This window comes from Tachyglossus aculeatus, chromosome 17 (genome assembly GCF_015852505.1).
Source record: "Tachyglossus aculeatus isolate mTacAcu1 chromosome 17, mTacAcu1.pri, whole genome shotgun sequence".
In the NCBI taxonomy this organism is placed as follows: Eukaryota; Metazoa; Chordata; class Mammalia; order Monotremata; family Tachyglossidae; genus Tachyglossus; species Tachyglossus aculeatus.
The window spans coordinates 10,277,552-10,338,499 of record NC_052082.1 but is presented as its reverse complement, the minus strand read 5'-3'; the positions used below and the strand labels follow the sequence as shown (position 1 = coordinate 10,338,499).

The window sequence follows — 60,948 nt, the reverse complement described above, 5'->3', positions numbered from 1 at the left end:
GAGACGGAGGTCTCTTTTGGAGTCATCCCGGATGGATTCAGGGCCAGAGACGGAGGTCTCTTTTGGAGTCATCCCGGATGGGTTCAGGGCCAGAGACGGAGGTCTCTTTTGGAGTCATCCCGGACGGATTCAGGGCCGGAGACGGACGTCTCTTTTGGAGTCATCCCAGACGGGTTCAGGGCCGGAGACGGAGGTATCTTTTGGAGTCATCCCGGATGGGTTCAGGGCCAGAGACGGAGGTCTCTTTTGGAGTCATCCCGGACGGGTTCAGGGCCGGAGACGGAGGTCTCTTTTGGAGTCATCCCGGACGGATTCAGGGCCGGAGATGGAGGTCTCTTTTGGAATCATCCCGGACGGGTTCAGGGCCAGAGACGGAGGTCTCTTTTGGAGTCATCCCGGACGGGTTCAGGCCCGGAGACGGAGGTCTCTTTTGGAGTCATCCCGGACGGGTTCAGGCCCGGAGACGGAGGTCTCTTTTGGAGTCATCCCGGACGGGTTCAGGGCCGGAGACGGAGGTCTCTTTTGGAGTCATCCCGGACGGGTTCAGGCCCGGAGACGGAGGTCTCTTTTGGAGTCATCCCGGACGGGTTCAGGCCCGGAGACGGAGGTCTCTTTTGGAGTCATCCCGGACGGGTTCAGGCCCGGAGACGGAGGTCTCTTTTGGAGTCATCCCGGACGGGTTCAGGCCCGGAGACGGAGGTCTCTTTTGGAGTCATCCCGGACGGGTTCAGGGCCGGAGACGGAGGTCTCTTTTGGAGTCATCCCGGACGGGTTCAGGGCCGGAGACGGAGGTCTCTTTTGGAGTCATCCCGGACGGGTTCAGGGCCGGAGACGGAGGTCTCTTTTGGAGTCATCCTGGACAGATTCAGGCCGGGAGACGGAGGTCTCTTTTGGAGTCATTCCGGACGGATTCAGGGCCGGAGACCGAGGTCTCTTTTGGAGTCATCCCGGATGGGTTCAGGGCCAGAGACAGAGGTCTCTTTTGGAGTCATCCCGGACAGACTCAGGGCCGGAGACGGAGGTCTCTTTTGGAGTCATCCCGGACAGATTCAGGGCCAGAGACGGAAGTCTCTTTTGGAGTCATCACAGACGGGTTCGGAGGTCTCCACCGGGAGAACCCTCTCCAAAAACAACGCTCGCCTCGCCTCGCTCCGGCCCAGCCGGTCATCGGCCCGGGAGGATCCGAGAACCACCGACCTTGGGAAAGTCCTCCGGAGAGGACCGCAGCATCGTCCGCTCCCGAGGAGGGACGTCCGCGGCCTCCACCGGGGACCGGCCTCGACCACCCCGGGGGGCCGGGGGTCTCCCCGGGAGGCGATTCAGGAGACGCGGTCCTGGGCCGGGCTTTCCCGGCAGAAGGCTCCCAGCCTCTGGGCCGTCTGCGGACTGATGAGGCGGCCGGCCTCGAGTTCCTGGACGGTGGTCCTCAGCGAGGCGCGGAAGCGGCGTTCTCGGGCCAGGGCCTCCTCCAGCTCGCTGACCATGTGGTCCAGCTGCCGCTTGAGTTTCTTCGGGCTGGCCATCACGCTGTAGCTGTGCTCCTGAAAGGAGACTCTGTTTATTTATTTATTTATTTATTTTACTTGTACTTATCTATTCTATTTATTTTATTTTGTTAGTATGTTTGGTTTGGTTCTCTGTCTCCCCCTTTTAGACTATCAGCCCACTGTTGGGTAGGGACTGTCTCTATATGTTGCCAATTTGTACTTCCCAAGCGCTTAGTACAGTGCTCTGCACATAGTAAGCGCTCAATAAATACGATTGATGATGATGAGAGTGGTGTGCTCCTGAAAGGAGTCCTTTTAGACTGTGAGCCCACTGTTGGGTAGGGACTGTCTTTATATGTTGCCAACTTGTACTTCCCAAGCACTTAGCACAGTGCTCTGCACACAGTAAGCGCTCAATAAATACGATTGATTGATTGATTGATTGAGAGTGGCATGGACGGCTGTCGGGACTGGGACGGACGGCACGTTGGGCGACTCGCTCCCCGCCCGGGGTGGACGGGGCCAGGCGGGGACGTCGATCGCCCCCCCACCCAGGAACCCTAATTCTAGCAGTAGGCCTTGAGAAGCGGCTATTTATTTATTTATTTTACTTGTACATATTTATTGCATTTATTTTATTTCGTTAATATGTTTTGTTTTGTCGTCTGTTTCCCCCTTCTAGACTGTGAGCCCACTGTTGGGTAGGGACCATCTCTATATGTTGCCGACTTGGACTTCCCAAGCGCTTAGTACAGTGCTCTGCGCACAGTAAGCGCTCAATAAATACGATTGAATAGAGCCCTACTGAGAGCTCACCTCCTCCAGGAGGCCTTCCCAGACTGAGCCCCCTTTTTCCTCTCCCCCTCCCCACAGCACCTGTATATATGTTTGTACAGATTTATTACTCTACTTATTTTACTTGTACATATTTACTATTCTATTTATTTTATTTCGTTAATATGTTTTGTTTTGTCGTCTGTCTCCCCCTTCTAGACTGTGAGCCCGCTGTTGGGTAAGGACCATCCCTAGATGTTGCCGACTTGTACTTCCCAAGCGCTTAGTCCAGTGCTCTGCACACAGTAAGCGCTCAATAAATACGATTGAATGAATAGAGCCCTCCTGAGAGCTCACCTCCTCCAGGAGGCCTTCCCATACTGAGCCCCCTTTCTCCTCTCCCCCATGTCTGCTGTGTGACCTTGGGCAAGTCACTTAACTTCTCTGAGCCTCAGTTCCCTCATCTGTAAAATGGGGATTGAGACTGTGAGCCCCATGTGGGACAACTTGATCACCTTGTATCCAGCGCTTAGAACAGTGCTCTGCACATAGTAAGCGCTTAACAAATGCCATCATTATTATTATCATTATTATTATATGTTTGGACAGATTTATTACTCTATTTTACTTGTACATACTTACTATTCTATTTATTTTGTTTTGTTAATATGTTTTGTTTTGTTGTCTGTCTCCCCCTTCTAGACTGTGAGCCCGCTGATGGGTAGGGACCGTCTCTATTTGTTGCCGACTTGGATTTCCCAAGCACTTAGTACAGTGCTCTGCACACAGTAAGCGCTCAATAAATATGATTGAATGAACAGAGCCCCACTGAGAGCTCCCCTCCTCCAGGAGGCTTTCCCAGACTGAGCCCCCTTTTTCCTCTCCTCCTCCCCATCCCCCCTGCCCTACCTCTTTCCCCTCCCCACAGCACCTGGATAGATGTTTGGACAGATTTATTACTCGATTTATTTTACTTGTACATATTTACTATGCTATTTATTTTATTTTGTTAATATGTTTTGTTTCGTGGTCTGTCTCCCCCTTCTAGACTCTGAGCCCACTGTTGGGTAGGGACCGTCTCTAGAAGTTGCCAACTTGGACTTCCCAAGTGCTTAGTCCAGTGCTCTGCACACAGTAAGCGCTCAATAAATACGACTGAATGAATAGAGCCCTACTTGGCTCAGTGGAAAGAGCCCGGGCTTGGGAGTCAGAGGTCATGGGTTCAAATCCCCGCTCCGCCACTTGTCAGCTGTGTGACCTTGGGCAAGTCACTTCACTTCTCTGGGCCTCAGTTCCCTCATCTGGAAAATGGGGATGAAGACTGTGAGCCCCACGTGAGACAACCTGATTACTGTGTATCTCCCAAGCGCTTAGAACAGTGCTTTGCACATAACAAGTGTGTAACAAATACCAACATTATTATCACTGTACATTACTGTATTATTACTGTACAATTATTAGTACAGTGCTCTGCACATAGTAAGCGCTCAGTAAATACAATTGATGATTACTGAGAGCTCACCTCCTCCAGGAGGCCTTCCCAGACTGAGCCCCCTTTTTCCTCTCCTCCTCCCCATCTCCCCCGCCCTACCTCTTTCCCCTCCCCAGAGCACCTGTATATATGTTTGTACAGATTTATTACTTTATTTATTTTACTTGTACATATTTACTATTCTATTGATTTTATTTTGTTAATATGTTTTGTTCTGTTGTCTGTCTCCCCCTTCTAGGCTGTGAGCCCGCTGTTGGGTAGGGACCGTCTCTAGATGTTGCCAACTTGGACTTCCCAAGCGCTTAGTACAGTGCTCTGCACACAGTAGGTGCTCAATAAATACGATTGAATGAATGAATGAATAGACCCCAGGCCTGGGAGTCAGAATAATAATAATAATGGCATTTGTTAAGCGCTTACTATGCTTTGATAATAATAATAATAATAATAGCATTTGGTAAGCGCTTACTATGTGCCAAGCACTGTACTAAGCGCTGGAGTGGATGCAAGTCAACCGGGTTGAACACAGGCCCTGTCCCACATAGCGCTCACAGTCTTTATTCCCATCTTACGGATGAGGACATTGAGGCACAGAGAAGTGAAATGACATGCCCAAGCTCACACAGCATTTTTACTATTATTTTTAAGTCAACAACAGAACCTACTACATATTTGGATTTTAACTCTTCAGCAGTGCAGGTTAAAAAAAAAAAATATATATATATATATATATTCTCTGACCCTATCAAGCGGAGAGGCCAGAGAAGCTTAGTATACTGTTCTACACACAGTATTTCCAAGCGCTTAGTACAGTGCTCTGCACACAGTAAGCGCTCAATAAATGAGATTGAATGAATGAATGAAGTGGCAGAGCCGGGATTAGAACCCAGGTCCTTCTGACGTCTAGGCCCGGGCTCTAATAATAATAATAATAATGATGGCATTTGTTAAGTGCTTACTATGTGCCAGGCACTGTTCTAAGCGCTGAGGGGGGATACAAAGTGATCAGGTTGTCCCACTTGGGGCTCACAGTCTTTATCCCCATTTTCCAGATGAGGTCACTGAGGCACAGAGAAGTCGACTTGCCCAAAGTCACACAGCTGACAAGATTAGATTAGATTAGATTAATTAGATTAGAACCCAGGTCCTTCTGACGTCTAGGCCTGGGCTCTAATAATAATAATAATAATAATAATGATGATGATGGCATTTGTTAAGCACTTACTATGTACCAAGCACTGTTTTAAGCGCTGGGGAAGATACAAGGTAATCAGGTTGTCCCACGTGGGGCTCACAGTCCTTATCCCCATTTTCCAGATGAGGTCACTGAGGCACAGAGAAGTTGACTTGCCCAAAGTCACGCAGTTGACAAGATTAGATTAGACTAAATTAGATTAGAACCCAGGTCCTTCTGACGTCTAGGCCTGGGCTCTAATAATAATAATAATAATGATGATGATGATGGCATTTGTTAAGCGCTTACTATGTACCAAGCACTGTTCTAAGCGCTGGGGGGGGATACAAGGTAATCAGGTTGTCCCACGGGGGGCTCACAGTTTTTATCCCCATTTTACAGATGAGGTCACTGAGGCACAGAGAAGTCAAGTGACTTGCCCAAAGTCACACAGCTGACAAGATTAGATTAGATTAGATTAATAAAATTAGATTAGAACCCAGGTCCTTCTGACATGTAGGCCCAGGCTCTAATAATGATGGCATTTGTTAAGCGCTTACTATGTGCCAAGCACTGTTCTAAGCGCTGGGGGGGATACAAGGTGATCAGGTTGTCCCACGTGGGGCTCCCAGTCTTCACCCCCATTTTCCAGATGAGGTCACTGAGGCACAATCAAGTGACTTTTCATTCACTGATTCATTCAATTGTATTTATTGAGCGCTTACTGTGTGCAGAGCACTGGACTAAGCGCTTGGGAAGTCCAAGTTGGCAAGTCTGCCCAGAGTCACACAGCTGACAAGATTAGATTGATTAGATTTGATGCGAACCCGTGGCCTCTGACCCCCAAGCCCGTGCTCTAGCCACTAGGCAGCGTGGCTCAAATGGAAAAGAGCCCGGGCTTTGGAGTCAGAGGTCATGGGTTCGAATCCCGGCTCCGCCACTTGTCAGCTGGGTGACTTTGGGCGAGTCACTTCACTTCTCCGGGCCTCAGTTCCCTCATCTGGAAAATGGGGATGAAGACTGTGAGCCCCCCGTGGGACAAACTGATTACCTTGTAACCTCCCCAGCGCTTAGAACAGTGCTTTGCACATAGTAAGCGCTTAATAAATGCCATCATCATCACTAGGCCAGGCTGACTTCCCCAAAACGTGGGGCCCGAACTCACGGCGCAAGTGTACTTACGAAGACGAACTGTGACTGGAATTCCCGGAGGCGGGAGGAAGCGGCGGCCGGCTGGCGCGGAGGCTCCGGCAGCGGAGGGGCTCCGAGGGGGAATTGCTGCTTGCGAAGCTTTTCTTGCCTCCCCTGTCGCACAATCATCATCATCATCATCAATTGTATTTATTGAGCGCTTACTGTGTGCAGAGCACTGGACTAAGCGCTTGGGAAGTACAAACTGGCAACATCTAGAGACGGTCCCTACCCAACAGTGGGCTCACAGTCTAAAAGGGGGAGACAGAGAACAAAACCAAACATACCAACAAAATAAAATAAATAGAATAGATATGTACAAGTAAAATAAATAAATAAATAGAGTAATAAATCTGTACAAACATATATACATATATACAGGTGCTGTGGGGAAGGGAAGGAGGCAAGATGAGGAGATGGAGAGGGGGACGAGGGGGAGAGGAAGGAAGGGGCTCAGTGTGGGAAGGCCTCCTGGAGGAGGTGAGCTCTCAGAGGGCTTTGAAGGGAGAAAGAGAGCTTGATGGATGTTGGGAGGGAGGGCATTCCGGGCCCGGGGGAGGACGTGGGCCGGGGGTCGACGGCGGGACGGGCGAGAACGAGGCCTAACGGTGAGAAGATTAGCGGCAGAGGAGCGGAGGGTGCGGGCTGGGCTGGAGAAGGAGAGAAGGGAGGGGAGGTAGGAGGGGGCCAGGGGATGGATGGACAGCCTGGAAGCCCAGGGGGAGGAGTTTCTGCCTGATGCATAGGTTGATTGGAAGCCACTGGAGATTTTTGAGGAGGGGAGTAATATGCCCAGAGCGTTTCTGGACAAAAATAATCTGGGCAGCAGCATGAAGTATGGATTGAAGTGGGGAGAGACACGAGGATGGGAGATCAGAGAGGAGGCTGGTGCAGTAGTCCAGACGGGATAGGATGAGAGCTTGAATGAGCAGGGTAGCGGTTTGGATGGAGAGGAAAGGGCGGATCTTGGCAATGTAATGGCACAACCAACGTCCCGAGCGGTTACGTCCACCCCCGGCTGACCGACGGCTCACTTCTCCCGCTGTTGGGTAGGGACCGTCTCTATATGTTGCCAACCTGTACTTCCCAAGCGCTTAGTCCAGTGCTCTGCACACAGTAAGCGCTCAATAAATACAACTGATTGATTGATGATTGACTGATTCTCACCCCTCGTCCTGCCCCCCCGAGCTGGTCGGTAATCCAGGCTGACGGGCCTTTCTCGCCTACGCTTTCTCGAGTCTCCCGGGTCACCACAGTGCTCTGCACACAGTAAGTGCTCAATAAATACGACTGAATGAACGAACGAGGACAACTCGCTGACAGAAAATGATCACCTGTCTACCTGTGTTTTGTTGTCTGTCTCCCCCTCCTAGACTGTGAGCCCGTTATTGGGTAGGGACCGTCTCTATATGTTGCTGACTTGGACTTCCCAAGCGCTTAGTCCAGTGCTCTGCACACAGGAAGTGCTCAATAAATACGATCGTGAGCCCACTGTTGGGTAGGGACTGTCTCTATATGCTGCCAACTTGTACTTCCCAAGCGCTTAGTACAGTGCTCTGCACACAGTAAGCGCTTAATAAATACGATCGATTGATTGATTGATCGAATGAATGAATGAATGAATGTTGTGTGTCTCCCCCTTCTAGACTGTGAGCCCGTTATTGGGTAGGGACTGTCTCTATATGTTGCCGACTTGGACTTCCCAAGTGCTTAGTCCAGTGCTCTGCACACAGTAAGCGCTCAATAAATACGACAAAGAACGAACGAGGACAACTCGCTAACAGAAAATGATCACCTGTCTACACGTGTTTTGTTGTTTGTCTCCCCCTTCTAGACTGTGAGCCCACTGTTGGGTAGGGACCGTCTCTATATGTTGCCAACTTGGACTTCCCAAGCGCTTAGTTCAGTGCTCTGCACACAGTCCGCGCTCAATATATACGATTGAATGAATGAATGTTGTCTGTCTCCCCCTTCTAGACTGTGAGCCCACTGTTGGGTAGGAACCGTCTCTATATGTTGCCGACTTGAACTTCCCAAGTGCTTAGTCCAGTGCTCTGCACCCAGTAAGCGCTCAATAAACAAGATTGAATGAATGAATAAATATGTTGCCGACTTGTACTTCCCAAGCGCTTAGTCCAGTGCTCTGCACACAGTAAGCACTCAATAAATACGACTGAATGAACGAACGAGGACAACTTGCTAACAGAAAATGATCACCTGTCTACCTGTGTTTTGGTGTCTGTCTCCCCCTTCTAGAACTGTGAGCCCGTTATTGGGTAGGGACCGTCTCTATATGTTGCCGACTTGGACTTCCCAAGCGCTTAGTCCAGTGCTCTGCACACAGTAAGCGCTCAATAAATACGATTGAATGAATGAATGTGTTTTGTTGTCTGTCTCCCCCTTCTAGACTGTGAGCCCGTTATTGGGTAGGGCCCGTCTCTATATGTCGCCGACTTGTACTTCCCAAGCGCTTAGTCCAGTGCTCTGCACACAGTAAGCGCTCAATAAATACGACTGAATGAATGAATGACGACGGGGGAGTCCGTGTTTCGGCTGCCTGATGGTTTCTTTCCTTTCTTCGCCCACCTGCCCCTTTCCCTGTCGGGGAGTCGGATGACTCCGCGCCGGGCCGGAGTGGGAACGGGGACCAACCTGTAAGTGAGGCGGGAAATCAAAGATGGACGGGACCACCCCGGGTTTGAGTTTGATGTTGGGAGCGCTCCGGTCAAAATCGCTCTTCTTGAAGTGCCTCGAACACAACACGTCTCCCTTCTTGGGCTCCCAGATGCCGGCCGCGTTCACGTCCAGACGCTTCATGGCTAACAGCCACTTTCTCTTGGCTTTCTCGTTGGTGGGGAATCTGGAAGAGTCAAGGGGAAGGATAAATTCATTTATTCATTCATTCATTCATTCAACCGTATTTATTGAGCGCTTACTGTGTGCAGAGCACTGGACTCAGCGCTTGAGAAGCTTGAGAAGCAACAGATAGAGACGGTCCCAACCCAACAGTGGGCTCACAGTCTAGAAGGGGGAGAAAGACTACAAAACAAAACATATTAATAAAATAAAGTCCAAGTTGGCAACATCTAGAGACAGTCCCTACCCAACAACGGGCTCACAGTCTAGAAGGGGGAGACAGACCACAAAACAAAACATATTAACAAAATAAAATTAAGTACAAGTTGGCAACATGTAGAGACGGTCCCTACCCAACAACGGGCTCACAGACTAGAAGGGGGAGACAGACAACAAAACAAAACAGATTAACAAAATAAAATAAAGTACAAGTACAAATTGGCAACATATAGAGACAGTCCCTACCCAACAATGGGCTCACAGTCTAGACAGGGGAGACAGACAACAAAACAAAACATATTAACAAAATAAAGTACAAGTACAAATTGGCAACATATAGAGACGGTCCCTACCCAACAATGGGCTCACAATCTAGAAGGGGGAGACAGACAACAAAACAAAATAATAATGGTATTTGGTAAGTGCTTACTATGTGCCAAGCACTGTTCTAAGCCCTGGGGGGATACAAGGTGATCAAGTTGTCCCACGGGGGGCTTACAGTCTTTAATCCCTATTTTCCAGATGAGGGAACTGAGGCCTAGAGACGTGAAGTGACTTGCCCAAAGTCACCCAGCTGACAGGTGGCAGAGCCAGGATTTGAACCCACGACCTCTGACTCCCAAGCCTGGGCTCTTTCCACTGAGCCACGCTGCTTCTCTACGGTACTCATAGTACCATTGGTTAATTGATCTTATATTCATTCATTCATTCAATCGTATTTATCGAGCACTTACTGTGTGCAGAGCACTGTACTAAGCGCTTGGGAAGTCCAAGTTGGCAACATCTAGAGACGGTCCCTACCCAACAGCGGGCTCACAGTCTAGAAGGGGGAGACAGACCACAAAACCAAACATATTAACAAAATAAAATAAATAGAAGAAATATGTACAAGTAAAATAAATAGAGTAATAAATACGTACAAACATATATACAGGTGCTGTGGAGAGGGGAAGGAGGTTAGGCGGGGGGAACCCTAGCGCTTAGAACAATGCTTGGCACAAGTGCTTTGCACACAGTAATCAATCAATCAATCAATCAATCAATCGTATTTATTGAGCGCTTACTATGTGCAGAGCACTGTACTAAGCGCTTGGGAAGTACAAATTGGCATCACATAGAGACAGTCCCTACCCAACAGTGGGCTCACAGTCTAAAAGGGGGAGAATAGTAATAATAATGATAATAATAATAATGATGGCATTTATTAAGCGCTTACTATGTGCAAAGCACTGTTCTAAGCGCTGGGGTAGATACAAGGTAATCAGGTTGTCCCACGTGGGGTCCACAGTCTTCATCCCCATTTGACAGATGAGGTCACTGAGGCCCAGAGAAGTGAAGTGACTCGCCCAAAGTCACACAGCCGGCAATTGGCAGAGCTGGGATTTGAACCCATGACCTCCGACCCCCAAGCCCGGGCTCTTTCCACTGAGCCACGCTGCTTCTCTAGAAGGGCTCAATAAATAGTCGATTGAATGAACGGATGAATAGTAAGCGCTTAAATACCATTTTCATCCTGTCCCCTTTCTCTGTCCTGTTTTTTTATTTTTACTTAAAGCTCACTGCCCCGGGGGGCAGAAGGAGGGTGGCATCCGCCCTGCAGCCCCAAGCGGGCATCTCTCCAAAAGCCAGAGGGCAAACAGCAGCGTGGCTCAGTGGAAAGAGCCTGGGCTTTGGAGTCAGAGGTCATGGGTTCAAATCCCGGCTCCGCCACTTGTCAGCTGGGTGACTTTGGGCAAGTCACTTCACTTCTCTATCCCTCAGTTCCCTCATCTGTAAAATGGGGATGAAGACTGTGAGGCCCCCGTGGGACAACCTGATCACCTTGTAACCTCCCCAGCGCTTAGAACAGTGCTTTGCACATAGTAAGCGCTTAATAAATGCCATTATTATTATTGTTATTTATCAAGTGTGTACTAAGCGCGTGGGACAGCACATGACAACAGAGTTCGATTTATCAAGTACGTACTAAGCGTGTGGGAGAGTACGCGACAACAGAGTTGGTGGACACGCTCCCAAGAATGTGAACGATGCGCATAGACTGTGAGCCCGTTGTTGGGTAGGGACTGTCTCTATATGTTGCCAACTTGTACTTCCCAAGCGCTTAGTACAGTGCTCTGCACACAGTACGCGCTCAATAAATACGATTGACTGATTGATTGAATGAATGAATGAACAGAGTTGCGGACACGCTCCCAAGAACGTTAACGATGCGCATAGACTGTGAGCCCACAGTAGGGACCGTCTCTCCAACTTGGACTTCCCAAGCGCTTAGTCCAGTGCTCTGCACACAGTAAGCGCTCAATAAATACGACTGAATGAATGAATAGAGCTATAATTCTATTTGTTCTGACGATTTTGACCCCCGTCTACGTGTTTTGTTTTGCTGTCCGTCTCCCCCTTCCAGACTGTGAGCCCGTCGTTGGGTAGGGACCGTCTCTAGATGTTGCCGACTTGGACTTTCATTCATTCAATCGTATTTATTGAGCGCTTACTGTGTGCAGAGCACTGTACTAAGCGCTTGGGAGAGTACAATACATCAGGGCTGGAAAACCCGTTCCCTGCCCACAAAGACCTTCATTTTAGGAGGAGCTTCCAGTCATTCATTCATTCATTCAATCGTACTTATTGAGCGCTTACTGTGTGCAGAGCACTGTACTAAGCGCTTGGGAGAGTACAATATATCAGGGCTGGAAAACCCGTTCCCTGCCCACAAAGACCTTCATTTTAGGAGGAGCTTCCAGTCATTCATTCATTCATTCAATCGTACTCATTGAGCGCTTACTGTGTGCAGAGCACTGTACTAAGCGCTTGGGAGAGTACAATATATCAGGGCTGGAAAACCCGTTCCCTGCCCACAGAGACCTTCATTTTAGGAGGAGCTTCCAGTCATTCATTCATTCATTCAATCGTACTTATTGAGTGCTTACTGTGTGCAGAGCACTGTACTAAGCGCTTGGGAAAGTACAATATATCAGGGTTGGAAAACCCGTTCCCTGCCCACAGAGACCTTCAGCTTAGGAAGAGCTTATGGTCATTCATTCTTTCATTCAATCGTATTTATTGAGCGCTTACTGGGTGCAGAGCACTGTACTAAGCGCTTGGGAAGTTCAAGTTGGCAACATCTAGAGGTGGTCCCTATTCATTCAATTGCATTTATTGAGCGCTTACTGTGTGCAGAGCACTGTACTAAGTGCTTGGGAAGCACAAGTTGGCAACATATAGAGACGGTCACTACCCAACAATCAATCAATCAATCAATCACATTTATTGAGCGCTTACTGTGTGCAGAGCACTGTAATAAGCACTTAGGAAGTACAGCGGGCTCACAGTCTAGAAGGGGGAGACAGACAGCAAAACAAAACATATTAGCAAAATAAAATAAATAGAATAGTAAATATGTACAAGTAAAATAGAGTAATAATTTAATTTTTATTAATTTATTCAGCACTTACTGTGTGTAGAGCACTGTACTAAGCGCTTGGGAGGTACAAGTCCCAAGTGCTTAGTACAGTGCTCTGCGCACAGTAAGCGCTCAATAAATACGGTTGATTGAATGAATGAGTGAATGTGGGTTTGTCCCCTTCCCGCTTCAAGGACTGTGAGCCCACTGTTGGGTAGGGATTGTCTCTATATGTTGCCAGCTTGTACTTCCCAAGCGCTTAGTACAGTGCTCTGCACACAGTAAGCGCTCTATAAATACGATTGATTGATTGATCGATTCAAGGGCAAAGATGATTCACAATCTCCCGGAGCAAAACGTGAAAATCCTGGCCAAGATCCACGCTCCGAAATGGAGTTTGGATGGAAAAGTTAGGGGCGGGGCGCTGGCAAGTATGTTGCCAACTTGGACTTCCCAAGCGCTTAGTCCAGTGCTCTGCACACAGTAAGCACTCAATAAATACGATTGAATGAATGACCGTCTCTATATGTTGCCAACTTGGACTTCCCAAGCGCTTAGTCCAGTGCTCTGCACACAGTAAGCGCTCAATAAATATGATTGATTGATTGATTGATTGACTGTGAGCCCCAACTGCCAACTTGGACTTCCCAAGCGCTTAGTCCAGTGCTCTGCACACAGTAAGTGCTCAATAAATACGATTGATTGATTGATTGATTGATTCAAGGGCAAAAGGTGATTCACAAGCTCCCGGAGCAAAGCGCGAAAATCCTGGCCAAGATCCGCGCTCCAAAATGGAGTTTGGATGGAAAAGTTAAGGACGGGGCACTGGCAAGTATGTTGCCAACTTGGACTTCCCAAGCGCTTAGTCCAGTGCTCTGCACACAGTAAGCACTCAATAAATAACGACTGAATGAATGACCGTCTCTAGATGTTGCCAACTTGGACTTCCCAAGCGCTTAGTCCAGTGCTCTGCACACAGTAAATGCTCAATAAATAACGATTGAATGAATGACCGTCTCTATATGTTGCCAACTTGGCCTTCCCAAGCGCTTAGTACAGTGCTCTGTACACAGTAAGCGCTCAATAAACACGATTGAATGAATGACCGTCTCTAGATGTTGCCAACTTGGACTTCCCAAGCGCTTAGTCCAGTGCTCTGCACACAGTAAGCGCTCAATAAATAACGATTGAATGAATGACCGTCTCTAGATGTTGCCAACTTGGCCTTCCCAAGCGCTTAGTACAGTGCTCTGTACACAGTAAGTGCTCAATAAATAACGACTGAATGAATGACCGTCTCTAGATGTTGCCAACTTGGCCTTCCCAAGCGCTTAGTACAGTGCTCTGCACACAGTAAGTGCTCAATAAATACGATTGATTGATTGATTGATTGATTCAAGGGCAAAGGTGATTCACAAGCTCCCGGAGCAAAGCGCGAAAATCCTGGCCAAGATCCGCGCTCCAAAATGGAGTTTGGATGGAAAAGTTAGGGACGGGGCGCTGGCAAGTATGTTGCCAACTTGGACTTCCCAAGCGCTTAGTCCAGTGCTCTGCACACAGTAAGCGCTCAATAAATAACGATTGAATGAATGACCATCTCTAGATGTTGCCAACTTGGACTTCCCAAGCGCTTAGTCCAGTGCTCTGCACACAGTAAGCGCTCAATAAATACGATTGAATGAATGACCGTCTCTAGATGTTGCCAACTTGGCCTTCCCAAGCGCTTAGTCCAGTGCTCTGCACACAGTAAGCGCTCAATAAATACGATTGAATGAATGACCGTTTCTAGATGTTGCCAACTTGGCCTTCCCAAGCGCTTAGTACAGTGCTCTGTACACAGTAAGCGCTCAATAAACATGATTGAATGAATGACCGTCTCTATATGTTGCCAACTTGTACTTCCCAAGCGCTTAGTCCAGTGCTCTGCACACAGTAAGCGCTCAATAAATACAATTGAATGAATGACCGTCTCTAGATGTTGCCAACTTGGACTTCCCAAGCACTTAGTACAGTGCTCTGCACACAGTAAGTGCTCAATAAATACGATTGATTGATTGATTGATTGATTCAAGGGCAAAGGTGATTCACAAGCTCCCGGAGCAAAACGCGAAAATCCTGGCCAAGATCCGCGCTCCGAAATGGAGTTTGGATGGAAAAGTTAGGGGCGGGGCGCTGGCAAGTATGTTGCCAACTTGGACTTCCCAAGCGCTTAGTCCAGTGCTCTGAACACAGTAAGCGCTCAATAAATACGATTGAATGAATGACCGTCTCTAGATGTTGCCAACTTGGCCTTCCCAAGCGCTTAGTCCAGTGCTCTGCACACAGTAAGCGCTCAATAAATACGATTGAATGAATGACCGTTTCTAGATGTTGCCAACTTGGCCTTCCCAAGCGCTTAGTACAGTGCTCTGTACACAGTAAGCGCTCAATAAACACGATTGAATGAATGACCGTCTCTATATGTTGCCAACTTGGACTTCCCAAGCGCTTAGTCCAGTGCTCTGCACACAGTAAGCGCTCAATAAATACAATTGAATGAATGACCGTCTCTAGATGTTGCCAACTTGGACTTCCCAAGCACTTAGTACAGTGCTCTGCACACAGTAAGTGCTCAATAAATACGATTGATTGATTGATTGATTGATTCAAGGGCAAAGGTGATTCACAAGCTCCCGGAGCAAAGCGCGAAAATCCTGGCCAAGATCCGCGCTCCAAAATGGAGTTTGGATGGAAAAGTTAGGGGCGGGGCGCTGGCAAGTCTGTTGCCAACTTGGACTTTCCAAGCGCTTAGTCTAGTGCTCTGAACACAGTAAGCGCTCAATAAATACGATTGAATGAATGACCGCCTCTAGATGTTGCCAACTTGGACTTTCCAAGCGCTTAGTCCAGTGCTCTGCACACAGTAAGCGCTCTATAAATACGATTGATGATTGATTGATTGATTGATTCAAGGGCAAAGGTGATTCACAAGCTCCCGGAGCAAAACGCGAAAATCCTGGCCAAGATCCGCGCTCCGAAATGGAGTTTGGATGGAAAAGTTAGGGGCGGGGCGCTGGCAAGTCTGTTGCCAACTTGGACTTCCCAAGCGCTTAGTCTAGTGCTCTTAACACAGTAAGCGCTCAATAAATAAGATTGAATGAATGACCGTCTCTATATGTTGCCAACTTGGACTTCCCAAGCGCTTAGTCCAGTGCTCTGCACACAGTAAGCGCTCAATAAATACGATTGATGATTGATTGATTGATTGATTCAAGGGCAAAGGTGATTCACAAGCTCCCGGAGCAAAACGCGAAAATCCTGGCCAAGATCCGCGCTCCGAAATGGAGTTTGGATGGAAAAGTTAGGGGCGGGGCGCTGGCAAGTCTGTTGCCAACTTGGACTTCCCAAGCGCTTAGTCTAGTGCTCTTAACACAGTAAGCGCTCAATAAATACGATTGAATGAATGACCGTCTCTATATGTTGCCAACTTGGACTTCCCAAGCGCTTAGTCCAGTGCTCTGCACACAGTAAGCGCTCAATAAATACGATTGAATGAATGACCATCTCTAGATGTTGCCAACTTGGACTTCCCAAGCGCTTAGTCGAGTGCTCTGCACACAGTAAGCGCTCAATAAATACGATTGAATGAATGACCGTTTCTAGATGTTGCCAACTTGGCCTTCCCAAGCGCTTAGTACAGTGCTCTGTACACAGTAAGCGCTCAATAAACACGATTGAATGAATGACCGTCTCTATATGTTGCCAACTTGGACTTCCCAAGCGCTTAGTCCAGTGCTCTGCACACAGTAAGCGCTCAATAAATACAATTGAATGAATGACCGTCTCTAGATGTTGCCAACTTGGACTTCCCAAGCTCTTAGTCCAGTGCTCTGCACACAGTAAGCGCTCAATAAATAACGACTGAATGAATGACCGTCTCTATATGTTGCCAACTTGGACTTCCCAAGCGCTTAGTCCAGTGCTCTGCACACAGTAAGCGCTCAATAAACACGATTGAATGAATGACCGTCTCTATATGTTGCCAACTTGGACTTCCCAAGCGCTTAGTCCAGTGCTCTGCACACAGTAAGCGCTCAATAAATACAATTGAATGAATGACCGTCTCTAGATGTTGCCAACTTGGACTTCCCAAGCTCTTAGTCCAGTGCTCTGCACACAGTAAGCTCTCAATAAATACAATTGAATGAATGACCGTCTCTAGATGTTGCCAACTTGGCCTTCCCAAGCACTTAGTACAGTGCTCTGCACACAGTAAGTGCTCAATAAATACGATTGATTGATTGATTGATTGATTCAAGGGCAAAGGTGATTCACAAGCTCCTGGAGCAAAGCGCGAAAATCCTGGCCAAGATCCGCGCTCCAAAATGGAGTTTGGATGGAAAAGTTAGGGACGGGGCGCTGGCAAGTATGTTGCCAACTTGGACTTCCCAAGCGCTTAGTCCAGTGCTCTGCACACAGTAAGCGCTCAATAAATAACGATTGAATGAATGACCATCTCTAGATGTTGCCAACTTGGCCTTCCCAAGCGCTTAGTACAGTGCTCTGTACACAGTAAGTGCTCAATAAATAATGATTGAATGAATGACCGTCTCTAGATGTTGCCAACTTGTACTTCCCAAGCGCTTAGTCCAGTGCTCTGCACACAGTAAGCGCTCAATAAATACGATTGAATGAATGACCGTCTCTAGATGTTGCCAACTTGGACTTCCCAAGCTCTTAGTCCAGTGCTCTGCACACAGTAAGTGCTCAATAAATAACGACTGAATGAATGACCGTCTCTATATGTTGCCAACTTGGACTTCCCAAGCGCTTAGTCCAGTGCTCTGCACACAGTAAACGCTCAATAAATACGACTGAATGAGTGAGAGAGGGCCACCGGGGTCGGCTCCATCTACAACTTACACGTGGAACGTCAATCCTTTTATCTTGGAGTTGGGCAGGCAGCGGGAAGCGCATCCGATGGCGGAACAACATTTCACCATGGTTCTAGCGATGCATCACAGAGCTGACAGAAAATTCAGAGGGGAGAAAACTGATTAATAATAATAATAATAATAATAATAATACTCATGATGGCATCTATTAAGCGCTTACTATGTGCAAAGCACCATTCTAAGCACTGGGGAGGATACAAGGTTGTCCCACGGGAGGCTCACAATCATAATCCCCATTTTATGAGGCAACTGAGGCACAGAGAAGAATAATAATAATAATGGCATTTATTAAGCGCTTACTATGTGCAAAGCACCGTTTTAAGCGCCGGGGAGGTTACAAGGTGATGAGGTTGTCCCACGGGGGTGCTCACAATCATAATCCCCATTTAACAGATGAGGGAACTGAGGCCCAGAGAATAATCATAATAATAATGGCATTTATTAAGCGCTTACTCTGTGCAAAGCACCATTCTAAGCGCTGGGGAGGTTACAAGGCGATCAGGTTGTCCCACGGGGGGCTCACAGTCTTCATCCTCATTTTACAGATGAGGGAACTGAGGCTCAGAGAATAATAATAATAATGATGGCATTTATTAAGCGCTTACTCTGTGCAAAGCACCGTTTTAAGCACTGGGGAGGATACAAGGCGATCAGGTTGTCCCACGGGGGGCTCACAGTCTTCATCCCCATTTTAGAGATGAGGGAACTGAGGCCCAGAGAATAATAATAATAATAATGATGGCATTTATTAAGCGCTTACTCTGTGCAAAGCACCGTTTTAAGCACCAGGGAGGTTACAAGGCGATCAAGTTGTCCCACGGGGGGCTCACAGTCTTCATCCCCATTTTACAGATGAGGCAACTGAGGCACAGAGAATAATAATAATAATAATGGCATTTATTAAGCACTTACTCTGTGCAAAGCACTGTTCTAAGCGCTGGGGAGGTTACAAGGTGATCAGGTTGTCCCACGAGGTGCTCACATCATAATCCCCATTTTACAGATGAGGGAACTGAGGCCCAGAGCATAATAATAATAATAATGATGATGGCATTTATTAAGCGCTTACTATGTGCAAATCACCATTCTACGCGCTGGGGAAGTTACAAGGTGATCAGGTTGTCCCACGGAGGGGCTCACAATCATAATTCCCATTTTACAGATGAGGGAACTGAAGCCCAGAGAATAATAATAATAATAATAATAATGATGGCATTTATTAAGCACTTACTCTGTGCAAAGCACCATTCTAAGCGCTGGGGAGGTTACAAGGTGATCAGGTTGTCCCACGGGGGGCTCACAGTCTTCATCCCCATTTTACAGATGAGGGAACTGAGGCCCAGAGAATAATAATAATAATAATGATGGCATTTATTAAGTGCTTACTCTGTGAAAAGCACTGTTCTAAGCGTTGGGGAGGTTACAAGGTGATCAGGTTGTCCCACGGGTGGCTCACAGTCTTCATCCCCATTTTCCAGATGAAGGAACTGAGGCCCAGAGAATAATCATAATAATAATGATGGCATTTATTAAGCGCTTACTCTGTGCAAAGCACCGTTCTAAGCGCTGGGGTGGTTACAAGGTGATCAGGTTGTCCAACGGGGGGGGGCTCACAGTCTACATCCCCATTTTACAGTTGAGGTAACTGAGGACCAGAGAAGTGAAGTGGCTTGCCCAAAGTCACCCAGCTGACAATTGGCGGAGTCGGGATTTGAACCCATGACCTCTGACTCCAAAGCCCGGGCTCTTTCCACTGAGCCCCGCTGCTTCTCTATTTTACAGGCCTCTGAAGCAGAAAGGGGTGTTTCTTTCCGGATCAATCAATCGATCGATGGGGTCCATTCATTCATTCAGTCAATCGTATTTATTGAGCGCTTACTGTGTGCAGAGCACTGTACTAAGCGCTTGGGAAGTCCAAGTCGGCAACACATAGAGACGGTCCCTACCCAACGACGGGCTCACTGTCTAGTCACCGCTTACTGGGCGCCGAGCACTGTCCTTACAATATAAATAATAACGATAATGATGGCATTTGTTAAGCGCTTACTCTGTGCGAAGCATTCATTCATTCATTCAATCATATTTATTGAGCGCTTACTGTGTGCAGAGCACTGGACTAAGCGCTTGGGAAGTCCAAGTTGGCAACATATAGAGATGGTCCCTACCCAACAGCGGGCTCACAGTCTAGAAGGTTATAATAATGATGGCATTTGTTAAGTGCTTACTACGTGCAAAGCACTGTTCTAAGCGCTGGGGAGGACACAAGGTGATCAGGTGGTCCCACGGGGGGCTCACAGTCTTCATCCCCATTTTCCAGATGAGGGAACTGAGGCCCAGAGAAGTGAGGTGACTTGCCCAAAGTCACACAGTTACCTCCTCTATAAAATGGGGATGAAGACTGGGAGCCCCCCGTGGGACAACCTGATCACCTTGTGACCTCCACAGCGCTTAGAACAGTGCCTGGCACATAGTAAGCGCTTAATAAATGCCATCATTATTATTATTATCATTCTCTGAGCCTCAGTTCCCTCGTCTGTAAAATGGGGATGAAGCCTGTGAGCCCCCCGTGGGACAACCTGATCACCTTGTAACCTCCACAGGGCTTAGAACAGTGCTTTGCCCATAGTAAGTGCTTAATAAATGCCATCATTATTATTATTATTCTCTGAGCCTCAATTCCCTCATCTGTAAAATGGGGATTATGATTGTGAGCCCCCTGTGGGACAACCTGATCACCTTGTATCCTCCACAGCGCTTAGAACAGTGCTTGGCACATAGTATGCGCTTAATAAATGCCATTATTATTATTATTATTAACAGTACTTGGCACGTAGTAAGCGCTTAACAAATACCATTATTATTATTATTATCATTATTATTATTATTATTATTATAGGGACTGTGTCCAATCAGATGGTAGAGGTTTTTTTTAGTAAATGCTTAAATGCCATTATTATTATTATTATTATTATTATTATTATTATTGGTGCTGTGTCCAATCTGATGGTAGCTGTTTTTTAGTAAGCGCTTAACAAATGCTATTATTATTATCATTATAGAGACTGTGTCTGATCTGATGGTAGAGTTCTTTTTAGTAAGCGCTTAACAAATATTTATTATTATTATTATTATTATTATTATTATTATTATCATTATAGGGACTGCGTTCAATCTGATGGTAGAGTTTTATTTTAGTAATATTATTATTATTATAGGGACTGTGTCTGATCTGATGGTAGACTTTTTTTAGTAAGCGCTTAACAAATGCCATTATTATTATTATTATTATTATTATTATCATTATTATTATTATTATTATTGGGACTATGTCCGATCTGATGGTAGAGTTTTTTTTAGTAAGCGCTTAACAAATGCTATTTTTATTATTATTATTATAATAGGGACTGTGTCCGATCTGATGGTAGAGCTTTTTTTAGTAAGCGCTTAACAAATGCTATTATTATTATTATTATTATTATTATTATTATTATTATTATTATTATCATAGGGACTGTGTCCGATCTGATGGTAGAGATTTTAGTAATATTATTATTATTATAGGGACTATGTCCTATTTGAGGGTAGTTTTATTTTTTTAGTAAGCGCTTAACAAATGCCATGATTATTATTATTGGGACTATGTCCGATCTGATGGTAGAGTTTTTTTTCAGTAATATTATTATTATTATTATTATTACAATAGGGACTGTGTCCTATCTGATGGTAGTTTTTTTTAGTAAGCGCTTAACAAATGCCATTATTATCATTATTATTATTATTATAGGGACTGTGTCCGATCTGATGGTAGAGTTTTTTAAGTGCTTAACAAATGCTATTATTATTATTATTATTATTAATTATGATTATTATAGGGACTGTGTCCGATCTGATGGTATTTTTTTAGGAAGCGCTTAACAAATGCCATTATTATTATTATTAATTATGATTATTATTATAGGGACTGTGTCGGATCGGATGGTAGTTTTTTTTAGGAAGTGCTTAACAAATGCCATTATCATTATTATTATTATTAATTATGATTATTATTAAGAGGGACTGTGTCCGATCTGATGGTAGTTTTTTTTAGGAAGCGCTTAACAAATGCCATTATCATTATTATTATTAATTATGATTATTATTAAGAGGGACTGTGTCCGATCTGATGGTAGTTTTTTTAGAAAGCGCTTAACAAATGCCATTATTATTATTATTAATTATGATTATTATTATAGGGACTGTGTCCGATCTGATGGTAGTTTTTTGGAAGCGCTTAACAAATGCCATCATTATTATTATTATTATTAATTATGATTATTATTATAGGGACTGTGTCCGATCTGATGGTAGACTTTTTAGGAAGCGCTTAACAAACACCATTATTATTACTATTATTAATTATTATTAAGAGGGACTGTGTCCGATCTGATGGTAGTTTTTTTAGGAAGCGCTTAACAAACGCCATTATCATTATTATTATTAATTATTATTAAGAGGGACCGTGTCCGACCTGATGGTAGTTTTTTTAGGAAGCGCTTAACAAATGCCATTATTATTATTATTATTAATTATTATTAAGAGGGACTGTGTCCGATCTGACGGTAGTTATTTTTAGGAAGCGCTTAACAAATGCCATTATTATTATTATTAATTATGATTATTATTATAGGGACTGTGTCCGATCTGACGGTAGTTTTTTTTAGGAAGCGCTTAACAAATGCCATTATTATTATTATTAATTATTATTAAGAGGGACTGTGTCCGATCTGATGGTAGTTTTTTTTAGGAAGCGCTTAACAAATGCCATTATTATTAATTATGATTATTATTATAGGGACTGTGTCCGATCTGATGGTAGTTTATTTTAGGAAGCGCTTAACAAATGCCATCATTATTATTAGTATTATTATTAATTATGATTATTATTATAGGGACTGTGTCCGATCTGATGGTAGTTTTTTTTAAGGAAGCGCTTAACAAATGCCATTATTATTATTAATTATGATTATTATTATAGGGACTGTGTCCGATCTGATGGTAGTTTTTTGGAAGCGCTTAACAAATGCCATTATCATTATCATTATTATTATTATCATTATTATTATTGTTAAGAGGGACTGTGTCCGATCTGATGGTAGTTTTTTTAGGAAGCGCTTAACAAACGCCATTATTATTATTATTATTAATTATTATTAAGAGGGACTGTGTCCGATCTGATGGTAGTTTTTTAGTAAGCGCTTAACAAATGCCATTATTATTATTATTATTAATTATTATTAAGAGGGACTGTGTCCGATCTGATAGTAGTTTTTTAGTAAGCGCTTAACAAATGCCATTATTATTATTAATAATAATTATGATTATTATTATAGGGACTGTGTCCGATCCGATGGTAGTTTTTTTAGGAAGCGCTTAACAAATGCCATTATTATCATTATTATTATTAATTATGATTATTATTAAGAGGGACTGTGTCCGATCTGATGGTAGTTTTTTTTTAGGAAGCGCTTAACAAATGCCATTATTATTAATATTATTAATTATGATTATTATTATAGGGACTGTGTCCGATCTGATGGTAGTTTTTTTTTTAGGAGGCGCTTAACAAATGCCATTATTATTATTATTAATAATTATGATTATTATTATAGGGACTGTGTCCGATCTGATGGTAGTTTTTTTAGGAAGCGCGTAACAAATGCTATTATTATTATTATTATTATTATTATTATTATTATTATTATTATTATTATTATTATTATTAATTATTATTAAGAGGGACTGTGTCCGATCTGATGGTAGTTTTTTTGGGAAGCTTTTAACAAATGCCATTATTATTATTATTATTACTATTAATTATGATTATTATTATAGGGACTGTGTCCGATCTGATGGTAGTTTTTTTTAAGAAGCGCTTAACAAATGCCATTATCATTATTATTTATTATAGGGACTGTGTCCGATCTGATGGTAGTTATTTTAGGAAGCGCTTAACAAATGCCATCATTATTATTATTCATAATAATTATGATTATTATTATAGGGACTGTGTCCGATCCGATGGTAGTTTTTTTAGGAAGCGCTTAACAAATGCCATTATTATCATTATTATTATTAATTATGATTATTATTAAGAGGGACTGTGTCCGATCTGATGGTAGTTTTTTTTTAGGAAGCGCTTAACAAATGCCATTATTATTAATATTATTAATTATGATTATTATTATAGGGACTGTGTCCGATCTGATGGTAGTTTTTTTTTAGGAGGCGCTTAACAAATGCCATTATTATTATTATTAATAATTATGATTATTATTATAGGGACTGTGTCCGATCTGATGGTAGTTTTTTTAGGAAGCGCGTAACAAATGCTATTATTATTATTATTATTATTATTATTATTATTAATTATTATTAAGAGGGACTGTGTCCGATCTGATGGTAGTTTTTTTGGGAAGCTTTTAACAAATGCCATTATTATTATTATTATTATTATTAATTATGATTATTATTATAGGGACTGTGTCCGATCTGATGGTAGTTTTTTTAAGAAGCGCTTAACAAATGCCATTATTATTATTATTATTTATTATAGGGACTGTGTCCGATCTGATGGTAGTTATTTTAGGAAGCGCTTAACAAATGCCATGAGTATTATTATTATTATTAATAATAATTAATAATAACACTATTATTATTAATTATGATTATTGTTAAGAGGGACTGTGTCCGATCTGATGGTAGTTTTTTTTAGGAAGCGCTTAACAAATGCCATTATTATTATTATTATTATTAATTATGATTATTATTATAGGGACTGTGTCCGATCTGATGGTAGTTTTTTTTTTAGGAAGCGCTTAACAAATGCCATTATTATTATTATTAATAATTATGATTATTATTATTATAGGGACGGTGTCCGATCTGATGGTATTTATTTTAGGAAGCGCTTAACAAATGCCATTATTATTATTATTATTAATAATAATTATGATTATTATTATAGGGACTGTGTCCGATCTGATGGTAGTTTTTTTTAGGAAGCGCTTAACAAATGCCATTATTATCATTATTAATTATGATTATTATTATAGGGACTGTGTCCGATCTGATGGTAGAGTTTTTTTTAAGTAAGTGCTTAACAAACGCCATTATTATTATTATTATTTATTATAGGGACTGTGTCCGATCTGATAGCAGTTTTTTCGTAAGCGCTTAACAAATGCCATTATTATTATTATTAATTAATATTATTATTATTATAGGGACTGTGTCCGATCTGATGGTAGTTTTTTTTTTTAAGTAAGCGCTTAGCAAGTACCGTAATCACTGTAGTAGCCGCCCCCACCCCGACCCCAAGGCAAACAGGTTGTGGTCCACGGCTGGGGGCGAAGCGGCCCCGCGCAGGCGCAGTCGCGCCCGCTCCCACCCCCGCCCCCCCGCCCGTCCCGCGCAGGCGCAGTCGCCTCGGCCCCCCGCCGCCCCTGGGGGCCGCGCGGCGTGGGGGGGGGCGCCACACATTACCGAGGCGAAGGAGGGCGGACGCAGCCGGAGCAGGGGCGCCTTCTCTCCCCACTTCCGCCCCGAGCGCCCCCGCGGGACCGGACGTCCGGTCGCCCCGAGTCACGTGGGCGGCGGCAGCCAATGGGCGCCGAGGGCGGGCGCTGAGGGAGGATGGCGGCGGCGGCCCAAGATGGCGGCGGGGGCGGCCTAGGCCCGGGGCCGAGCCGGGGGCTGGAGTCGGGGCCGGGCGCGGCCTCGGGCGGCCTTTTGGGGCCCAAACGGGGACCAGCGCGGCGGGGCTGCCGCCACTACGACCGGGGCTGTCTCCTCAAGGTGATGGCGGCCATGGGGGCCCGGAAGGGCAGGAGGGGGACAGGGGACCAACGTTGGCCCCAAGCGCTCCCAGGCTTCATCCCCATTTTACAGACGAGGGAACTGAGGCCCAGAGACTAATAATAATAATAATAATAATAATAGTAATTTCATTTATTAGGCAGCGCTGGGGAGGTTACAAGGTGATCAGGTTGCCCCACGGGGGGCTCACAGTCTTCGTCCCCATTTTACAGACGAGGGAACTGAGGCCCGGAGACTAATAATAATAATAATAATAATAATAATGATAATTTCATTTATTAGGCAGTTAGCACTGGGGAGGTTACAAGGTGATCAGGTTGTCCCCACGGGGGGCTCACAGTCTTCGTCCCCATTTTACAGACGAGGGAACTGAGGCCCGGAGACTAATAATAATAATAATAATGATAATTTCATTTATTAGGCAGTTAGGCTGGGGAGGTTACAAGGTGATCAGGCTGCCCCACGGGGGGCTCACAGTCTTCGTCCCCATTTTACAGACGAGGGAACTGAGGCCCGGAGACTAATAATAATAATAATAATAATAATAATGATAATTTCATTTATTAGGCAGTTAGCACTGGGGAGGTTACAAGGTGATCAGGTTGTCCCCACGGGGGGCTCACAGTCTTCGTCCCCATTTTACAGACGAGGGAACTGAGGCCCGGAGACTAATAATAATAATAATAATGATAATTTCATTTATTAGGCAGTTAGGCTGGGGAGGTTACAAGGTGATCAGGCTGCCCCACGGGGGGCTCACAGTCTTCGTCCCCATTTTACAGACGAGGGAACTGAGGCCCGGAGACTAATAATAATAATAATAATAATAATAATGATAATTTCATTTATTAGGCAGTTAGCGCTGGGGAGGTTTCAAGGTGATCAGGTTACCCCACGGGGGGCTCACAGTCTTCGTCCCCATTTTACAGACGAGGGAACTGAGGCCCGGAGACTAATAATAATAATAATAATGATAATTTCATTTATTAGGCAGTTGGCGCTGGGGAGGTTTCAAGGTGATCAGGCTGCCCCACGGGGGGCTCACAGTCTTCGTCCCCATTTTACAGACGAGGGAACTGAGGCCCAGAGACTAATAATAATAATAATAATGATAATTTCATTTATTAGGCAGTTACTAAGCGCTGGGGAGGTTTCAAGGTGATCAGGCTGCCCCACGGGGGGCTCACAGTCTTCGTCCCCATTTTACAGACGAGGGAACTGAGGCCCAGAGACTAATAATAATAATAATAATAATGATAATTTCATTTATTAGGCAGTTAGCGCTGGGGAGGTTACAAGGTGATCAGGTTGTCCCCACGGGGGGCTCACAGTCTTCGTCCCCATTTTACAGACGAGGGAACTGAGGCCCGGAGACTAATAATAATAATAATAATGATAATTTCATTTATTAGGCAGTTAGGCTGGGGAGGTTACAAGGTGATCAGGCTGCCCCACGGGGGGCTCACAGTCTTCGTCCCCATTTTACAGACGAGGGAACTGAGGCCCAGAGACTAATAATAATAATGATAATTTCATTTATTAGGCAGTTAGCGCTGGGGAGGTTACAAGGTGATCAGGCTGCCCCGCGGGGGGCTCACAGTCTTCGTCCCCATTTTACAGACGAGGGAACTGAGGCCCAGAGACTAATAATAATAATAATAATTATGATAATTTCGTTTATTAGGCAGTTAGCGCTGGGGAGGTTACAAGGTGATCAGGCTGCCCCACGGGGGGCTCACAGTCTTCGTCCCCATTTTACAGACGAGGGAACTGAGGCCCAGAGACTAATAATAATAATAATAATAATAATGATAATCTCATTTATTAGGCAGTTAGCGCTGGGGAGGTTTCAAGGTGATCAGGCTGCCCCACGGGGGGCTCACAGTCTTCGTCCCCATTTTACAGATGAGGGAACTGAGGCCCAGAGACTAATAATAATAATAATGATAATTTCATTTATTAGGCAGTTACTAAGCGCTGGGGAGGTTTCAAGGTGATCGGGTTGTCCCACAGGGGGCTCACAGGCTTAATCCCCATAATAATAATAATAGTAATAATGATAATAATGATAATGGTATTTGTTAAAAGCTTACTATGTACAAAGCACTGTTCTAAGCGCTGGGGAGGTCACAAGGTGATCGGGTTGTCCCACGGGGAGCTCACAGGCTTCATCCCCATTTTACAGACGAGGGAACTGAGGCCCAGAGACTAATAATAATGGAAATGGCATTTATTAAGCAGTTACTATGCGCTGGGGAGGTTACGAGGTGATCAGGTTGCCCCACAGGGGGCTCACAGGCTTCATCCCCATTTAACAGACGAGGGAACTGAGGCCCAGAGACTCATAATAATGGTAATGGCATTTATTAAGCGGTTACTATGCGCTGGGGTGGTTACGAGGTGATCAGGTTGTCCCACGGGGGGCTCCCAGACTTCATCCCCATCATCATCATAATAATGGTATTTGTTAAGCGCTTACTATGTGCAAAGCACTGTTCTAAGCGCTGGGGAGGTTACAAGGTGATCAGGTGGTCCCACGGGGGGCTCACAGGCTTCATCCCCATTTTACAGATGAGGGAACTGAAGCAGAGACTAATAATAATAATAATGATAATGGCATTTATTAAGCAGTTACTATGCGCTGGGGAGGTTACAAGGTGATCCTCCCTTCAAGGCCCTTCCTCCCTTCAAGGCCCTACTGAGAGCTCACCTCCTCCAGGAGGCCTTCCCACACTGAGCCCCTTCCTTCCTCTCCCCCTCGTCCCCCTCTCCATCCCCCCCATCTTACCTCCTTCCCTTCCCCACAGCACCTGGATATACGTATATATGTTTGTGCATATTTATTACTCTATTTATTTATTTTACTTGTACCTATCTATTCTATTTATCTATTCTATTCTATTTATTTTATTTTGTTAGTATGTTTGGTTTTGTTCTGTCTCCCCCTTCTAGACTGTGAGCCCACTGTTGGGTAGGGACTGTATATGTTGCCAGCTTGTACTTCCCAAGCGCTTAGTACAGTGCTCTGCACACAGTAAGCGCTCAATAAATACGATTGATTGATTGATCAGGTTGTCCCACGGGGGGCTCCCAGGCTTCATCCCCATCATCATCATCATCAATCATATTTATTGAGCGCTTACTATGTGCAGAGCACTGTGCTAAGCGCTTGGGAAGTACAAATTGGCAACATATAGAGACAGTCCCTACCCAACATTGGGCTCACAGTCTAAAAGGGAGAGACAGAGAACAAAACCAAACGTACTAACAAAATAAAATAAATAGAATAGATATGTACAAATAAAATAAATAAATAGAGTAATAAATATGTACAAACATATACACATATATACAGGTGCTGTGGGGAAGGGAAGGAGGTAAGATGGGGGATCATCATCATAATAATAATGGTATTTGTTAAGCGCTTACTATGTGCAAAGCACTGTTCTAAGCGCTGGGGAGGTTACAAGGTGATCAGGTTGTCCCACGGGGGGCTCCCAAGCTTCATCCCCATTTTACAGACGAGGGAACTGAAGCAGAGACTAATAATAATAATAATGATAATGGCATTTATTAAGCAGTTACTATGTGCTGGGGGAGATACAAGGGGATCAGGTTGTCCCACGGGGGGCTCACAGGCTTAATCCCCATAATAATAATAATAATAATGGTATTTGACTTGCTCAAAGTCACACAGCTGCCAGTTGGCGGAGCCGGGATTTGAACCCATGACCTCCGACTCCAAAGCCCGGGCTCTTTCCACTGAGCCACGCTGCTTCTCTACTCGTAGCCTTTCCCCCTCCGCGAATGGCCCATTTGTTCTTATTTTCCTAAAAATCCTGTTTTTGACAGGCTCCTTGCTGCGAGAAACTTTACATCTGCCGCCTGTGCCATGACAGCGAAGAAGACCACCAGCTGGATCGTTTTCAAGTGAAAGAGGTGCAGTGTGCCAGCTGTGAAAAACTCCAACAGGTCAGTGGCCCAGACGAGTTTCTGGCCTCGGAATCAATCAATCAATCAATCAATCGTATTGATTGAGCGCTTACTGTGTGCAGAGCACTGTACTAAGCGCTTGGGAAGTCCAAGTTGGCAACATATAGAGATGGTCCCTACCCAACAGTGGGCTCCCAGTCGGAAGGTTTTTTGAAAACTCCTAACCTCAAAAGGCCCGGGATCTGAGTTTAATTCCGGGGTGCCGGGGATGGGTGGTTTTAGGAGATCTCTGTAATAATAATGATAATAATAATAATAATAATCATGGCATTTATTAAGTGCTTACTACGTGCAAAGCACTGTTCTTAGCGCTGGGGAGGTTACAAGGTGATCAGGTTGTCCCACGCAGGGCTCACAGTCTTCATCCCCATTGTACAGACGAGGGAACTGAGGCCCAGAGAAGTGAAGTGACCCAGCTGACAATTGGCCGAACCGGGATTTGAACCCATGACCTCTGACTCCGCTGAGCCACGCTGCTTCTCCAGATGAGGTGACTGAGGCCCAGAGAAGTGAAGCGACTTGTCCAAGTTAAACGGCGGAACAGCTTGGCCCTCCCAAGCGCTTAGTCCAGTGCTCTGCACACAGTCAGCGCTCAATAAATACGATTGAATGGATGAATGAAGTGGCGGAGCCAGGATTAGAAGCAGCGTGGCTCAGTGGAAAAGAGCCCGGGCTTTGGTGTCAGAGGTCATGGGTTCAAATCCCAGCTCCGCCAATTGTCAGCTGTGTAACTTTGGGCAAGTCACTTCATTCATTCAATTGTATAAGCGCTTAGTACAGTGCTCTGCACATAGTAAGCGCTCAATAAATACGATTGATTGATTTATTGAGTGCTTACTGTGTGCAGAGCACTGTCCTAAGCACTACACTTCTCTGGGCCTCAGTTCCCTCATCTGTAAAATGGGGATGAAGACTGTGAGCCCCACGTGGCACAACCTGATCACCTTGTAACCTCCCCAGCGCTTGGAACAGTGCTTTGCACATAGTAAGCGCTTAATAAAATGCCCTTAAAAAACAAAAAAGGAAGTACAAGTTGGGAACATAACCCCACTTAGAATCCAGGTCCTTTTGATTCCCAGCGTGGCTCAGTGGAAGGAGCCCGGGCTTTGGAGTCAGAGGTCGTGGGTTCGAATCCCGGCTCCGCCACACGTCTGCTGTGTGACCTTGGGCAAGTCACTTCACTTCTCGGAGCCTCAGTTCCCTCATCTGTAAAATGGGGATGATGACTGGGAGCCCCACGCGGGACAACCTGATCACCTTGTATCCCTCCCAGCGCTTAGAACAGTGCTTTGCACATAGTAAGCGCTTAACAAATGCCACCATTATTATTATTATTATTATTATTATTATTATTATTGCCCTGCTGTATCCGTTAAGCCCCGCTATTTCTGATTCAGTACTTCCAGGCCTGGGGAAGCTTCGTACGAGTGAATGATCTTTTAGACTGTGAGCCCACTGTCGGGTAGGGACCGTATCTATATGTTGCCAGCTTGGACTTCCCAAGCGCTTAGTCCAGTGCTCTGCACACAGTAAGCGCTCAATAAATATGATTAATTGATTGATTGATTGATCTGAAAGGACACAGTTGCCGATCCGTGATCGACATTGCCCCTGGGATGTCAGGGAAGGCCCTTCTTCAAAACAGAGAGATTTTTTTCCCCCCTCCTAGTTATTTCCGTCACACCTGGCTTCCCCACAGGCCCGTCAGAGCTGCGAAGACTGTGGCACCGTGTTTGGAGAATATTACTGCCCCATCTGCCACCTGTTTGACAAAGACAAGAAGCAGTACCACTGTGAGGAGTGTGGAATTTGTAGGTACTGTGCGTGCTTTTTCCTCCGGATTTGTTGGCGCGGCGGGATTTGGAGGGGGGGGGGGAGCGGTTTTGTCTGAACGGTTCTAAGTCGGTAACGGCACCCCGGGGGACAACCTGATCACTTTGTAACCTCTCCAGCGCTTAGAACAGTCCTTTGCACATAGTGAGCACTTAGGAACCACTGAGCCCCTTCCTTCCTCTCCCCCTCGTCGCCCTCTCCATCCCCCCCATCTTACCTCCTTCCCTTCCAGCGCTTAGAACAGTGCTTTGCACATAGTAAGCGCTTATGAACCACTGAGCCCCTTCCTTCCTCTCCCCCTCGTCCCCCTCTCCATCCCCCCATCTTACCTCCTTCCCTTCCCCACTGCACCTGAATATGTGCTTGTACATATTTATTACTCTATTATCTATCTATTTATTTATTTGTTATCTATTATCTTGTACATATCTATTCTATTGATTTTATTTTGTTAGTATGTTTGGTTTTGTTCTCCGTCTCCCCCTTCTTGACTGTGAGCCCGCTGTTGGGTAGGGACTGTCTCTATGTGTTGCCGACTTGTACTTCCCAAGTGCTCAGTCCAGTGCTCTGCACACAGTAAGCGCTCAATAAATACGATTGATGGATTAGTAAATGCCATTATTATTATTTAAGCACCTCCCCTATGCTAAGTGCTGGAGTCCTCATTCATTCATTCAATCGTATTTCTTCCGTCTTTAGAATCGGTCCCAAGGAGGAGTTTTTCCACTGCTCCAAGTGCAACCTCTGCCTCGCTTTGAGCCTCCAAGGGAAGCACAAGGTGGGTTCGTCTGGCCAGCCTAAACCGCGAGCCTGATGACGGTGATGACGACAGCCTTTGTTAGGCGCTTACTAGGTGCCGAGCACTGTTCTAAGCGCCGAGGCCCGGATTTGAAAAGCGGTGATGAGGACGCTGATGACGGCGGCATTTGTTAAGAGCTTACTATGTACCGAGCACTGTTCTAAGCACTGAGGCCCAGAATTGAAAAGTGGTGATGATGATGATGACGACGACAGCATTTGTAAAGCGCTTACTATGTGCCAAGCACTGTTCTAAGCGCCGAGGCCCGGATTTGAAAAGCGGTGATGATGACGATGATGACGACGGCATCTGTTAAGTGCTTACTATGTGCCGAGCACTGTTCTAAGCGCCGAGGCCCGGATTTGAAAAGTGGTGATGATGACGATGATGACGGCGGCATTTGTTAAGTGCTTATTATGTGCCGAGCACTGTTCTAAGCGCCGAGGCCCGGATTTGAAAAGTGGTGATGAGGACGGCGGCATTTGTTAAGTGCTTATTATGTGCCGAGCACTGTTCTAAGCGTTGAGGCCCGAATTTGAAGAGTGGTGATGATGACGATGATGATGGCAGCATTTGTTAAGAGCTTACTATGTGCCGAGCTCTGTTCTAAGCGCTGAGGCCCGGATTTGAAAAGCGGTGATGATGACGACGGCATTTGTTAAGCGCTTGCTATGTGCCGAGCACTGTTCTAAGCCCTGAGACCCGGATTTGAAAAGCGGTGATGATGACGGCGGCATTTGTTAAGCGCTTACTATGTGCCGAGCACTGTTCTAAGTGCTGAGGCCCGGATTTGAAGAGTGGTGATGATGACGATGATGACGGCGGCATTTGCTAGGCGCTTACTATGCGCCGAGCACTGTTCTAAGCGCCGAGGCCCGGATTTGAAAAGTGGTGGTGATGATGATGATGATGATGATGATGATGGTGGCGTTTGTAAAGTGCTTTCTATGCGCCGAGCACTGTTCTAAGCACTGAGGCCTGGATTTGAAAAGTGGTAGTGATGACGATGATGACGATGGCATTTGTTAAGAGCTTACTATGTGCCGAGCTCTGTTCTAAGCGCTGAGACCTGGATTTGAAAAGCGGTGATGATGACAGCGGCATTTGTTAAGCGCTTACTATGTGCCGAGCACTGTTCTAAGCGCCGAGACCCGGATTTGAAAAGCGCTGATGATGACGGCGGCATTTGTTAAGCGCTTATTATGTGCCGAGCACTGTTCTAAGCGCCGAGGCCCGGATTTGAAAAGCGGTGATGATGACGGCGGCATTTGTTAAGCGCTTACTATGTGCCGAGCGCTGTTCTAAGCACTGAGGCCTGGATTTGAAAAGTGGTGATGATGGCAGTGATGACCATGGCATTTGTTAGGCGCTTACTATGTGCTGAGCACTGTTCTAAGCGCCGAGGCCCGGATTTGAAAAGCGGAGATGATGACAATGATGACGATGGCATTTGTTAAGCGCTTACTATGTGCCGAGCACTGTTCTAAGCACTGAGGCCCGGATTTGAAAAGTGTTGATGATGACGATGATGACGACGGCATTTGTTAAGCGCTTACTATGTGCCGAGCACTGTTCTAAGCGCCGAGGCCCGGATTTGAAAAGTGGTGATGATGACGGCGGCATTTGTTAAGCGATTACTATGTGCCGAGCACTGTTCTAAGCGCCGAGGCCCGGATTTGAAAAGCGGTGATGATGACGGCGGCATTTGTTAAGCGCTTACTATGTGCCGAGCACTGTTCTAAGCGTTGAGGCCCGGATTTGAAGAGTGGTGATGATGACGATGATGACGGAGGCATTTGTTAAGTGCTTACTATGTGCCGAGCACCGTTCTAAGCGCTGGATTCATTCATTCAGTGTCGTATTTATTGAGCGCTTACTGTGTGCAGAGCACTGTAATAATAATAATGATGGCATTTATTAAGCGCTTACTATGTGCAAAGCGCTGTTCTAAGCACCGGGGAGGTTACAAGGAGATCAGGTTGTCCCACTGTGTGCAGAGCACTGTACTAAGCACTTGGGAAGTCCAAGTCGGCAACATTTAGAGACGGTCCCTACCCAACAGTGGGCTTACAGTCTAGAAGGGGGATGGCTGGGCCGTGGCTAGCGAGGACGCGAGGGAAGATGTGAGCTTCTGGGAGTCCATTAGGCAACTCCATTTTCCCCCTTTTAATGACCTTGGCTCACCTTGCCTCCTTCGATGACTACCGTTTGAGCGAGCAAACTGGGCCTCCCCCTCATGAAAACATCATTTGTGTTCTCAGTGAAACCCCTTCTCCCCGTTCACTCAAATATTCATCGGGCACTCTGGTAACATGTCTGGTTTTTGTTGCATCGTGCTTCCCCAAGCGCTTAGTACAGCGCTCTGCACACAGTAAGTGCCCGCTGAATACCGTTGAATGAACGGACTTCAGCATTTGTGTCGGTTTTGAAGCTAAAACGTACTGGATTAATGTACTAAATGTACTATGTACTGGACTATTACTTCATTCATTCATTCATTCATTCATTTATTTATTTATATATTTATTTATTTTTTATTTTCTTATTGTTTATTTATTTATCTATTTATTTTTACTTATATTTATTTATTTATTTATTATTTATCTATTATCTATCTATATCTATCTATCTATTTATTTATATTTATTTATTTATCTATTTATTAATCGATCTATCTATTTATTTATTATTTATCTATCTATTTATTATTCATTTATTTATTTATTTATTTATCGATCTACCATTTATTTATTTATTATTTATTTATTCCTCTGTTTATTTATTTATTTATTTTGCTTGTGCAAATCTATCCTATTTATTTTATTTTGTTAGTATGTTTGGTTTTGTTCTCTGTCTCCCCCTTTTAGACTGTGAGCCCACTGTTGGGTAGGGACTGTCTCTAGATGTTGCCAATTTGTACTTCCCAAGCGCTCAGTACAGTGCTCTGCACATAGTAAGCGCCTAATAAATACGATTGATGATGATGACGATGGACGGAGCCGTGACGTACAGTCGATCAGTGGTATTTATCGAGTGCCGACCAGAACACTGTGTTAAGCGCTCGGGAGAGTGCGATGCAACAGAGTTGGTGGGCACGTTGCCTGCCCACGACGGGCTTTCAGTCTAGAGAGGGAGACAGACATTAATATAAAGAAATGATTTTGGCAGGGGACAAGATAGATAGATACAAGGTACCACAGTCCCTAACCCACATGGGGCTCACAGTGTGGATTCATTCATTCATTCAATCCGTATTTATTGAGCGCTTACTGTGTGCAGAGCACTGGACTAAGCGCTTGGGAAGTCCAAGTTGGCAACATCTAGAGACGGCCCCTACCCAACAGTGGGGCTCACAGTCTAGGATAGATACAAGATAATCGGGTCGGGTCTTTTTGGTAGATACAAGATACCACAGTCCCTAACCCACATGGGGCTCACAGTCTGGATTCATTCATTCATTCGTTCATTCAGTCGTATTTATTGAGCGCTTACTGCGTGCAGAGCACTGGACTAAGCGCTTGGGAAGTCCAAGATGGCAACATCTAGAGACGGCCCCTACCCAACAGCGGGGCTCACAGTCTAGAAGTATGATCCCCATTTTCCAGATGAGGGCACCGAGGCACAGAGACGGGAAGTGACTTGCCCAAGGTCACACAGTGGACCAGTGGCGGAGCCGGGATTGGAACCCAGCTCCCTCCGACTCGCAGGCCCGGGCGCTACCCTTGAGGCCACACTGCTTCTCAAAAATGGTATTCTGTAGCGCTTTTATTGCCAAAGCGCTCTCGCATTAGTTCCTTTCAGCCCTCACAACAACCCTGTGAGATAGGGAGAGAAGGGAAGGTATTACTATCCTCATTTTACTCAATTTGTACTTCCCAAGCGCTCAGTACAGTGCTCTGCACATAGTAAGCGCTCAATAAATATGATTGATTGATTGATTTTACAAATGGGGGGGACAGGGAAGTTAAGCGACTCGCCCACAGTCACGCGACAAACCCCGGCCCTTCTGGTTCTAGGCTGGTTCTCTGCCACACGACCACACCGCTCGCTTGATCAATCAATCAGTCGTATTTATTGAGCGCTTACTATGTGCAGAGCACTGTACTAAGCGCTTCGGAAAGACAAATTGGCAACATAGAGAGACAGTCCCTACCCAACAGTGGGCTCACAGTCTAAAAGGGGGAGACAGAGAACAAAACCAAACCAAAATATACTAACAATTAACCGATACCACAGTTACTAGAGGAGCTCCTCTCGCGTGCAAGCCGGTCGTTTCCACGTCCGTGCTTCGCTGCTCTCATCCTGCCTCCGTCGGTTTTGTTTTTTTTTTGCTTCCAAACCCGCAGTGCATCGAAAACGTGTCTCGGCAGAACTGCCCGATCTGTTTGGAGGTGAGTCTCAAGACTTTGGCGATGGGGGATTTTATTTTTTTTGACTCGTCCGATCTCGGGCGTCCCGCGGGGCCGGGACTGCGCTCCCAGGGTAATCTCCGGGCCCGGTCCGGCTCCCTTACAGGACATCCATACGTCCCGGGTCGTCGCTCACGTGCTGCCTTGTGGACACCTCCTGCACAGGTGCCGGGGTGGGGGGCGGTGGACGGGGGAACGGGACGGGCGGGGGGCTCCTTTTCCGTCTCCAGGGATGACGACGGGTATGCATCCTTGTCTCCTTTCAGGACGTGTTACGAAGCTATGTTAAAGGAGTGAGTATTACGCGCCTTTCCGTTCCCCGCCTTCTCCCTTGGGCCGTCGGCCGTGTCGTCCCCGCATCCCGCCGGGAATCTTCCGCTCGCTCCGCACCCCCGCTCCGATCCCGGGGCTTCGATCGTATCGATTGAGCGCTTACCGTGTGCAGAGCACTGGACTAAGCGCTCGGGAAGTCCAAGTCGGCAACATCTAGGGACGGTCCCTACCCGACCGCGGGCTCACGGTCTAGAAGGGGGAGACGGACAACAAAACGAAGCCTGGAGACGGTTGTCAGAGTCGTCAGAACAAATCGTCACAGTCTTCTAGGCTGTGAGCCCACTGTTGGGTAGGGACCGTCTCTAGATGTTGCCAACTTGGACTTCCCAAGCGCCTAGTACAGTGCTCTGCACACAGCGCTCAATAAATACGATTGGATTGAAATAGAATTAAAGCTAGATGCACAGCGTATAGCGGATCATCATCATCATCAATCGTATTTATTGAGCGCTTACTGTGTGCAGAGCACTGTACTAAGCGCTTGGGAAGTACAAGTTGGCAACATATAGAGACGGTCCCTACCCAGCAGTGGGCTCACAGTCTAAAAGACTGTGGTGGATGCCACCCATGGGCCAATTCACCCGGTGCCGCTTCCGAATGATGTGCATCTAGCTTTAATTCTATTTGTTCTGACGATTTTGACACCCGTCTCCATGTTTTGTTTTGTTGTCCGTCTTCCCCTTCTAGACCGTGAGCCCGCTGTGGGGTAGGGACCGTCTCTATATGTTGCCGACTTGGACTTCCCAAGCGCTTAGTCCAGTGCTCTGCACACAGGAAGCGCTCAATAAATTGAATGAGTGACAGATGTTTCATTTTCTTTCCCCGCTCCCCCCAGGGGCTACAGGTGTCCGCTGTGCATGCACTCGGCTTTAGACATGAGTAGGTACTGGCGCCAGTTGGACGATGAAGTGGCCCAGACGCCTATGCCCACGGAGTATCAGAACATGACGGTGGAAGTATGTCTTGGGCGCCCCTGGGTCGGCATCCGGGGCTCGGACCCGCCGACGGTCCGGGCGGTTGCCCCGTGATGCCCCTTGGGCGGGCGGGAGGGGAGTCGGCAGTCAGGTGGAGTCAAGGGGTTGGACCGCAGGACCGTCGCAAAGTCCCCCTCCCGAGCCCCTCACTTTCCCTCGAGGAGGCTTCGTGGGTCACTGTGGTATTCACCCGTGGTGTCTGTTTAGTCGCTCACTATGTGCCAGGCAGTGTACTCAGTGCTGGGAAGGTACAAGCAAACCGGTCTCAAACGGCTCAAATGGCTCCTCTGCCACTAATCTCCTCACCATACCTCGCTCTCGCCTGTCCCGCCATCGACCCCCGGCCCACATCCTCCCCCGGGCCTGGAATGGCCTCCCTCTGCCCATCCGCCAAGCTAGCTCTCTTCCTCCCTTCAAGGCCCTGCTGAGAGCTCACCTCCTCCAGGAGGCCTTCCCAGACTGAGCCCCTTCCTTCCTCTCCCCCCTCGTCCCCCTCTCCATCCCCCCCATCTTACCTCCTTCCCTTCCCCACAGCACCTGTATATATGTATATATGTCTGTACATATTTATTACTCTATTTATTTTACTTGTACATATCTATTCTATTTATTTTATTTTGTTAGTGTGTTTGGTTTTGTTCTCTGTCTCCCCCTTTTAGACTGTGAGCCCGCTGTTGGGTAGGGACTGTCTCTATATGTTGCCAACTTGTACTTCCCAAGCGCTTAGTCCAGTGCTCTGCACACAGTAAGCGCTCAATAAATACGATTGATTGATTGATTGACTGCCCCCCCCCCCGCCCCTGTTCGATCTGAGGTGGGGGAGAGAAGGGAGCAGAAGTCTTAATTAATGATAGCACTTGTTAAGCGCCTACTATGTGCAAAGCACTGTTCTAAGCGCTGGGGAGGATACAAAGAGGGGTGAGTGCTGAGAGGGGCAGGCTTCACCCGTTTTATAGGCCCAGAAAGTCGGCCTCTGGGGTCTTTTCTACCCGACCAGAGGGTCTGGGGACTTGTTGGAGACCGTCACCCCCAAGGACCCCCTTGGGGGGCCTGGCCACCTTGTAGGATGCAACTCCTCCCAAGCGCTTAGTCCAGTGCTCTGCACACAGTAAGCGCCCAATAAATACAATTGAATGAACTCTTGGGGGAAATGCAGTGCGGCTCGGCTAACCCGAGGAAGAGCAGGTGGGCGTTCGCTGTCGGGAGAGAGGGATTTTCTGGTTGTCATTTCATTCATTCGTTCAGTCATATTTATTGAGCGCTTACTGTGTGCAGAGCACTGGACTAAGCGCTTGGGAAGTACCAGTCGGCAACTTACGGAGACGGTCCCTACCCGACAGCGGGCTCACAGTCTAGGAGGGGGAGACGTATGTATGCTTATATATGTATATATGTTTGTGTGTATTTATTACTCTATTTTATTTGTACATATTTATTCTATTTATTTTATTTTGCTAATATGTTTTGTTCGCTGTCTCCCCCTTCTAGACTGTGAGCCCACTGTTGGGCAGGGACTGTCTCTATATGTTGCCAACTTGTACTTCCCAAGCACTTAGTAGGTCCGCTCCGAATGTTGTATATATGTATATATATATATATATGTATATATGTTTGTACATATTTATTACTCTATTTTACTTGTACATATCTATTCTATTTTATTTTGTTAGTATGTTTGGTTTTGTTCTCTGTCTCCCCCTTTTAGACTGTGAGCCCACTGTTGGGTAGGGACCGTCTCTATATGTTGCCAACTTGTACTTCCCAAGCGCTTAGTACAGTGCTCTGCACACAGTAAGCGCTCAATAAATACGATTGATTGATTGATTAGTCCAGTGCTCTGCACACAGTAAGCGCCCACTAAATACGATTGAATGAATGAACTCTTGAGGGAAATGCAGTGTGGCTCGGCTAACCCGAGGAAGAGCAGGTGGGCGTTCACTGTCGAGCTGTCGGGAGAGAGGGATTTTGTGGTTGTCATTTCATTCATTCGTTCAATCATATTTATTGAGCGCTTACTATGTGCAGAGCACTGGACTAAGCGCTTGGGAAGTACCAGTCGGCAACATATGGAGACGGTCCCTACCCGACAGCGGGCTCACAGACAACGAAACAAAACGTGGACAGGTGTCAAGTCGTCAGAACAAATAGAATTAAAGCTAGGCGCACATCATTAACAAAATAAATAGAATAGTAAATATGTCCAAGTAAAATAGAATAGTAAATCTGTACAAACGTATATACAGGTGCCGAGTAAATATGTCCAAGTAAAATAGAGTAATAAATCTGTACAAACATATATGCAGGTGCCGTGGGGAGGGGAAGGAGGTAGGGCGGGGGGGACTTAAGGGTGACTCTTTGCGATACAGCTCCTTGGCAGGCAGAAGGAACAGGCTACATAAGTTTTCCAATCGGACCTTGCCTTTTTGGGAATTAATCAGTCAGTCGTATTTATTGAGCGCTTACTGTGTGCAGAGCGCGCCTATCGAGCGCTCATTGCGGGCCGAGCGCCCGGGAGAGTATGGCGCAACGATTAGCAGACACGCGCGTGCTCCCCGGCCCTGACGAGCTTACGAGGCCGGGGGCGACGGGGCGGAGCCGGGGGGCCGGGATTCACATCTCCTCTCGTCGGGTTCCCAGATCCTCTGCAACGACTGCAGCGCCCGGTCCACGGTCCAGTTCCACATCCTGGGCATGAAGTGCAAGAGCTGCGCGTCGTACAACACGGCCCAGGACGGAGGGTGCGGCGGCCCGCTCCAGCAGCAGTGACCGCGAAATAAAATCCCATTCCAGCCCCCGGAAGGGGCAGGATCCCGCGGAGGGGATTTCGGACCCCGGGGATCGGCCGAGGAAAGACGGGGGGCTACCCCGCCGGCCCCTTCGTCGGGCTTTGGTAGAGCTGTGCTTCTTTTCACGCTCGGTGTCTTGGGCTTTAAGAGCGGCGATCCGTAGGGGTAGAATCGATCTCGCCATTCCGGTCCGATTACCTCCACTGGAGAATGTCCCCAAGCAGTCCCCTCGATGCCGTGACCGTGTGTTTTGTTGTAACGTATCGCCACAATAAAACTCTCCCCAGACGCAACCCTGAACGTCAGGGCTTCTCAGAGGTGGCTGTAAATTTCAAATGGGAGTTGAGCCGAAACGCAGTGGGATTAGGGTGTTCGTTGTCTTGACGTCTTACGAAAGGAAGTCGGGATTTTCAATAGTTATAATTTGGGGAAAATCAGAAATTCATTCATTCACTCAATCGTATTTATTGAGCGCTTAGTGTGTGCAGAGCACCGGACTAAGTGCTTGGGAAGTCCAAGTTGGCAACATATAGAGACGGTCCCTACCCAACAACGGGCTCACAGTCTAGAAGTCTAGAGTCTATAGTCTCCCCCTTTTAGACTGTGAGCCCACTGTTGGGTAGGGACTGTCTCTATATGTTGCCAATTTGTACTTCCCAAGCGCTTAGTCCAGTGCTCTGCACATAGTAAGCGCTCGATAAATACGATTGATGATGATGATGATAGAAGGGGAGACAGACAACAAAACAAAACTTGGAGACAGGTGTCAAGCCATCAGAACATCAGGGCTTTTGTTGTGTGTGCTTTTTCCGCGAAGAGCAACATCTGCAGGGCAAGAGTCTCTTTGGCAATGTTGTTCTCATCCTGGCGTTGCCTGCGGCAAAGCGGGCATTTGACATCCCTGTTCCCAACGGGCTCGCACGGGAACGGAGACAGGTTTCCCTGGCACGGGGGTCACTTTCTATCCGAAAATTCTCTAAAAATTTCCGTCGGAGCCGTTCCCCGGGATGCGGCCTATTGGTAGGGGAGGGGCCGGGAATGCCAGACGGGTTGGAGCGCGTCTTCGGGGGAAGGGGGGTGGACATTCATTCATTCATTCAATCGTATTTATTGAGCGCTTACTGTGTGCAGAGCACTGCACTAAGCGCTTGGGAAGTCCAAGTTGGCAACATATAGAGACGGTCCCTACCCAACAGCGGGCTCCCAGTCTAGAAGGGGAAATACCATAAAAAACCAAAAACAGTGTCAGTCTGTACCGATCCAGGTGATTTAAAGCAGACCCACCCGTCTGTCTTCCTGTTTCATGCTCCTTGATCGCGGATGTTAGTCGTCAAATGTAGTCATTGCCTCTCGGAGAAATTAAACTCGGGAATGCCATTCCGAGTTTATTTCTGGTCTCCGCAAGTATGTACAGGTGGGGGTCTTGGTGTATTTATTTCTTAGTTTTTCCTTGTTTGGATCCACCTGGCCACAGATCCAAACCTCAGGTAGGGTCAGCCATTACTTGATCGGGGTTGATAGTCAACAGAAATGTAGTCATTGCCTCTCGGAGAAATAAAACTCGGGAATGCCATTCCGAGTTTATTTCTGGTCTCCGCAAGTATGTACAGGCGGGGGTCTTGGTGTATTTTTTCCTTCGTTTCTTCCTGTTTGGATCCATCTTTTCCACAGATCCAAACCTCAGGTAGGGTCAGCCATTACTTGATCGCGGTTGTTAGTCAACAGAAATGTAGTCATTGCCTTTCGGAGAAATAAAACTCGGGAATGCCATTCCGAGTTTATTTCTGGTCTCCGCAAGTATGTACAGGCGGGGGTCTTGGTGTATTTTTTCCTTAGTTTCTTCCTGTTTGGATCCATCTTTTCCACTGATCCAAACCTCAGGTAGGGTCAGCCATTACTTGATCGGGGTTGTTAGTCAACAGAAATGTAGTCATTGCCTTTCGGAGAAATAAAATTCGGGAATGCCATTCCGAGTTTATTTCTGGTCTCCGCAAGTATGTACAGGCGGGGGTCTTTGTGTATTTTTTCCTTAGTTTCTTCCTGTTTGGATCCATCTTTTCCACTGATCCAAACCTCAGGTAGGGTCAGCCATTACTTGATCGGGGTTGTTAGTCAACAGAAATGTAGTCATTGCCTTTCGGAGAAATAAAATTCGGGAATGCCATTCCGAGTTTATTTCTGGTCTCCGCAAGTGTGTACAGGCGGGGGTCTTGGTGTATTTATTTCTTAGTTTGTTCTTGTTTGGATCCATCTGGCCACAGATCCAAACCTCAGGTAGGGTCAGCCATTACTTGATCGTAGTTGTTAGTCAACAGAAATGTAGTCATTGCCTCTCGGAGAAATAAAACTCGGGAATGCCATTCCGAGTTTATTTCTGGTCTCCGCAAGTGTGTACAGGCGGGGGTCTTGGTGTACTTATTTCTTAGTTTTTCCTTGTTTGGATCCACCTGGCCACAGATCCAAGCCTCAGGTTGGGTCAGCCATAATCAATCAATCAATCGTATTTATTGAGCGCTTACTGTGTGCAGAGCACTGTACTAAGCGCTTGGGAAGTGCAAGTTGGCAACATCTAGAGACGGTCCCTACCCAACAGTGGGCGCTCAGTCTAGAAGGGGGAGACAGAAAACAAAACAAAACATATTAATAAAATAAAATAAATAGAATAAACGTACAAATAAAATAGAGTAATAAATCTGTACAAACATATATCCATATATCCAGGTGCTGTGGGGAGGGGAAGGAGGTAAGGCGGGGGGATTGGGAGGGGGAGGAGAGGGAGAGGAAGGAGGGGGCTCAGTCTGGGAAGGAACCAGAGGACCTGGATTCTAATCCTGGCTTTCCCACTTGATGATGCTGATGATGGCACTTGTTAAGCGCTTACTATGTGCCAAGCACTGTTCTAAGCACCGGGGAGGATGCAAGGTGTTCAGGTTGCCCCCCGTGGGGCTCACAGTCTTCATCCCCATTTTCCAGATGAGGGAACTGAGGCCCAGAGAAGTAGTGACTTGCCCGAAGCTGACAAGCGGCGGAGCTGGGATTCGAACCCACGACTGGGCTCTTTCCACTGAGCATGCTGCTTCTCTGCAGAGCACTGTACTGTTCAGCATTTGGGAGAGTACACTACAATGGAGTTAGCAGACACGTTCCCTGCCCACAAGGAGCTTACAGTCTAGAGGGGGAGATGGACATTAATAACAGTAAATAATGTCTAATACATAATTTCAAGCTACGTAAATAAGTGCTGCGGGATTGAGGGCGGAGCGAATAGCAAATTCATTCATTCATTCATTCAATCTTATTTATTGAGCGCTTACCGTATGCAGAGCACTGGACTAAGCGCTTGGGAAGTACAAGTTGGCAACATATAGAGATGGTCCCTACCCAACAGTGGGCTCACAGTCTAGAAGCGGGAGACAGACAACAAAACAAAACATATTAACAAAATAAAATAAATAGAATAAATATGTACAAGTAAAATAAATAGAGTAATAAATATGTGCAGACATATATACATAGTGACTTGAATATAGATAGCACACCCCTCTAAGTGTTTATCACAACCAAAATTTGGTAACCCAGTTTTCTGGATGTGCATATACTAGGTATCTAAGCATGGGGACTTTCCTTTTTTCAGAGCAGTAGTTGCCCCAAATCAATCAATTAATCAATCAATCAATCGTATTTATTGAGCGCTTACTGTTTGCCCAAAGGTCACAAATACAAGTGCGTCGATGACGCAGAAGGGAGAGCGAATCCTGGGAAAGAGGACTTCATCGGGGGAAGGCCTCGAGGAGGAGATGGGACATTAATGATGATTTGAAGGTGGGGAGATGGGGGAGGGAATTTTCCAGATGAGGTCACTGAGGCCCAGAGAAGTGAAGTGACTTGCCCAAAGTCACCCAGCTAACAAGCAGTGGAGCTGGGATTTGAACCCATGACCTCTGACTCCAAAGCCTGGGCTCTTTTTTTTTTTTTTGGTTGGCATTCATTAAGCGCTTACTATGTGCAAAGCACTGTACTAAGTGCTGGGGAGGTTACAAGGTGATCAGGTTGTCCCATGGGGGAGCTCACAGTCTTCATCCCCATTTTACAGATGAGGTAACTGAGGCCCAGAAAAGTGAAGTGACTTGCCCAAAGTCACCCAGCCGACAAGCGGTGGAGCTGGGATTTGAACCCATGACCTCTGACTCCAAAGCCCGGGCTCTTTTTTTTTTTGATGGCATTTATTAAGCGCTTACTATGTGCAAAGCACTGTACTAAGCGCTGGGGAGGTTACAAGGTGATCAGGTTGTCCCATGGGGGGGGGCTCACAGTCTTCATCCCCATTTTACAGATGAGGTAACTGAGGCCCAGAGAAGTGAAGTGACTTGCCCAAAGTCACAAGCGGTGGAGCCGGAATTTGAACCCACGACCTCTGACTCCAAAGTCCAGGCCCTTTCCACTGAGCCACCAATCCCGCCTCCCCCACGTGTCGGCTGTGTAACCTTGGGTAAGTCACTTCTCTGAGCCTCAGTTCCCTCATCTGTCAAATGGGGATTAGGACTGCGAGCCCCCTCCTTCCCCTCCCCACAGCACCCGTATATATGTTTGTACAGATTTATTACTCTATTTATTTTACTTGTACATATTTACTATTCTAGCCTGTGAGCCCGCTGTCGGGTAGGGACCGTCTCTATATGTTGCCAACTTGGACTTCCCAAGCGCTTAGTACAGTGCTCTGCACACAGTAAGCGCTCAATAAATTAGAGAAGCAACGTGGCTCAGTGGAAAGAGCACGGGCTTGGGAGTCAGAGGTCATGGGTTCGAATCCCACCTCCCCCACATGTCTGCTGTGTGACCTTGGGCAAGTCACTTCACTTCTCTGTGCCTCAGTTCCCTCGTCTGTAAAATGGGGATTGCGACTGTGAGCCCCACATGGGACAACCTCATCTCCTTGTGTTCGCCCCAGCGCTTAGAACAGTGCTTTGCGCGTAGTAAGCGCTTAACAAATACCAACATTATTATTATTATTATTATAAATACAATTGAAGGAATGAATGAATGAATCTGTCAAATGGGGATTAGGACTGCGAGCCCCCTCCTTCCCCTCCCCACAGCACCCGTCTATATGTTTGTACAGATTTATTACTCTTTTTATTTTACTTGTACATATTTACTATTCTAGACTGTGAGCCCGTCGTTAGGTAGGGACCGTCTCTATATGTTGCCAACTTGGACTCCCCAAGCGCTTAGTACAGTGCTCTGTACACAGTAAGCGCTCAATAAATGCAATTGAATGAATGAATGAATGAATCTGTCAAATGGGGATTAGGACTGTGAGCCCCCTCCTTCCCCTCCCCACAGCACCCTTATATATATTTGTACAGATTTATTACTCTATTTATTTTTCTTGTACATATTTACTATTCCAAACTGTGAGCCCGCTGTTGGGTAGGGACCGTCTCTATATGTTGCCAACTTGGACTTCCCAAGCGCTTAGTCCAGTGGCCTGCACACAGTAAGCGCTCAATAAATACAATTGAATGAATGAATGAATCTGTCAAATGGGGATTAGGACTGTGAGCCCCCTCCTTCCCCTCCCCACAGCACCTGTATATATGTATATATGTTTGTACGGATTTATTACTCTATTTATTTATTTTACTTGTACAAATCTATTCTATTTATTTTATTTTGTTAATATGTTTGGTTTTGTTCTCTGTCTCCCCCTTCTAGACTGTGAGCCCGCTGGTGGGTAGGGACCGTCTCTATATGCTGCCAACTTGGACTTCCCAAGCGCTTAGTACAATCAATCAATCAATCATATTTATTGAGCGCTTACTGTGTGCAGAGCACTGTAAGTGCTCAATAAATGCGATTGAATGAATGAATGAATGAATGTTTGTACAGATTTATTAATCTATTTATTTTACTTGTACATATTTACTATTCTATTCATTTTATTTTGTTAATATGTTTTGTTTCGTTGTCTGTCGCCCCCTTCTAGACTGTGAGCCTGCTGTTGGGTAGGGGCCGTCTCTAGATGTTGCCAACTTGGACTTCCCAAGCGCTTAGTACAGTGCTCTGCACACAGTAAGCGCTCAATAAATACGACTGACTGAATGAATGAATGTTTGGACAGATTTATTACTCTATTTTACTTGTACATATTTACTATTCTATTTATTTTATTTTGTTAATATGTTTTGTTTCGTTGTCTGTCTCCCCCTTCTAGACTGTGAGCCCGCTGTTGGGTAGGGACCGTCTCTATATGTTGCCGCCTTGTACTTACCAAGCGCTTAGTACAGTGCTCTGCGCACAGTAAGCACTCAACAAATATGATTAAATGAATGAATGAATGAATGTTTGGACAGATTTATTACTCTATTTTATTTGTACATTTTTACTATTCTGTTTATTTTATTTTGTTAATATGTTTTGTTTCGTTGTCTGTCTCCCTCTTCTAGACTGTGAGCCCGCTGTCGGGTAGGGACTGTCTCTAGATGTTGCCAACTTGGACTTCCCAAGTGCTTAGTCCAGTGCTCTGCACACAGTAAGCGCTCAATAAATACGATTGAATGAATGAATGAATCATTATTACTATACAGACCTCTTTATTAAGCGCTTGGGAGAGTTCAGTACAACGGAGTTGGTAGACCCCCATTCATTCATGTTTATTGAGTCCAGAGCACTGTACTAATTCATTCATTAATGATAATAATAATAATAATGATGGCATTTATAAAGCGCTTACTACGTGCAAAGCACTGTTCTAAGCGCTGGGGAGATTACAAAGTGATCCAGTTGTCGCACGGGGGGCTCACAGTCTTCAACCCCATTTTCCAGATGGGGGAACTGAGGCACAGAGAAGTCCCAGTCATACAACGTCCCACTGCAGACCTAATAATAATAATCACAATAATAATTGTGGTATTCATCTGATTACTCTGTAAATATGTGAGGAGCAACATGGCCCCGAATGGGCCTGGGAATGAGGACACCTGGGTTCTCATCTTGGCTCTGCCACTTGCCTGCTTTGTGACCTTGGGAAAGTCACGGAAGTTACTTACCTTTTTTTGGATCTCGGCTTTCCTCATCTGTGAGAATGGGATAAAATGCCTTCTCTCCCTCCCCCTTAGACTGGGAGCCCCATGCGGGAACAGGAACTTGGTCCCATCTATTTAGATTGTAGGGATCCCGGAACTTAATACAAATATCCCGGCTCCGCCAATTCATTCATTCATTCAATCGTATTTATTGGGCGCTTACTGTGTGCAGAGCACTGTCCTAAGCGCGTGGGAAATACAAGTTGGCATTGTGAGCTGTGTAACTTTGGACAAGTCACTTAACTTCTCTGGGCCTCAGTTCCCTCATCTGTAAAACGGGGATGAAGACTGTGAGCCCCCCGTGGGATAACCTGATCACCTTGTAACCTCCCCAGTGCTTAGAACAGCGCTTTGCACATAGTAAGTGCTTAATAAATACCATCATTATTATTATTATTACTTGGCACAGAATAAGCACCTAAATAAAACTATTATTATTATTATACCACCATTATTATTATTATTATCATTATTTTCACATCTGTCTCCATTAGAGTGTAAAATCCTTGAGAGCAGGGAATATGTCACTTGCTTATTTTGGTATTTAATAATTATGGTATCCGTTAAGCGCTTACTATGTGCCAGGCACTGTACTAAGCCCTGGGGAAGATACAGGCAAATCGGGTTGGACACAGTCCCTGTCCCATGTGGAGCTCACGGTCTCAATTCCCATTTTAAGGATGAGGTAACTGAGGCCTAGAGAAGGGAAGTGACTTGCCTAAGGTCACACAGCAGACACGTGGCAGAGTCGGGATTAGAACCCATGACCTTCTGATTCCCGAGCCCATGCTCCGTCTACTGCACCATGTATTTGTTAAGTGCTTACTAGGCGACAAGCACTGTGATATGCATGGTCGGCGATGAGTTTGGGAAATTTAAGATAATCAGGTTAGACACAGTCCCTGTCTCATATGGGGCTCACCGTCTAAGAGGGAGGGATAACAGGTATTTCCTTCCCATTTTACAGATGAGGAAACTGAGGCACGGAAAAGTTAAGTGACTTATCCAGAGTCACCCAGCAGGTAAACGGCAGAGCTGGAATTAGAACCCAGATCCTCTGATTCTCAGGCACTTTGGCTTTATCTAACAGTGCTTTGCACATAGTAAGCGCTTAACAAATACCATCATTATTATTATTATCTAGAAGCAGCGTGGCTCAGTGGAAAGAGCCCGGGCTTTTGAGTCGGAGGTCATGGGTTCAAATTCCCACTCTGCCAATTGTCAGCTGGGTGACTTTGGGCAAGTCACTTCACTTCTCTGGGCCTCAGTTACCTCATCTGTAAAATGGGGATGAAGACTGGGAGCCCCCCCGTGGGACAACCTGATCACCTTGTAACCTCCCCAGTGCTTAGAACAGTGCTTTGCACATAGTAAGCGCTTAATAAATGCCATTATTATTATTATTATCTAGGAAGATGATCTAAGCAGCAGTGTGTAGTGGAGACTGGAAGCAGGGGAGTTTTTTTGTTTTTTTAATGGTATTTGTCAGTGCTTACTACATCAAGCGCTTAGTACAGTGCTCTGCACACAGTAAGCGCTCAATAAATACGATTGAATGAATGAATGAATGCCAGGCACTGTGCTAAGCACTGGGGAAGATGCAAACTAAGGTTGGACACAGGGACTTGCAGCTCAAGTATCCCTTTCACAGATGATCCCACTGTTGGGTAGGGACTGTCTCTATGTGTTGCCAATTTGTACTTCCCAAGCGCTTAGTACAGTGCTCTGCACATAGTAAGCGCTCAATAAATACGATTGATGATGATGAGGTAACCTGAGGCCCCGAGAAGCTAGGTGACTTGCCCAAGGTCACGCAGCAGACAGTCGGTGGAGCCGAGATTAGAACCCAGGTCCTCTGACTGACTCTTTCCACCGGGCTATGCTGCTCCTCTGTTTGACACACAAGTCCGGTCCAGTAAAAATCCCAAAGTCCGGTAAAATGTCAGAAACTTGAGCCAGCGTGGTGGTGGTGGGGACTGGTGAGGTGGAGGGTCCAGCAAAAATCCCAAAGTCCAGTAAAATGTCAGAAACTTGAGCCAGCCTGGTGGTGGTGGGGATTGGTGAGGTGGAGGGGAAAGGGCAGATGGGAGAAACAATCAGCGCTGGACACATTAGTGAGCGCTTAGCACATCCCATCATCATTATTATTATTATTATTAGGAGGGAGGCCTGGTGGGGTCAGATGAGCCGGACGGTTTGGTGGCATCCGCGTCCTCCAGAGGCCTTGTCGCCATAGAGACAGGAGAGCCGGGATGGATGGCAGAGTGGGCGTCCGCCGGGTACCCGGTTGCTGTGGCGACGGTGGGAAGAGGATGCCAGGCCAGAACACTCCGTTCCAATCCCAGCTGCTTCGCCCATCTGCTTCCAGTCTCATTAGAGGAACGGGGCCACGAGGCTCTGGTTTTTTACAGTCCCCCCTAATTAGCCGGCCCGAGTGCCTTTGTTTCCAACCGGAGCTCTGGGACGCCAACCTCGGCTCCCCTGTCTTCCCCTCTCAATCAATCAATCGTATTTATTGAGCGCTTACTATGTGCAGAGCACTGGACTAAGCGCTTGGGAAGTACAAATTGGCATCACATAGAGACAGTCCCTGCCCAACAGTGGGCTCACAGTCTAAAAGGGGGAGACAGAGAACAGAACCAAACATACCAACAAAATAAAATAAGTAGGATAGAAATGTACAAGTAAAATAAATAAATAAATAAATAAATAGAGTAATAAATATGTACAATCAATCAATCAATCGTATTTATTGAGCACTTACTATGTGCAGAGCACTGTACTAAGTGCTTGGGAAGTACAAATTGGCATCACATAGAGACAGTCCCTACCCAACAGTGGGCTCACAGTCTAAAAGGGGGAGACAGAGAACAGAACCAAACCTACCAACAAAATAAAATAAGTAGGATAGAAATGTACAAGTAAAATAAATAAATGAATAAATAAATAGAGTAATAAATATGTACAACCATATATACATATATCCAGGTGCTGTGGGGAAGGGAAGGAGGTAAGATGGGGGGATGGAGAGGGGGACGAGGGGAGAGGAAAGAAGGGGCTCAGTCTGGGAAGGCCTCCTGGAGGAGGTGAGCTCTCAGCAGGGCCTTGAAGGGAGGAAGAGAGCTAGCTTGGCGGATGGGCAGAGGGATTGGGGGCATTCCAGGCCCGGGGGAGGACGTGGGCCGGGGGTCGATGGCGGGACAGGTGATCTCTCCTCTTCATAATAATGATGATGGCATTTGTTACGCGCTTACTGTGTGCCAAGCACTGTTCTAAGCGCTGGGGGGGGATACAAGGTGATCAGGTTGTCCCACATGGGGCTCACAGTCTTAATCCCCAGTTTACAGATGAGGGAACTGAGGCTCAGAGAAGTGACTTGCCCAAGGTCTCACGGCAGGCGTGGCAGAGCCGGGATTAGAACCCATGACCTCTGAGTCCCAAGCCCGGGCTTTTCCCACTGAGCCACGCTGCTTCTCTTCACGGCCACCCTTGACTGAGGGAGAGCCGTGGGAACCGGAGAGGGGAACGCGGAGGCCTTCAACCTTCCGGGACGCCTTATCTACAAGTCCTGGAAGGCCTGTGCTTTCCCCAATCAATCCATCGTATTTATTGAGCGCTTACTGTGTGCAGAGCAGTGTACTAAGCGCTTGGGAAGTACAAGCTGGCAACACACAGAGACGGTCCCTACCCAACAGTGGGCTCACAGTCTAGAAGGGGGAGACAGAGAACAAAACCAAACATATTAACAAAATAAAATAAACAGAATAGTAAATATGTACAAGCAAAATAAATAGAGTAATAAATATGTACAAACATATACATATAGACGGTTGCTGTGGGGAAGGGAAGGAGGTAAGACGGGGGGATGGAGGGGGGGAGAGGAAGGAGGGGGCTCAGTCTGGGGAGGCCTCCTGGAGGAGGTGAGCTCTCAGTAGCTCCCAAGCGCTTAGTCCAGTGCTCCACACACAGTAAGCGCTCAATAAATACGACTGAATGAATGGAAGGGCCAGCGCTTAGTACAGAGCTCTGCCCACAAGACTGTGAGCCTTCTAGACTGTGAGCCCGCTGTTGGGTAGGGACCGTCTCTATATGTTGCCAACTTGGACTTCCCAAGCGCCTAGTACAGTGCTCTGCACACAATAAGCGCTCAATAAATGCGATCGAATGAATGAATGAATGAGCGTTCGATAAATAAGACTGACTGACAGACAGGGGCTGATCACACATCAGCAGGGATGGGCCCGGCCAAGCATTTAAAGCTGGTGAGAGCGCTCAATAAATACCATTGAATGAATGAATGTTGCCGCTTAGTCCAGTGCTCTGCACGCAGTAAGTGCTCAATAAATACGATTGAATGAATGAATGTTGCCGCTTAGTCCAGTGCTCTGCACACAGTAAGCGCTCAATAAGGTGTGTAATGAGCTTGGCCGGTCACTTTAAGAAGCAGCATGGCTCAGTGGAAAGAGCCCGGGCTTGGGAGTCAGAGGTCATGGGTTCAAATCCTGGCTCCGCCAACTGTCAGCTGTGTGACTTTGGGCAAGTGACTTCACTTCTCTGCGCCTCAGGTCCCTCATCTGGAAAATGGGGATTGAGATTCTGAGTTCAACCTGAATTGCTTGTATCCACCCCAGCGCTTAGTACAGTGCTTGGCCCATAGTAAGCACTTAACAAATACCACAATTATTAATATTACTACAGATTAGTGGGGGAGACAGATGTGGAAGTAAATTACAGATGAATATGTACATTCATGTTGTGTTGGGTTGAACATACTGCTCAACTACAGGAGGGGAGAGAAGGGGAGGGGAGAGGAGTCCTCCTCCCCTGCAGATAATTTTTTAGAGAAGCAGCGTGGCTCACGGGAAAAAGCCTGGGCTTGGGAGTCAGAGGTCATGAGTTCTAATCCCGGCTCCACCACTTATCAGCTGTGTAACTTTGGGCAAGTCACTTCACTTCTCTGGGCCTCAGTTGCCTCATCTGTAAAATGGGGATGGAGACTGTGAGCCCCACGTGGGACAACCTGATTACCTCATATCTCCCCCAGTGCTTGGCACATAGTAAGCGCTGACACCCAAATCTACATCTCCTCCCCTGTTCTCTCTCCCTCCCTCCAGGCTTGTATCTCCTCCTGCCTTCAGGACATCTCCATCTGGATAATAATAATAATAATAATAGCATTTGTTAAGCGCTTACTATGTGCAGAGCACTGTTCTAAGTGCTGGGGGGGATACAAGGTGATCAAGTTGTCCCACGTGGGGCTCACAGTCTTAATCCCCATTTTAATCAATCAATCAATCAATCAATTGTATTTATTGAGCACTACTGTGTGCAGAGCACTGTACTAAGCGCTTGGGAAGTACAAGCTGGCAACATGTAGAGACAGTCCCTACCCAACAGTGGGTTCACAGTCTAGAAGGGGGAGACAGAGAACAAAACCAAACATACTAACAAAATAAAATAAATAGAATAGATAGGTACAAGTAAAATAAATAAATAAATAGAGTAATAAATATGTACAAACATATATACATCTATACAGGTGCTGTGGGGAAGGGAAGGAGGTAAGATGCGGGGGATGGAGGGGGGATGAGGGGGAGAGGAAGGAAGGGGCTCAGTCTGGGATGAGGTAACTGAGGCTCAGAGAAGTGAAGTGACTCACCCAAGGTCACACAGCAGGCGTGTGGCAGAGTCGGGATTTGGACCCATGACCTCTGACTCCAAAGCCCATGCTCTTTCCACTGAGCCTGCCATCTAAAACTCTATGTATTATTCGATTAATGATGTGTATATAGCTATAATTCTATTTTTTTTGATGGCATTAACACCTGTCCTGTCTGCTTGTTTTGTTTTGTTGTCTGTCTCCCCCTTCTAGACCGTGAGCCTGTTGTTGGGTAGGGACCCGTCTCTATATGTCCCAGGCCCCCGCTGGCCTCTCCTCCTCCCCCTCTCCATCCCTCCCGCCTTACCTCCTTCCCTTCCCCACAGCACCTATATATATGTACATATGCTTGTACGGATTTATTACTCTATTTATTTATTTATTTTACGTGTACATTTTTATTCTACTTATTTTATTTTGTTAATATGTTTGGTTTTGTTCTCCATCTCCCCCTTCTAGACTGTGAGCCCGCTGTTGGGTAGGGACCGTCTCTAGATGTTCCCAGCTTGGCCTTCCCAAGCGCTTAGTCCAGTGCTCTGCACACAGCAAGCGCTCAATAAATACGATTGAATGAATGAATGTTGCCGCTTAGTCCAGTGCTCTGCACGCAGTAAGCGCTCAATAAATACGATTGAATGAATGAATGAATGAATGAACAAATGCCTTCATCATTTTTATACTACAACACTGATGGTAATTTGGGGTTTCTGGATCTTTCACGAATGGTCAAAGTGGCGGTTCATCAGTGATGGAATGGTTTGGAGGCCAGTGGCCCCTCCCGCTCCCTTGATCCGTCATCCGTCCGTTTTCCCTCCCCCCCCCAACACAAGGGTGGGGGTACAAGGGTGAGGAATCCTGTGGGGGTTGAGCTGAGGTGGCAGTTGGAAAAGTGACAGTTGGACGGGGCGAGCTCTGGGGCCAGCCACAGGCTGGACTCCCTTAGGCGCTCACTCACACTCGGGGAGGGACGTTTCCCCACGGGGATGGGGGTCTCCCCCAAAGGGTGTGAGACCCTGGATTGGGAAGAAAGCCTCCTGATCCTCTCCGTGTTTTCCCTCTCCAACAGAGCTCTGCCTTTGGTGGGGCAAGCGGAGAATTCAAACTCACAGGGACAAAATGACGAAAGCAGCAGGCCAGCGGGGGCCTGGCCTGCCAACCGTCAGCGCCCGTAAAGCGTAGACGCCAACTGTTTTATTCCAAAGCCAGAGAGTGGATGCCATCCCTATCCATGCTAAGTCATCCTAGGGTCCAAACCGGACTAGGGTCAACGCAAACCGAGCCAGGGCGGGACCCCCACCATCCAAATCATCCTGGGCCCCCCGACCGTCCGAGCCGTGCCAGGCTCGGCTTTACCCTCGGGCAGACAGCCCAACCAGCTTGGCCACGCTCCCGGGGGCTAATCCGTCAATAGTCCCGGATCGAAGCCCAAGTCGGAAGATCGGGTCTGGGTCCTGTCTCTGCCCCCAACTCCCTGATTGGGAAGGAGGAGCAGGCGGGTTTCGGGGGAGGAATTTCCAAGTGGAAAAATGACATTTTTGACCCAAGTCTGCCTGGGCCGAATCAAACCCGACATTGACTTCGCACCAACAGCCAAAGCAGGGTAGAGCAAGAGGGGTGGTCCCAGTAATTGCCAGGCTCTGGTTCACCTGAAGGCTCTCCCATCTTGAGGAAGCACAGCTCTGTCGACAGATTTGGCTTCGTTCCACCAGGCTGGTAGTGGGTGGGGTGGAGGCTTTGGACCAACCAGTAACCCTTAGGTCCCAAGTGACAGAAAAAAGTCATGGTGGTTAGAGGATGGGCACAGGCCCGCGAGCCCGGGGCACTCGACCTGCCATCCGCGTGACCTCGGACAAGTTCCTTCTCTGGGTCTCAGTTCCCTCATCTGTAAAATGGGGATTCAGTACCTCTTCTCTCTTCCCCTTAGACTGTGTGCCCCTTGCGGGACTAAGGCTGTCCAACCTGATTCGCTCACGTCTACTCCATGCTTGGCACGTGTTAAAGGCGTAAGGAATTCCCGACCATATTATTAGCGAGGGCGCCTTCTTAGTCTTTTCGTTCATTCATTCGTTCATTCAGATCGGTTCAGTAGTATCTGCGCAGCTATCGTGTGCGGAGCGCCAGGGCTCGGGGGCATATCATTAAAGTAAAATTGCAGATTCCTGTCCTGGAGGAGAGCAGGCAGATGTTTAGTGGGTACAGGAACAAGAGCTTAGATATCGTTGGGATCAAAAGGTGAGAGCAAAGGGAAAAAAGACTGACTGGAGCCTGTAAATCCAGATCTTCCCAACTGCTCAGGATGGCTTTGGGGTGACTCGTCCCGGGGCCGGTGATGGAGAGTGGAAATTAGTTGGCGGAGGCCTCGTTTGGCCTGGGGTTGGGGGAATTTTCCGACTGCAGGAAAGTCCAAATCTTCCCTTTCCCCACATCCCCAGAACCTGTGTGGGCGTCTGCCCAGACGGTATCAGCCCCCTTTTTTATGGAAAAGCAGCCCAAGGTCATTTGCTCTATATTCAGGAAGATATTTAAGGCATAATCTTAAATCTCCCTTATCTGATAGAGGAGACACAAAGCGATTTGTCCCAGTGGGCCAAGTGTTCTGGAGGGATAAAGTCCTGGTTTAACCCTAGAGGGTCCCTCGCCAGGAAGATCGATGCAGGATCAAATCGCATCTCCCTGCTCCTTAAAACGGGTTAAGACGGGCCCCGTGCATAGAAACGTGCTGGGTGAAGGTGGCGGGGCCGTGTTTCCCACTCATCTGTAAAGGTTTCCCACACCTCCCTGGCTCTACTTCCCCTCCCCTTGAAGAGCTCTCCCAAGCCCCCCTGCTCTGGTTCCCAGGCCTACCTCGTTGAAGGAGCTGAGTTTTTCCACTCCCACCGTCCACCCTGGCCCTTATCTGGGCAAGGAGAAATCAAATAATTGGGAGAATCCACCAAGCTTCCAAGAAATAAAATCCAGGTTTCCAGTGGGTCCCTTCCCCCGCCGGGCATCTCAGTCTGTGCGTCTCAGTCCCCTCCGTCTGCTCCTCTGGGGCCCCACTCCCATCCCTTCTCAGAGACAAAGTTTAGGGGCCAGGGTGGGGAGGGGGCCGGGGATCATGCCCCCCACCCCACCACCCCGTAGAGTGCGTCAAGTCTTCATCCCCTTCCTGTCTCTGCCAGCCAAGAAAACCCACCAGGGAATGAGTCCATTGCACTGTTGTGTCGTACTCTCCCAAGCACTTAGTGCAATGCCCTGAACAAAGTAAGTGCTCAGTATATAGGATTGATTGATTGACCAGACAGGGTACAGCTTGAGTATTCCTTCTCAGGCCCACTCACGATGGCCTCTGGGAATTCTTAGGGTCTTCAAATCCTAGGGCGTGGGCCTCCCTCCGGAAACCCCCATCCCCGGGAGGAACCCGGCCGGCTAAAGCCCTGGAAGTTGCAAGGCTTACCAGAATTCCCTGGGCTGTTGGCCCGAGGTCCGGGACCACCACGATGCCGTGGCTGCAACAGAGGTGGGAACTGACGTTGTCCTTTTGAACCCGAAAGGCAAAACCTGTCTCCCCTCTGCTTACCCACCTCTGGGGCCAAAGGTCGGGGGCCGTGGCCCCCGAATTGCCCCGGATTGGCTGTTAGGAGGCAGGAGCAGCATCCTGGACTGGTCTTGATGATACTGTTGCTGTTAGGCTTAACCCTCGGTTGAGCCTTTTGACGCTAATCCCGAGGACATTTGGAAGGACCCAGAATTCCCTGAACTGTCCGGGTCGACGGTCAGCAAGTGGAAAGCCGAATTGACTTTCTTTGGGAAAGAAAAGTTAACTTGACAGTGAGCGTTCCTGCTTCAACGGTTTTTGAAGAGAAACGGAATTTTTCGAGCGCTACCGGTGTGCAGATCACCTGCGCTGAGCTCTTGGGCGTATACAACGCAAAGGGGTGGGAGTAGACCAGCCTTCCTCACGAGGAGTTTACAGACTAGAGGGGGAGACTGATGTTAGAATACATTCCAGATGACTATGAGCACAAGTTCTGTGGGACGAGGGGATGGGAGAATAGCAAAGTGCTTGAGACCCAAGGGTCATTCCCAATTTCAGAAATGCTTTTCTAGTAAAATGGTTAATTCAGTTTGACCTTCGCAACCAGAACCAGGTGGTGTAGTAGCAGTGTGGCCTGGTGGAAAGAGCCCGCTAGGGTCAGGAGACGGGGGTCTAATCCCAGCTCCGTCACTTGCCTTCTGAGCGGCCTCGGGCAAGACACTTCCCTTCTCGGTGCCTCAATTTCCCCATCCGTAAAATGCGCGTTTAAATACCTCATCTCTCCCCATTAGACTGTGAGTGCCATCTGGAACAGGGACTGTGTGTGGGCAGGACGCTTCACTTCTCTGTGCCTCAATTTCCTCATCTGTAAAATGGGGATTCAAATATCTATTCTCTCCCAATTAGACTACGAGCGCCATTTGGGGACAGGGACTGTGTGCGGGCAGGACGCGTCAATTCTCTGTGCCTCAATTTCCTCATCTGTAAAATGGGGATTCAAATATCTATCCTCTCCCAATTAGACTACGAGCGCCATTTGGGGACAGGGACCGGCTTTGACCTGATGATCTTGTATCTACCACAGTACTTAGTTCCGTGCTCGGCGCGTGGAGCGTGTCTAACAAATAGCACGATTATTATTCAAGGGAAAGAGTGTGGCGGTAGGAGCCAGAGAATTTGGGTTTCAGTCGTACCTGTCACTAATCTGTCTTCCGGCCTTGGACAAGTCACCGAACCCGTCTGGGTTCACTTCCTCCTCTGTCAGGCGGAGGTAAACGCGATACGACGCGTTAAAGCGCTACGATTTTTCCAGTCAATCAAGATTGAAAGCTCAATTCTTGGCCTATGAAAACCTGGGAGCTGAGTGAGGCCGGGGGAGAGGGGAGGGCACGTCTGCCCTATTTGAACACATCTGCCAGCAGTTTCCAGATTAGTCAGTCAGGCACTGGGGAAAGGGTCCAAAGTCCCTAGGAGAATGGATACCCTAGAACCGCATGGGGCCGGATGGACCTATGAAAACAAGGGCTTCTTTTAGAGTTTCTCTACCAGAGGGGCCTGGTCAAGTCCACAAAGCCGGCCACCCTTGGGGGGAAAATGAATGGACATCAGACGACGTCAAAGAGGACGATGGCCTCACCATCGGTGGAGGCAGATTCATCCGGTGGATCATTTTTTTTTCTGCTCAGTGGTTAGCTCCTTGAGGGTGGGGATTGTGCCTCCTGCTTCCCTTGTGTTCCCCAGGAAGGGTTCAGTCGAGGAGGAGGGCTGGTACGGCTTAGGGGTGGCAGTGAGGCCCGATGAGTTCGGTTCCGTTAGTCTTAGAACCAGGAGCTGAGACTCTGACCTGCCATTCCACTTGGGTGGTTGACAACCCCTCCCTCCGCCGATCTCCCCTTGGTGTCGGGGTGTGCGGTGGGTGTGTGCCTTCAGGGCCTCTTCTTTTGTGGGGAGCTGTCTATTTAGCTCCCTCGGTGGACTTCAGTTAGCCCCCCCCGGGAGTCGTTCCCCCCTGGTTCCCCGGGGCACCAGGGAGGGAGTCCGGTGGAAGTGGAGGCCAGAAAGGTGTGTCTCGGTGTCTTCAGGGACGATTAGTTCTAGGAGGCCCCGCTTTACCTGAGACCCTCACAGCCTCCACTGGTGCTCTCTTCCTCTGGGCCTCGGGCCGGATCACCGGGCGGCTCCTTATCTATTGCTGTTTCCTCTCCAACCTTTTTCTCTGAGAACCGCAGCCGTCCTCCCAGTCATTTTTCTTTCCTCCTGAGCCTTCCCCTTTGGCCTGTCTTGCCCACGGCCTTCCGGCTCGTCATTTCTTTATGCCGCGGAGACGCCGGCCTCCTGCTCTTGGCTCCTGCTGCCTGTCTTGATTCTTCCGGGAGTCCCTCCATTTCCTCCCCTGCCGGACGAGGGGTCGCCTTAGCCGGCTTGACCGGTCTCTGAGGTTGGGCTGCCCAACGACTTCTCCTTCAGGCCCTTCCACCTCCAATCAGACACCCCCTGATTGCAGAAATCCAGATTGAGGGAGGGTGGATCCATTACTCCAGGTCACATGAGCCTCCCTCCCGAAGGGGCCGGGCGACCTGGACGAGGATGGGTAGCCCCTACTGGGCTAGGAACTGCTCTATGTCTATGACTTCACCTCTGGGCCCGCCCGACTCAGGAGGGTCAGCCCCCCGACCCTGGGCTGCTTTTTCAGACCTGGCTTTGGTCTTGGTGCCTCTGGTCTGTGGGCTCTGACCGTCCCTCAGCTTCTGTGCGACCCCTCAATCTGAGGGGGCGGCTGGTCCCCTCTGCTGTTGATTTCTTTCTGTTCGCTCGCTCAGTCCGGGCCCAAGGGTCTGAGTGGGGGCTGCTGGGCAGTGAACGGACAGCTGGAATTGTTGCTCACATGGACAGGGCGGGCCCCTGGCCCAGGGAAGGCAGTGGGGTCACCGGGGAGTGGTCTTTGGGGGTGGTCTTTGGATTATTAGGTTTAGAGCATGAGTTACATTTGTTCTTCTGTCTAATCGATTATCCCTTTGGTATTAACTTTGTGCTCCGCATCCAGCCCCGGGGGGAGAGCTGGGGAGTGGGAACTGAAAGGGGGCAGAGCAAAACTCGGGAGCCCCGAAGGGTAACATTCCCAGACCATCTTGAGACCCTCCACTGCCCACAAAAATGTCCTTTAATTGCAGCTTGCCCAATCACCCGGATTCCCACATGGAGGCCGGGCGGGAGGGGAGGGAATGTGGGCTGGGAGGAGGTGTTTGGCTGGGCGTTTGGGGACCCCACTAGGGACTAGTCCCCGGTCTTCCAGCCACTTAGGGAAATTCATGTGACCTGGAATAATGGATCTGGCCCTTCCTCAGCCTGGGACAAATGGATTCCCTTGACCTGGGGTGGGGTGGGTATTAGGTGGAGGGTCCAGGAAAGGACCTGGGACAGTCCAACCCCAGATACAACCTCCTGCTTCTAGCTGGATTCCTCCAGAATCCCTTCCCCAGCCTCTCCCACCGTTTCCTTACCCCTCCAGCCCCTGGAAATCCCTCCACTTTTTGCTCTGAGCAGATTGGGTGGCCGCTCTCCCAACACCTTGGCTACCAACAGGCTAATTCAACCTCTGGTCAAAACCCCGGGCCTGGGGCCTGAGCAGAGGCCAGGCACGCCAAAGGGGTGACTAGAAGCTGCCTGCGTTGGCCAGGATCGATCGATATTTACTGAGCACTTATAGTACGCAGAACACTGTACCAAACACTTTTTTTTAAAGGTATTTGTTAAGTGCTTACTCTGTGCCAGGCACTATACTAAGCGCTGGGGTAGATACAAGTTAATCAGTTTGGACACAATCCTTGTCCCACATGGGGCTCACAACCTTAATTTTATAGATGAGGCACAGAGAAGTGTGCCTCACAGTGCTTAGAACAGTGCTCCAGCACTTAGAACAGTGCTCCAGCACTTAGACCAGTGCTCTGCACATAGTAAGCGCTTAACAAATGCCATTATTATTATAAGTGAAGTGGCTTGACCAAAGTCATGCAGCAGTCAAGCGGCAAAGTCGGGAGTAGACCCCAGGTCCTTTTGACTCCCAAACCCGTGCTCTTATCCACTTAGACCACACTGCTTCTTCTCTTGAGAGAGTACAGTACAACAGAATTGGTAGACACACGTTCCCTGCCTACAAGGAGCTTACAGCCTAGAGGGGCG

General features: G+C 47.2%; 2 protein-coding genes across 2 annotated transcripts; one reads left to right on the top strand and one right to left on the bottom strand.

The window, feature by feature from the left end:
• Nucleotides 1–1,319: 1,319 nt before the first annotated feature.
• Nucleotides 1,320–25,079, bottom strand: THAP6 (THAP domain containing 6). The gene is made up of 5 exons (XM_038759740.1): nucleotides 25,049–25,079; nucleotides 17,496–17,598; nucleotides 8,771–8,978; nucleotides 6,110–6,232; nucleotides 1,320–1,541 (listed from the first exon to the last, which is right to left on the bottom strand). The coding sequence occupies exons 2-5, from the start codon at nucleotides 17,573–17,575 to the stop codon at nucleotides 1,320–1,322; spliced, it is 633 nt and encodes a 210-aa protein (XP_038615668.1). The 5' UTR covers nucleotides 17,576–17,598; nucleotides 25,049–25,079.
• Nucleotides 25,080–25,112: 33 nt separating this feature from the next.
• Nucleotides 25,113–40,823, top strand: RCHY1 (ring finger and CHY zinc finger domain containing 1). The gene is made up of 9 exons (XM_038759739.1): nucleotides 25,113–25,360; nucleotides 29,234–29,353; nucleotides 31,074–31,189; nucleotides 31,907–31,985; nucleotides 36,353–36,397; nucleotides 36,522–36,580; nucleotides 36,682–36,708; nucleotides 37,584–37,704; nucleotides 40,360–40,823. Exons 1-9 carry the CDS (start codon nucleotides 25,199–25,201, stop codon nucleotides 40,486–40,488), a joined length of 858 nt encoding a protein of 285 aa, XP_038615667.1. The 5' UTR covers nucleotides 25,113–25,198; the 3' UTR covers nucleotides 40,489–40,823.
• The last annotated feature ends 20,125 nt before the right edge of the window (nucleotides 40,824–60,948 follow it).

What these genes read in the sequence shown, in the direction of transcription:
- THAP6 (XM_038759740.1), bottom strand. Translation starts at nt 17,575, where the DNA reads ATGGTGAAATGTTGTTCCGCCATCGGATGCGCTTCCCGCTGCCTGCCC. An exon ending in AAAGGATTGACGTTCCACGT is followed by an intron (nt 8,979 to 17,495) that starts GTAAGTTGTAGA and finishes TGACTCTTCCAG; the next exon opens with ATTCCCCACCAACGAGAAAG. An exon ending in TCCAGTCACAGTTCGTCTTC is followed by an intron (nt 1,542 to 6,109) that starts GTAAGTACACTT and finishes GTCTCCTTTCAG; the next exon opens with GAGCACAGCTACAGCGTGAT.
- RCHY1 (XM_038759739.1), top strand. Translation starts at nt 25,199, where the DNA reads ATGGCGGCGGCGGCCCAAGATGGCGGCGGGGGCGGCCTAGGCCCGGGG. An exon ending in GCCTCCAAGGGAAGCACAAG is followed by an intron (nt 31,986 to 36,352) that starts GTGGGTTCGTCT and finishes CCAAACCCGCAG; the next exon opens with TGCATCGAAAACGTGTCTCG. An exon ending in TACGAAGCTATGTTAAAGGA is followed by an intron (nt 36,709 to 37,583) that starts GTGAGTATTACG and finishes CGCTCCCCCCAG; the next exon opens with GGGCTACAGGTGTCCGCTGT.